Source organism: Eleutherodactylus coqui, chromosome 1, assembly GCF_035609145.1.
Source record: "Eleutherodactylus coqui strain aEleCoq1 chromosome 1, aEleCoq1.hap1, whole genome shotgun sequence".
Classification (NCBI taxonomy): domain Eukaryota; kingdom Metazoa; phylum Chordata; class Amphibia; order Anura; family Eleutherodactylidae; genus Eleutherodactylus; species Eleutherodactylus coqui.
In genome coordinates, this window is record NC_089837.1 from 197,901,569 (window position 1) to 197,958,694 (window position 57,126).

Consider the following 57,126-nt stretch of genomic DNA (forward strand, 5'->3'; position numbering starts at 1 on the left):
AGCACAGCGGAGGTGAGGGTGTGGGTGCAGGCCAGGAGATGGTAGTGCCTGTGTCCTGAGAGGGAGGTTGGATCTCAGTGGCAGGTTGGGGCACAGGGGGAGAGGCAGCGGTGCAAACCGGAGGCGGTGAACGGCCTTCGTCCCACCTTGTGGGGTGCTTGGCCATCATATGTCTGCGCATGCTGGTGGTGGTGAGGCTGGTGGTGGTGGCTACCCGGCTGATCTTGGCGCGACAAAGATTGAACACCACAGTTTGTCGGTCGTCTGCACTCTCAGTGAAAAACTGCCAGACCTTTGAGCACCTCGGCCTCCGCAGGGTGGCATGGCGCGAGGGGGCGCTTTGGGAAACAGTTGGTGGATTATTCGGTCTGGCCCTGCCTCTACCCCTGGCCACCGCACTGCCTCTTCCAACCTGCCCTGCTGCTGCACTTGCCTCCCCCTCTGAAGACCTGTCCTCAGTAGGCGTAGCAACCAGGTGGGGTCAGTCAATTCATCGTCCTGCTGCTCTTCCTCCGAATCCTCTGTGCGCTCCTCCCTCGTACTTACTCCAATTACTACTACCTGAGTGATAGACAACTGTGTCTCATCATCATCGTCCTCCTCACCCACTGAAAGCTCTTAAGACAGTTGCCGGAAGTCCCCAGCCTCATCCCCCGGACCCCGGGAACTTTCCAAAGGTTGGGCATCGGTCGCGACAAGCTCCTCCAGTGGGAGAGGATTCGGAACCATTGCTGCCCATTCTGGGCAGGGGCCCGAGAACAGTTCCTGGGAGTCTGCCTGCTCCTCAGAATGTGTCATTGTAATGGAGTGAGGAGGCTGGGAGGAAGGAGGAGCAGCAGCCAGAGGATTCAGAGTTGCAGCAGTGGACGGCGCAGAATTCTGGGTGGTCGATAGATTGCTGGATGCACTTTCTGCCATCCACGACAGGACCTGCTCACACTGCTCATTTTCTAATAAAGGTCTACCGCGTGGACCCATTAATTGTGAGATGAATGTGGGGACGCCAGAAACGTGCCTCTCTCCTAATCCCGCAGCAGTCGGCTGTGATACACCTGGATCAGGAGCTCGGCCTGTGCCCACACCCTGACTTGGGCCTCCGCGTCCTCGCCCGCGTCCACGTCCTCTAGGCCTACCCCTACCCCTCAGCATGCTGTATTACCAGTAGTGCAGAAACAGAACGCTGTAATTAAATGTGCCGCTTATTGGCCTGTGGTTGGAGGCTGACTTCCCTTACGGAACGCACAGCAGAGCCAGGAAACAATTTTGCGCACGCCTGTAGTGAGACGTAGGTGCGTATGACTGAGGTAGTGGAATTCACAGCGCAGAAGCAGTCAAGTGGCCAAAGGCCAGTAGTAGGCCTTATAGGGGTTGTCCCGCGAAACAAAGTTGGGGTATACACTTCTGTATGGCCATATTAATGCACTTTGTAATGTACATTGTGCATTAATTATGAGCCATACAGAAGTTATTCACTTACCTGCTCTGTTGCTAGCGTCCTCGTCTCCATGGTGCCGTCTAATTTTCAGCGTCTAATCGCCCGATTAGACGCGCTTGCGCAGTCCGGTCTTCTCCGTGTTGAATGGGGCTGCTCGTGCTGGAGTGCTGCTCCTCGTAGCTCCGCCCCGTCACGTGTGCCGATTCCAGCCAATCAGGAGGCTGGAATCGGCAATGGACCGCACAGAAGACCTGCGGTCCACCGAGGGTGAAGATCCCGGTGGCCATCTTCGCAAGGTAAGTAAGAAGTCACCGGAGCGCGGGGATTCGGGTGAGTACTATCCGTTTTTTTTTTTCAACACATGCATCGGGTTTGTCTTGCGCCAAACGGGGGGGCTATTGAAAAAAAAAAAAACCCGTTTCGGCGCGGGACAACCCCTTTAAGTATTTTGCTTCTATTTTTTTTAAATGCTGAGCTGATACAGCAGACAGATACTGTAGGCAGCGTATAATATTATGTATACTGTTTCCCTCTGGCGGGATGACAGCGCTGATGTAACAGAGACAGCGGATCCAGGAAACAATTTTGCGCAAGCCTGCTGTAACGCTTAGCTGCGTATTAATTAGGACTACTACCCCCAGCAGATAGATACTGTAGGCAGCGTATAATATTATGTATACTGTTTGCCTCTGGCGGGATGACGGCGATCATGTAACAGAGACAGCAGATCCGGGAAACAATTTTGCGCAAGCCTGCTGTAATGCTTAGCTGCGTATTAATTAGGACTACTACCCCCAGCAGATAGATACTGTAGGCAGCGTATAATATTATGTATACTCTTTCCCTCTGGCGGGATGACGGCGATCATGTAACAGAGACAGCAGATCCAGGAAACAATTTTGCGCAAGCCTGCTGTAACGCTTAGCTGCGTATTAATTAGGACTACTACCTCCAGCAGATAGATACTGTAGGCAGCGTATAATATTATGTATACTCTTTCCCTCTGGCGGGATGACGGCGATCATGTAACAGAGACAGCAGATCCAGGAAACAATTTTGCGCAAGCCTGCTGTAACGCTTAGCTGCGTATTAATTAGGACTACTACCCCCAGCAGATAGATACTGTAGGCAGCGTATAATATTATGTATACTGTTTCCCTCTGGCGGGATGACGGCGATCATGTAACAGAGACAGCAGATCCAGGAAACAATTTTGCGCAAGCCTGCTGTAATGCTTAGCTGTGTATTAATTAGGACTACTACCCCCAGCAGATAGATACTGTAGGCAGCGTATAATATTATGTATACTCTTTCCCTCTGGTGGGATGACGGCGATCATGTAACAGAGACAGCAGATCCAGGAAACAATTTTGCGCAAGCCTGCTGTAACGCTTAGCTGCGTATTAATTACGACTACTACCCCCAGCAGATAGATACTGTAGGCAGCGTATAATATTATGTATACTCTTTCCCTCTGGCGGGATGACAGCGCTGATGTAACAGAGACAGCAGATCCAGGAAACAATTTTGCGCAAGCCTGCTGTAACGCTTAGCTGCGTATTAATTAGGACTACTACCCCCAGCAGACACGCAGTAAACTGAAGACGGTCACAGGCAGCCCAAATATAGTATTTTTCCCCAATTTTTGGGAAAAAGCCCACTGCCTATATAGCCTGAATATCTCTTTCCCTGCCTCACCAGTACTGGCCCTATACTCTGTACAATGACTGCAGACTGCGGACGCAATGCTCTGCACGGCCGATATCCAAAAAAAAAAAATTGTGCAACACTGCTAAAAGCAGCCTCAACAGTACTGCACACGGTTAGATGTGACCCTAAGAAGGACCGTTGGGGTTCTTGAAGCCTAAAATAACTCCTAACACTCTCCCTATAGCAGCTCCGGCACCAGCAGCACTTTCCCTGATCTCTGTCAGAATGCATCTGTGGCGAGCTGCAGGAGGGGCCGATTTATATACTCGGGTGACACCTGATCTCGCCAGCCACTCACTGCAGGGGGGTGGTATAGGGCTTGAACATCGCAGGGGGAAGTTGTAATGCCTTCCCTGTCTTTCTGTTGGCCAGAAAAGCGCGCTAACGTCTCAGAGATGAAAGTGAAAGTAACTCGAACATCGCGTGGTACTCGCCTCTAGTAACGAGCATCTCGAACACGCTAATACTCGAACGAGTATCAAGCTCGGACGAGTACGTTCGCTCATCTCTAGTCAGGGCCTTTTCATTCTAGTTGTGAGAACAGCACAAGAGAAAGCAAACGTTTCTATTTTCAAGCCCATAGAAATGTATTGAAGCAGACAGTTTCAATCCGTTTGTCTCCAATCTGTTTTTTTTTTTTACAAAAGCACAGACTGACACGCTTTTGTTTCCAGTTTCAGATACGGAATACAATTGGATCCTTTTTTATTGCATTGTACTCAATGGGAGGTAGATGAAACTTAACCACAATCTGCTTTTCATTTCCTGTTTTCTGGGGGGGGGGGGGGGGTGGAGGGTTATGCCCTGTTTCCACCGTGCTTAAGAATAAAGAAGAATAAACACAAACAGAAAACCTCCATGCTCATAGTCAGATGTGAACCTACAGATGGCTCAGTTATTGGCACCGTTGTCTTACAATGCTGGGGTCCTAGGTTCGAATGGGAAACAACAACAACTTTGAAAAACTCCATACAGCCTTCACCCTTGGTCAGATTTGAACCTACAACTCCAGTACTGCAAGGCAACAGTGCAAATAACTGAGCCTCCATGTTTATTCTTCCTTCCTTCTGACATTCGCCCTGAGCATGACACATCATGCCCAGGACGAAAACCAATAGGAGGATGGTCATTTGGTTACGCCCGAGCCATTCATGGAAACAACTAAATACACGGATGCAACTCAAACAAGGGCTGGAGGGAAAGGAAGCAGAGAGGAATGGGATGTGCATACATGCTGAACACAAGAACAAAGTCAACTGTAAACGGGTCTTGCGAGCAGTCATCCAACAACAAATGACAAACACCAAAAGACTTACCTAGAATACCCACACACATAAGCAGATTGAATAGCTAAAGGACGTACGAGATATTGGTATTTTGGCCAAGATACTTAACCTTTAACACTTTCCAATCCAATTTTTTTGCCACCTGCATTTTCTCCAGCTCCTATTTATTTTGGCAGCAGAGCTTGGGAGAAAGAACAGCTGGCATTCCGTGATTAAAGAACCCAACGCTGGTTATTGCTGTTTCCAGCTCACAAAGTAAGGCTGGGTTCACACAGGGCGAATTTTCCAGCAAAATTTCCTTGCAGAATTTCACTGTGGCCTCTAAACCCGGGTTTAGCCATGTGGATGAGATTTGTCAAAAATCTTGTCCATACGGGGTGGACAATCCTGACGCAGCAAAGCCCCCCTCTTCCCCGGTCATCTCACTTCCCCTCTGCTGTCACTTTCCCTGCTTTGCGATAAGTGCAAGCTGCAGGAACAATAACAGCAGCGGGGAGATGAGATGACCAGGGAGGGTGGGGGTTTGATCTAGGATTCGGGACCAATAGCCAGCTCGGGGCGTTCCATATGACTGTGGCAGAACAGTTCCAGTGGAGAAAAGATACCACAGTATCGCCTCTGGCAGCAGAACGGGGTACAGAGTACAAAGTAGTGCAGAAGCAGCATGTTGGGCCTGTCCCGACATCGGAGCTGTAGAGGAAAATTATGATGTTGGCACAGGTCCGACATTGGATCTGAAAGGGTTAACTGTGGGCGTGGAATGTCACAGACCCCTCCCAATTCTAGATTTCCAAGAATCGCATAATACCCGACTCTTTATTATGTAACATTACTAAAATATATAAATAAAAGTTCATTTTTCCTTTTTTTTTAATTATTCATAACCCCAAAAATTAATAAAAACAAGTTTATTATAAACATCATATTTATTATTGTGCAAAAAATTCAACCACAATATATAGGAGACTGTGAGAACCCACGTCCATAGTTGAAGGTTAAGCTTATGAGCCCATGACAAACATCCTCATTGTCTCATGAGTCCCTTCTCTAACAAGACAGCTCAAATCCCAGGAGTCCTGCCTACAAGCAGGGAGATCGTCCCAATAGGGACGGTCCCAAGTTTAAACCCAGGGGCCTGGTTCGCCCTAGATAGTATACAATATATACATTGAACAGGACACAGTTCACACAAACAGACAAGGGATATATACCTTGAACAAGGAGCTACCAAGTGTGTGGTCAGCTACACAGACACTGAACACATCGCTCATGTTCTGCTGTGTTGTTCACACGAACAACAGGGAATCCCGCCCAGAACTTCATGCAAGCAAGGAACAACACAGCTGAACATGCATGACTCCAATAACCAGGGTTCTGAGAGGGCATAAGAAAAATAGCAAAAAGAATACATGACTAGCGCCCTCTAGAAAGAGAGGCTGGTATTTATATGCAGCAGACTGGTGGTGATTGGCTCAATCATCCCACACCTGTGGAACTGTTCTCCTGGAAACCCAAAGAACAGGTTCCAGGAGCACAACATGACACCTTCCTTTTGTCTGGAGGAGGAAAACAAGAAACACAAAGTGAACATACAAAGTGTATGCAGATTTTGTCTTTAGTCAAATTTAAACCTAGGACCCCAAGGCAACAGTGGTAATGACTAAGCCACTATGCTTTTTCTTTCTTCTGCTCCTCCTTCCATAGAAGGAGAAGAATAAAGTGAAGGAGTAGTAGAAGGGGATTAAGAAGATCATCTCTCCTTCACTGGAGAAGGAACAAGCAAAGGAGGAAGAAGGAAGAAACTTTATGGCTCAGTGGCTAGCACTGTTGCCTTATAACACTGGGGTTTTAGGTCCGTATCTGACTATGGACATCTACATGGAAGTTGTATGTTCTCATTGTATTTATACTTCTCTTTCTTCTCCTTGGGAGAAGAGAGAACCAGGAGAAAAAAGCTTGATAGCTCAGTGGCTAGCACTGTTACCTTGTAATACTGGAGCTCTAGGTTCATGTCTGACTATGGCCAGCATTTGCATGCAGGATGTATGTTCTCATTGTGTTTATTCCTCAAGCATGTTAGCTCAGTCATTAGCTCTGCTGCCATGCAGTACAAGAATTGTAGGTTCAAATCTGACCAAGGGAGATGTCTGTATTGGCTTTTTATGTTCTCATTGTGTTTGTTCTTCTTGCTCTTTATTTCTCTTGAGTATAAGACAACAAGTGTGGTGGCTCAGTTAGCACTACTGCCTGGTAGTGCTGGAGTTGTAGGTTCAAGGTGATGGCTATATGGAGTTTTTCAAAGTTGATGTTGCTCTTCATGACATTTAAACCTTGGACTCTAGCATTAGAAGACAACAATGCTACCCATTGAGTCACATTAATTGAAGAAGTGCCACAACTGCAACTTGAATGCTGAAAAACAATTGCTTTCCTTTTGTATCTCTGGTTTAAAAAAAAAAATCTTGAAACATTAGTGTGAAAGTAGCCTCAGTTTGTAATGAATATGAATTTATGTAGCCAAATTAAGGATGGATGCTTGATGAGAGAAAAATTTAAGGAAATCAAGGCTCAATTAATTTGTAAACAATGTGTATGGGTATAAAACATGTTTATTTTCCTTATTTGTGGAGTAATGAAAATAATGAGCCGTAGTGTATATGTATATGTATATGTATGCCTATGTGTTTGTAAGATGTGCTGCTATGTATATGCAAGCGTAGCGCTGTGTTTGTGCGTGCAGGTTAAAGTGTATGGGTAAGTCCACATGAAACGTAAATATTGTAGATATTAGATGCAAAATTTCTACACAGAAAATCCACAGTATTTATAGTAGTAGCAAAGTGGACGGCAGTTAGGCCGGCTGCACACGGCCGTGACAGGCTCCGCCACGGAATTCCGCGGCGGAGCCCGTCACGGCGCCCCCCAGAGACCCCAAACTTACCTGCGGATTCGGCGTCCTCGCTCCCGCATGACGCTTCGGCGTGACGTGCCGCAGCGTCCTGTGACACGCCGGCCAAGTCACATGACACACCCACCGCGTCACATGACGTGGCCGGCCGTGTCATATGACGCGGCAGCGGTAGGCGGGGAAGCGGTTTCACGCTATCTTCCGCTGTGCTACAGCGGAAGATAGCGTGACGGACGGCTTCCATTGACTGCAATGGAAGCCGTCCGTGCATACACCCGCGGTAAATAGAGGATGCTGCGGGTGAGGACGGGTGATTTCACGGTGCGGAATTCCGCGGTGGAATTCCGCACCGTGAGCACTGAGCTATTAGGTTCAATAGAACCTAATAGCTGTGGGCAACGCAGCGGATTTCCGCCGCAAATTACGCGGCGGAAATCCGTCCGTGGGTAGGAGCCCTTAGGGCTTAAACAGATGATCGTGATTGCGTGACGTTTTGCAGTCATGAAAATCACACCCACAAAATGTGACTAAATGAAGCCATTAATTTCATTGCTTACGTTTTCACTAGCGTGATTCTCACACAATATTATTACGCGCAAGAAGAAAACAGGCCTTGCCCTCGCTTTTTTTTCCAAAATAGCGCAAAGTTTAAACAGTAAAAAAGGCTTTAGACTGGTTCATGCACAAATACTCACCCTAGCAGTGGGTGTATTAGCGCATGCACCTGTCTGAAGAAATCTTTAAGCAGATCTGCACAAAATCTACATCATGTCAATTTATGCCGCAGATTTTTTGAAATGTGCTTGGTGAAATTTTTGGCAAATCCAAAGCTGTTTACATCAAAATCTACAACCAAAAAAGTGGTGTGGTTTTTGCATCTGCAGATCTTCTGCAGAGTAGCTAAAGATATTCCACTGCAGAAAATCCGCAGCGGATCTGTCTTGTGTGTATTAAGATCAATTCTGTTACCATAACAATGTAGTAAGTTTTGTTGTGTTACCATATCCATGTAACAAGCTTGATTCTGGTAGCATATCTAAGCAGTAATTTTGGTTTTGGTATTGTATCTATGTAGTAAGCGCAACGCTGGTACTGTATCTATGTACTAATCCTAGTTCTGTCACCCTTTTACCTGATATGTGGTAAATTTAGTTCTGGTACCGTATCTATGCAGTAATCTTTGTTATGGTATCATATCTCAGTAGTAATCTTGGTTCTATACCGTATATATGTAGTAAGCTTGGTTTTGGTGCCATTTCTATGATATAAGTTGGTTCTGTTGCATATCCAATAGTAAGTTCATTTCTGGTATGGTATATATGTGGTAACCTTTAGATAATTTAAGAACTTTATACTGGTGGTAGGCCCAAAATCTTCATCCAGCTCAGGGCCCATATTGGACTTCCACCCCGTTCTTCAGCTCTCCATTCCAGAAGAGTTTAAATGGACCAATGATCATATATGGACGCTGGGGACTGACAAAGATATTCAAGTACAGTGTGCGGCGTTCTTCATCAGCCTTAAAGACATTGTATGGAGCAGCAGGATACATACTTGATCACTGCTGAATTCATGCTCCTCCAGATCTGGGAGCTTGGAACCACTTTTCTAGTGATTGTAGGGGTCCCGGCAAGAATACATTTAAAGGTATTGGGGGATGGGACTACTATTTTGTTAGTGAAAAAAAATCACCAGTGACCACACTCTTCAGGCACCTTCCAAATATATCCAGTGACCTCAATTTTGCTGGACACTAGTGCTTTGGAGTTCATACTAGGGCAGCTGCATTTAAACCAGAATTTTCAGGTTTTGGCTGGAGTAAGGCTCTTACTTTTTGGCTATTACGGTACTATTGCCTGATTAAATATTTGTAGTTTTTTCCTCTCCTGAGATGACACAACTTCATGTCACTTTACATAGCTTTGGCATGAAAATAATTACTGATTTTTGCAAATCTTTTATACACAACAACAACGTTTTAATCCAAACTGAATTTAAACTACTGAATTTGAAACAGATTTTAGCAAAACCTGCTTTTCCCATAACCCAATAAGTCCTACTTGTTTATTTAGGTTTTGTGTCATACTGCGTTAATATGAAACAAAGAGTTCAACATATGATGAAATACTTTTGTTCTGTCTTCAGTACATAAGCCCAGGTGGGCAATGCTGGTGGCCATAGAAAGATAAATAAAGAACAGCAAGTGGTCACAGAACATTCTGAACAAATGGGGGGCCCACTGCAATAAGTTAATGAGTAACAAGAGTTATGCAATCACTGATATAATAGCTGAAGCAACGTCTGTTTGCTCCTGAGATCAAGAGAGACAAGAACAAGTCCAAAGCAAAGCAGGTTACCAAAAGGTATGTACAGATATCATATGAATAAGAGAATTACATTTCAGAAATATGTTCCAGTTGGCAGCTAAATCAATACCTTTAGATAGCTTAAATCACATATATACAGGCACAGTGAAACCTGTTTGAAACAATGACCTAAAATTGGATGAAATAAACATTGAAAGTGACTTGGGCTATCGGCAGGCAATAAAGTTAATTTTGGCAATTAATGCTAGGCAGCTGCTACCAAGCCAAATGATATTGAATACATAAAAGAAGCAGATTGGCATGCTATAAGGAGTCTACCTCTATATAAATCACTTACATAGACTATAAAATAATTGATGCACTTATCTGGTCTAGATCAGGGTTGGTGTTTTGAAGTCAGGGTATATATGAAAATGATGATAATTGAAATAGTCACAAACTGAATCTTTTATATATATATATATATATATATATATATATATATATATGTCCATTTTTGTGTTTCCCTTTCAAAAATACACAGAGAACATATGATGCAAACAAACCTGAGTTTGTATTTTTTCTTTGCTTGTATGTTTTCTTTTTAGCTGTACAGCTAAAAATTAAAGATCATGAGGGATAACGAAGCTGAATCTCATAGAAACCCAAATCGGTCATGATAATATTTTTGTACCTTGCCTCAAGAAGCCCTAATGATAATGAAAATAATGGTATGTACTCTGTGTGTGATGGATGTTTTGGATTGCTAAAAGCAAGAGTCGCTGCCTCCCTTTGCAGTCAAAGTTTTCCTCTTAAAAATAGACAGTAATGGACTTGTCTATGTGTGTATACAAACTCCATATACTGTTCCTATAATATACCATCAGTAATTGGAACGCTAGTACTCTTCAGAGTATTGCAGAAATTTAATCTGTGAAACTGTAGCACTTTTAACATAACATACATCATTGCATTGAGGTTGTATGTTGTCCCTTTTTTTTGCAATTCACTTCCTATGAAATCAATTAAATAAATAGATTGTCATTCATACTGTGGAAAACAGCGGATGTCTCTTCTTTGTACAACGTTGCAGAATACGTTGGTGCTACATAGGAAAAAAACGCCATTATTGAATCCTAGAGCATTTTAATAGCATAGTATCAGCATTTCAACTGCTGGTCTCCATTCAGTCACAAATACAGAGTTATTACAGTATTTTGGCTTTTATCCGACATAGCCCCATCTTTATCAGTGTGTAGTGTCAGGTATTGTAGTGTAGCCTCATTTACTTGAACATAATGCCTGGCCCCACTTCTTTCTTGAGAACTTTGAAGGCAAGGGCATAACAATCATGGTCCTAAGGGGTGCATCCAGACACAGAGGGGAAGAGGTCCTGCCTGGATCCTCAGGCAAATGTTGATTTTGGATCTAACTGAAAGCTAAGGTGAAGAAGAGATCTCTCTACCCTGCTACTTACAAAAGACGTGCACCCGTGTCCCGACCATCAAATCTCTGTCTGCTTCAGGCAGTGTGATGATGCCTCTGCATCATGCCATCTGTGCCAGGCTGTAGGCAGCAGGAAGAGGACCTGCTCATCCTCAGAAGCTCAGTGAGTTTAAGTGTTTTTTTCTTTTAATTGCCACAAAGGTACACTATTATGTTAAGGAGGCACTTTCACTGTATGGGAGAACAAAGGGGCTCAATTACTGTATGGAGGCACAATTGAAGTAGTATTACCATATAGGGCGCATATGGGGAACTAATACTATATACCAGCTCAATGGTGACACTAATACTGTATAGGGCCACTATTACTATGTAGAACATAATAGGGCAGTATTACTATATGGGAGCACTAATACTGTATAGGGCAACCAACACTGTATAGAGACACAAAGGTGGTACTATTACTTTGTGAGTACAAAAGGCGGGTGCTATTTACTATGTGGAGCACTATGGATGCAGTGTATTTATAGAAGCAGAAAAAGTTATGGATGTGCTGAAAAACAGAGGAGCCAAAAAGTGTGTTAAATTCTGCAGAGATAAATTGTCATCATGGCGGTCTGTGCTGGATAGAGAAGAAAAGTGACTCCAATAAGAGATGACATAACTTGTGACATCTGGATAGTATACATAGTCTACAGAATATATAATCTATCTATATGCATAGAAACATTATTTGTATTATTTATTTTGTGGGGGAATGGGACATACATCTTTATAGACCCTTTCAATGCCACTGGGACCTGTGCACTGAAGCAACAAGCTAGGGGGGAATGGTAGGTCTAAAATTTACCCTGGGGGCCCATACGACTGCTGTCACATGCTTGTGTGGGGGTTGCATAAGCATAAAGGTTTTTGCATTCTCTTTTAACAAGACGACAAAAATAATGAAAACCATAGAGGTTATCTGTATACTGTTCTTTTTTAGTTTTTTTTCAATCAAATCCTAGTTTTGACCTTTGTCTGCGGAATGAAGTAAGGGCTTTGCTCTTTTGGTACTTGCTGTATCTATTTCTTTTTTTTTATTTTGTGGATTGTCATATTGTAAATACATATTTCCTTCCTCCATTGTTGTTTAGCAAGACATGTGTACTCAATGGCAGCTGGTAGTTAATTGATACAGAAATGATGTGCTATTTCAGTTTCCAGGAAGTAAAGTTCAGTACCTTTGAAAATAAACAAAGTAGTAACAGAGGAGATGCATAAAGACCTTGTCAGCATATATAGTATGTAGTGTTTCTATCTTGCCTTATTTAGGTCTAAAACCTTTTTTCACTTTGGCCTCTTTCACACAAGCGTCATTTTGATGTTAAGTATGTGCATCAAAAAATTACATCTAAAAGAACCCATGATTTCCTGTGGGTTGTTTCAGATGAGCGATGTTTTTGGCGGCTCCAATAGACTCCCATGGGAGCCGACTGGCAGAGCGGGGGGGAGTCAATCTTGCTAATAGCAGCCGTGACATGCTATTTATTCACGCAATTTAACCCTCAGGTAGCCTTCAGTAGCCGGGAACCAGGAGATTTTAAATGTCCCACAATGATCTGGTCTTACGTGCGTGCGTTGCCATTTTTCCTTTGTCACGCATGCACAGAAGTCAAACAAAGGTCCTTTTTGGAGAAGATCATCACAGGAAATCGTGAAGGAGGGGGGTGAATAGTTTCAGTGCCCGTCATAGATGCGATCCATGAGGGGAGCTGAAACTAACTTTTTTTTACTTTTCATGTGCTTTAATGCGATCGGCGCTATCCATTGGATAGCGCCATTCACATGACTGGAGGGTCTTCCTGCGCCCCTCCCCCCATGACTGCTCCATGTTGTAGGCTACCTCCGGGAGCCGACATCATGCAGCTGTTATGTCCTGAGCCCATGTGCCTTTAATCCTCAGAGGAAGTATGTTTTTATGTCCCTTAAAGCCCACTTAGCTAGGACATAGAAAGGCATCGGGGCAGTTACTAAGGGGTTAACTATGGGGGCAGAAGAGGCAGCATTATTACTGATGTGGGCAAAAAAGGCAGCAGTATTACTGATAGAAGTAGTTAAAGGGGCACTTTTACTGTGTGGAGGGCACTAAAAGCAGAGCAAGAAATATCTGTGTTCTGCGTCACAATGTAAAGTTTTAGATAGTATTTCTAAGGGATAGATCATTAAATCAAATGCAGCGTAAAATATAGACAGTAATGTGTAGACCATAAAGTATGCTGGGAGAAACATATATACATATACTCACACATCTATTATTTATATATATACAAAGATGTAATCACCCATAGACAGATAAACATGTATAAATGCAGATATATAAAAAAGTTATATAAATATACCTATATAGTATAAAAGGGGTATAGAAATGAAGTTGATAAAATAGAATGGCCCACACAATCGTACCCAAAGAGGACTGGGTACGCACACGGGTTTCTGGCAAACTGACCCTGTGCTACGAGGAGGTTGGCCTGGCCCTACCTAAGCGGAGACATTGCCCCAATATGGGCAGCCCAGCGGTCTTTGGATCTGGGCCCTAGCTGATCCTAGGAGCCATGCACCAGAACAGGACGCATTCACATGCCACATGACAGGAACTGAACAACAGGACACACAGAGCCAGAATACACAGCATACAGCAGCCAAAATACAACCACTAGTAACAGATGATAAGCTGAATATAAATACCAGGTATTAGTTGACATTTTGTACAAAACGTGAAAGCTAGCAGGCCACTTCACGGCTACTGGTTATACTGCTAGTCCCTACACTAACCAGGAGTCCAGCAGTATCGGACACCGTTCACACAGAACGCTGCAACAGGACACAGATAGCAGGTCACACAGCAAGCTTACACAAAACTGACAGAATATAAACGAACAAACGGACATGAACCAGCAAGACACAGATCACACAGCAAACTTCAACAGACAAGGATTCATGACTGCTTACCCTGAACACTAGACAGAGACTGACCAGGAGCTGGGTTTATATGTGAGCACAGACACAGGAGATTGGTTAGCAGGGAGTACCACACCCAGCCAGCTCAATCAATTAACCCTGTGAGGGCTGTGCTGCTAGGAAGCTTAGAACTACAGATTCCAGCAACACACGTAACAGAACTATTATACGCCTTGCTCGTGATGTGCTCTTTGTAGGTCGACCACTCCTCGGAAGGGTAATAATCGGCTTGAATTTCCTCCATTTGTACACAATTTGTCTGACTGGATTGGTGAAGTCCAAACACTTTACAGATGTTTTTTTTAAACTTTTCCAGCCTAATAAGCATCAAAAACTCTTTTTCTGAGATCCTTTGCTCATGCCATAATACATTTCCATCCCTGTTCTTTAAATGTGATTGTTCCCAGCAAGAGAAATCACGTAATCTTGTAGATATGATACCTTTTAATGGCTAACAAAAATACATTTTTGTTAGCCATTAAAAGGTATCATATCTATAAGATTACGTGCTTTCTCTTGCTGGGAACAATTACATTTTGCTCTACTGGCTAACACGGTACCAGACCTTTGTTTTCATTGTTCTTTAAATAAAAACAGGTCATCCACTCACTCCTGATTGTCATTGCTTTGATTGAAAACACCTAATGTGCAAGCGTACTCCATTGATGCAATGTTTATGCATTCCTGTGAGTATTTGCAAGTCAACACAGACCGCTGTGATCGCTGGAGGCATGGTTGACAGGTGGGTGCGGACACCAGCGAGGTTAAAAGTCCCAACAGGAATTGAATCTGATCGAGTGTGACCTTACAAGCCTGAATCAACTCATCCAGCTCCTCACAAAAGAGTTGTAACCTCTCCTCCAGCAAGCTGAAAACAAAATTGAGTGAATCAATCAACCAAAAACAACCATGTGGTACATGGCCCCTCAGTTTTGTCCTCCAAAAGGGGGACTTTACAATGTGCTGTTAAGTACTGAAAAGTGCTCAGTAAAAGCAGGCAATGAGGATAGTCAGTGGGGCCCACAAAGAGAAAATCACCAAGGTAATGGGTAATAGAAATTAACCCAGTCCCCAAATAAACTACCCACTCTAGAAAAGAACTAAAACCTCAAAGTAAAAACAGCCCATAGGAAGTCACCTATTGTAGTAAACCTTACTGTTGAGCTCGCATCCAAGGAGATGGAAATAATCCACATGCATTAGCAACAGCCAGACTGCAGATTTTGTGTTGGATTTCGCCATAAGGGTTCCATGGCCAGCGTTCCTAACCAGCTGCGCTGTGCTGTCAAAGGAAGAATGTGGTACTGCAATGAGCTGCTTGTTTATACCATCATTGACTCATGAACCCTTTTGATACAATAAATGGTAAATTAATTGAGATTTTCTTGCTCATTTTCTGTGACAACCGCAAGTTCGAAAATGGCAGGGAATCAAAGAGGCCAACAAAGCAACTCAATTCCACCTCCTTGGAAACCTTGGAACATGCAGCATTTCCTGTGGTACAGGTCTATCCATGGGAACATATTTGGAATGTGTATCAGGTCCTTTGGCCTACTACTACCCTGATGCGTTGACTTGAGGAAGAAGTATTTCCCAGGCAACAGAGGACTGAGTGAATTCCACCACAGACGGAGCACTCATGCCACAATTTCAAGCACTATAAAATCTGCAATGCTCTTCATTGAAGAGCCATCAAAAATCATTGGCTCAATTAGTGTCACTCTGCTCCCCTCACCCAGTGGTAGGAGGAGGGGCTTGGGCTGCAACTGTAAAGGATTGTGGCTGTGCAGTCATTAACCTCAGCCATATATCAATGGCCTTAGAATTCCATCCAATGTCAAGTCTCAGACCCAAACATCGCCTGAACTCCCCATCGTTACAGCACCACACTGTGCCATCGTGTATACAATAGGTACTGAAGATAGTATCCAAATGAAAAAAATAGCTGAGAAGATTTATCAGGAAATTTTTGGCAAAGTACACAAGCTAAGATGAAAATAACCTGAAGTCAGTTATTAAATGTTTTAGCAACTTTATGTTTTTTTTCACCAGATTGTTCACATTTACACTCCTTATGCACCACTACCGAATCTGTGGACACCAGCAAACATAAGTTAAGATATTCCCCTTTCAATATCTTATCCTTAATGTGCTCAAATAAACCCTGAACCCACAGCTTGAGTGGTAGATGTGCTAGCCATTTTAGTGGGCACCGTCAGACCCCCTTGACCAGCACCCAAATCACCAGCATGGCCCACATAACAGACATAAAATCTCAACCTGATTGATCATCTAAACCCCACATCCAAAGGCTGGACAACACTTCATCTGGAGCCTGACCTGTGGACATCATTGCAGTAGGTGCCGAGGGAGCTGACCTTGGAATGGAAGTCGGAGGATATGCTCTTCTGGCCTGAGACCCAGATGGTGCCAACCCTACCACAGGCACCTCTGAGGAACCACAAGTCTTCTTGAAACTGAAGTGACACCGCTGTTTGCCCCTCCTACGGGTATCATCAGTGCTGGAGGATTCTGAGTAAGATGAGCTGCAACTGGATTCTGTCAACCCCAATGATGGAGAAAGTTCACTGGTATAATGCTTACGGTGTCTATTGTGATAGGAGGTGGAACTTCTGACAAAACTGCAGTCGTGAGATTTCCTACCATGACACCTGTCACTGCCTATGGAGGACGTAGCATAGAGAAGAGTGACACCACTTGGGGAAAGAGATGGAGGCAAAAAAATAAAAAAAAACAATGTCACCTGTGACACCTCAGGCCCTACAATAGGACCCATTTAAGAAAACACATCCTCCCTATCACTTCTAAAAACCAAATTAGTGGCTGGATGAAGCTGAGGGCCTGAACTTGCAACATGCATGAGTAAGGCTGTAGTAGTAGAACTCGTCACAGTAGAACATGTGGCAGCTGCTGGCTGACGTACCAGGCTCTCCAAACTAAATAGATGGGGAGAGGAGGAAGAGAGTGACGGGGGGAAAGGCAGTTCAACAAACAGGGAAGCAATAACTTGCCATCCCTCTGCAATAGAGTACTGGGTGCTGAACACTTGGTCACACAGCCAAGCTGCTGATTGGAAGGAGCTACTGCCAGGACCAGGGGAAACAGCAGGCCCTTCTACACTACCGCTGCAAAGTGGCTGCTCTCGCAGTGTATCGCTGAGCAGCTGCACCTGGGGGAAACCGAAGGGCTAAGGTGGGAAAGGGATGGGAGGCACAAACTAACCTGTGTGGATTCAGGGCAGAAGATGCGCTTGCGGCAGCAGCAGTTGCCAAGTTCACATCAGCCGTCAGGGTATGGAGCCAATCAATTCTATCTGCTGCAATCCCAGTAAAGTAGTGGACAGTGCTCCAACATAAAGCCAAATGATAGAAAAAAAGCAGGAAAGACAAGGACTTACTTGATATCGGTTTCAGGACAATGTAAAGCATAAACAAAGAAATAAAAAATATCCCAGTGTGAGTGGTGTGTGACGTAAATTATGAGGCAAAGTTGGAAATCAGCTTATTTCACAAGGGGGTAGTGATTTACACTTACCCCCTTAAAGTCCAGAAAGGCACATCACATATGACTTCACCATTCAATAATGGATAGGAAACTCCACTACAGCAGGAAATCCAGAATGTTATTATTCCAATAGCATGCGATGTGTTTTGGAGGACTATACACCATCATGCCTCCTTTCTCAAGCATAACAGTAATCGGTATAGTCAATAAATATATAGGCAGAACAGAATCAATGATGTCTGGGAAAATTCTGGGCACCTAAAGTGATGTGCGTTCCAAATAGAGGAAGTAGTCATATATAGATGCTATGCGTGTATCGGCATGCGCTCCAACTCCTGGAAGTATGCATTACCAAGAAAGTGCTCGGACAAGCGAAAAGGACACACACTCTGTTGACCAAATATGGGCACCAAAGAGCATGCACATGACCTACTCGTAATTATATTACCAATAAAGATCTTTAACAAAAACTGTTATGAAATGGAACTTCAAAATTCATATTAAATACATAATTAACCCCTTAGTGACGGCCCCATTGCCTTTTTACATCCTGGCCTGCTGGACCTAATTCCTAGAGGATGTAAAAACATGCCTCCTCTAGGAATGAAAGCCCTGCAGGCTCAGGACATAACAGCTCCATGCTGCCGGTTACCAGAGGTAGCCGACAGCATGGAGCTGTCATTCAGGTCCCACCCCCGGTCACGCGATTGCCGGTATCCACCGGATACCGGCGATCTCGTTAAAGTCTATGCAAAGTTAAAAACAAAGTTTCAGCTCCCCTTACGGATCCGTTCCGTAAGGGGAGCTGAGAGTACTCACCCCCCGTCGTCCGCGCCGTCCGGCATCTTCTAAGTTCTCCCTGGCCCTGCCGCCGGCGTCTGCGCATGCGCGCCAGACGCATTACGTCACGCGCTTGCGCAGAAAGCCGGGAGGCCCGAGAAATGTAAAATTTCCCTGCTAGTATGAGTAGCCGAGAGCAGGGAGCTGTCACCGAGAGCCGCTGTATGCGGTTTCCGGTCACATGATCGCTGTTATCCAATGGATAGCAGCGATCATGTAAAAGTTTTAAAAAAAGGTAAAAAAGTGAAAAAAAGGAGAAAAAAAGTTTGTTTAATTTCCCCTCATGGATCATATCCATGAGGGGAGATGAAATTAGGTACCTAAAGCCCCCAGATTTATCTGCGGACCTTGCCCGGCTTCTGCGTACGCGTCCGTCGCCAAAACGGCGGTCGCAGGCACAAAAGCCGCAGATTGGCGGGGTAATTTAAAATCAGGAGCCAGGAGCCTGGAGATTTCATGGGGGGCCATGGTACGCTTTTCCCAGTCACGGATCTTTGTCCACGGACCTTTTCCCAGTTTTGGCACATGCGCCCATCGCCAAAATGGCAGACGCAAGCGCAGAAGCTGGGCAGGGCAAGAGGAAATTAAAAATCTCCTTGCTCCTGGCTACCAAAGGTAGCCAAGAGCTTGGAGATGTCACGGGGGGCCGCAGTGAGTGGTCTTTGGTCACGTGATCGCCATTATCCAATGGATAATAGCGATCACGTAAAAGTTAAAAGACAGTTAAAGTGTGGTGCTCCGTTCAGTTTGGGCCCCGTTGTGCATACAGACAGAAGATTAGGGCCACAATGGGTATGTTTCTGAACACGGGACAAATGGGGGTATACATTTTGGGGTGAAAGTCTTTATTCCTATGTATGCTGTACAAAAAAAACGAGAGTGCGGTGAGCAATATAAACCACATTTACTGCCCCCTGGGACTCCCATAACAATTAGCACTTCTATCACTGATGAAAGTGCTCAATGTATAGAATGTTGTGTCCCCCAATTTTTTTTTTTTTGTTCCCCCTCCTCACCTGTGGCAAGGTGGAACCCTAGCTGGTCGCTTACCTCTTGTCCCAGTCCTATGTTTCATTATCTGGTTTTAATTAGTGAAAAAAATATACAGGTAATACATTGCCTGTAACCCCTGTGGCAAGTCGGGTTCTTCGCCTGTGGATCGCCGACCTGTCAGTTAGGGAAATGGGCACCACACAATCGGCTCCTGGAGACTTGATTTTCTGTTTAAATCTGGCGCCTGCCAGCATTTATTCACAGGACAGCAAATAATACAGCATATCCCAGTCCATATATAATGTCCTGGGTTTACAACCCACAGGGTCTCAGTCACTAACCCTACCCGGGGCATCTGGAGGGCATCCTCCTGTGAATGACGGGTGACTGGCCCAAACTGGTCCACACCGGACCCCAGGCTCTGAGTCCCTGACGCGGCTCCTTCACCACCTCTCACTGGTCCACAGTGGACCTCTGGCTAGCAGCCTTTCTGCTCCACTGAGCTAACACTTCCCCTGAGTGTGGCAGGAACTGATCCTTTTATCTTACTTTCTGCCACATCCACGGTGTTAACCATCTTTGATGTACCAGAATGCCTATCTTTAGCCCTCTACAGGCCACTCTGTATACTGTACTTCCGCGCTCCCTAATAGTCCAATTAAAATGATAAAAACTCTCCCCAGGAAATTTCACTTTTTTATATTGTACATTTTAAATTAATGTCTCAAGTAAATATAGTTTGCAAATAACTCAGTCAACTTGAGTTTGTTTTAATCCCTTAGTAACATAACAAAATTTAGCCTTAAGAACGAGTAAATTATTTCCCCCTTTGTGTTCCAGCAATCAGAGCTTTATTCTTTTCATAGCTGTATAAGACCTTGTATTTTGTAAGATGAGTTATAGTTTTTACAGTAACAAATTGTGTGACTTTTTTATTACTTTTTATCCCTGTTTTGGGTAAGTGAGATAAATGAAAAAATGCTATTTTGGCTTTATTTCTTTTAATTGGTTTAACGGTGCTGCGTGTAATATTCTATGGTACTGGTTGATACAGATTTGTCTATACAAGCTATGTGCAGCTTTACTTTATTTCTATTTTTTCAATATTTAATACATTGTGTAAGGGAGAAATTTATTCTTAACGTTTTCTATAAAACTACTTAGATGCCTTGGCCAGCATTGGCTACAGCATCTGAAGAGTTAAATGGCCTAGAAAAGTTTTTAAGGGGATTTTACCAGAAAACACTTTTATCACCTATCCATAGGATGGTTGATAAAAGTCTGATCTGTGGAGTCTCATAAATTAAACCCCAACCAATCCAGAAATGCGGTTCCTGTGCCCCCCTCTTCTGTCACTGCGAGCTCACTGCCCCAAGTACAATGATATTACAGTACTGTGTAAAAGTTTCAGCCAGGTGTGGAAAAGATGCGGCAAAGTAAGAATGCTTTTAAAAATAGAAGTGTTAGTAGCTTGTTTTCGTAAATTGACAAAATATAAAGTGAATGAACAAAAGAGGAATCAAAATGTTAATTTCTTTTTCTAGTGTTTTGAACACAACGTGTCATACATACCATATTTTTCACTGTATAAGATGCACTTCTATGCCACCCAAAGTGGGGGGAAAAGTCAATGGATATTATAAAGTGAATGCTCCGAAATTCGGACCCGGCTGGCTGTTGTGTGATAAGGATCACACGTCCTTATCACACAGTTGCCAACGGAAAGGAAAGCAGTTCCTTTTCTGCTCTGCACTGCCTTATGGTGATATAGAAGGGGGCCCTGTTATCTTATTGGTAATGGAGAAGATATTAATAAGGCATGGTATGGCAAAGGAGGCAGTAATCTGTTGTGTGCGCAAAGGGTAAATTATTACTATATGGGGACACTATTAGTTTGTAGAGTACAAAAGCGGGCACTGTGCTATATGTTGCATTTTATTGTGTAGATATATGTACATACACACACACATTATGTGTATGTGTATATATATATATATATATATATATATATATATATATATATATATAATACTATCTCCAGGGCTCCAGATTAAGGCTGCTCACAGAAAATGTGCTCGCTAATCACCCCTTCATAGTAATAGTCTACTTCTGATAAATAGTCAGTTACCAACTCCATATAGTGACTTTGATTACAGAGCAGTTACCTCCACTGATGACAAGTGGTGTTATCTCTGATTGGTGTATTCTTTCTCCCTTTTTTTCTCTATCTGCGACTACACCATCACATTAACTCCATCCACTCAGAAATTGAGACAAAAAAAGCTTTGGCTCATTGCTTTTCGATCATCCTCTCTATGTTTTCCATAGCACCCCAGAGAGTACTTAGGTCCTAAGCAGTAAATGCTGCTTTGAGTGCCCTCCATACAGTAAAAGTGCCCCTTTTTTCTACTTCTATCAGTAATATTGCTGCCCTTTTTGCCTACATCAGTAATAGTGCTGCCTCTTCTGCCCTCATAGTTAAAAATGCCCACTTTCTGCCCTCATAATTAATAATGCTGCCTTTTTAGCACCCGTAATTAATAATGCTGCCTTTTTTGTGTCATAGATAAAAATACCATTTATTCTGCCCCTATAGGCAAACTGTTCTCCTAGGTAATGCCGCTTTTTCTGACTCCTTAGCTAATAATGCCTCTTTTTCTGCCTCACTTATAAATAACATTCTTTTTGACCTCATAATTGATAATGCTGACAATCCTACCCCCTAGTTAATAATGTCTCCCTGCCTGTGCCTGTAATGAACAAAACTGCTTTTTCTGCCCAACATTTAATATTGCCCCTCTTCTGCTTTCATAACAAATAATGCCAATCTTTCTGCATGCATAACAAATATGGCCACCACTTCTGTCCCCACAGGTAAAAACACAACTTTTCTGCCCTGTGATGAACCCCGTTTTGGACAAGCTCAGTTTCTTGTGCACAAAATAGACCTTACAGTTTAGGACGAAGAGAGCTCATTCTACTTTATAATGACTGTAGCTCCGGTTCTATCAGGGTTACCAACATGCTTTTGGTGTCATTTTAAAGCTAAGATTCTTGGCCAAAAGATGTTTGCAGCCCTTACAGAACCAGAGCTACAGCTGTGTTAAATGTAGCTGGGAATACTGGATTTACAGCTGTCATTTCTTTAGTGTGTGCACAGAGGAGAGAGGGGAGCCCAGCCCCCAGCAGAGAAGATCTGAATTCTCCTGTATATTTCCCCCATCCCAGGGAAAAGGGAGATGAATTTTTGTTCATATTATCAGCCCCTGTCAATCAGAGAACATATTTGTGATACATGGGATTTTTCCCAGAAAATTAGTTAAATGATGAGGACTCACTTATCTAATCAATCCTCTGCACAATTTAACCCCGCAAAGGGTTAAGATATTTTTACAGAAGAAAAATGTAAAAACTTTTTTCCTTTACACAAGGCTTTAAATATTGATAAAATAAACAGAACAAAAAAGAAAAACCTAGACGTAATTGCTATTGCCATATCTATAGCAAACTATGCTATAAAAAAAAAATTAAATCCAAAATATCTGTTTTATGATCATACATACAAGAAAAAAGGACTTATGCTCATAGGAAATGTGGTGCAATTCACGAAATGAATAAAAAGGTGTAAGTACAGACGCAAGATGGTGTCCTATTTAAAACTGCAAACACCTCTCATATTGTTACAAGAACCAACTGCACCTGTCCAGGCTAAGATGGAAGGACTCCTGTCCCTTACTAATCAGGGAAAGTGGGGAACCCCTGCCTAAAGGCAGGTTGATTGTCCTGACAAGGACAGCCCCACTGTCTTCATCTGGGTCCAAGCTATCCCTGATTAGGAACCTAGAGAGATGCACAAAATACAGGACACAACACTGTTCACACACACTGACCACAGAAAACGACTGTTCACACCTCATGTCTGGCCACCTGCACGGACATATGGAACAAGTCGCTGTTCACACCAACATACAAGGTCATGCATACCACATAGAACAGGAACCCCACCCAGAGCTCACATGCATAATGGTAGCAAACTATAGGTAGTCCAAGTGTCCTAACACCAAGGGGATAGTTAGCCACTGTGCTGACATAACAGGGAACATTATCAGACATCACACCTCTAACACACACACAAGACATAAGACATCTGGAGGCTGCACCTGCCAAGGTATAAGGAGAAACCTGTGGGTGCATGCACCTGTGTGGTCACTGTACCACACACTACTCAATGCATGCACCCCAGAATCCAAGGAGGGAAGGGACAACAGGTGTCCAGACCGTCCTCAGGGAAGGTGAGAGAGGCAATACAGACAAGCATGCATAACACCAGCTCTGAGTGGGTTTACAACAGAATAAACTAGTAAAGCACTAAAATGACCAGCATCTACTATCAAGAGATGCTGTTTTTTATATGCAGCAGACCAGAGGGGATTGACTGGAGAAACACCACACCCAGCCAGCTCAATTAACACTCACCTGGGAAGCTGCACTCATGGAAACCTGTAGAACCACAGGTCCCAGACGCACAACCTAACAGGAGGACTTACTAATTGTGGGGTTCTCTCATTGAGGCCCCCCTATATGGTATCAAGGTCAGAAGAAAGTCTCCTTTTGTCCATGAAATTCAATCACAGGTTTATTCAAGCAAAGCAAGTAAAGAGTACAGAAGATAAGGCAATACATTTCAAGGCTCACAAGGCCTCTTTTTCAAATCACAGATACAACATCAAAAGAGCTTACCCATATAGTAGAGTAAATGATGAGGTGATTGTATGGCGGGACATGTGTGTGGCGTATGAAAATGATGTCACTAGCAAGTAGGTATGTGGAGACACAACCTCACATACCAATGTAACTGAGGAACTTTACCCAAAGCATAGATGGCCATCAGAGTCTCAATTATGAACTGCATTACGAAAAGAAACAAAAGGAAAAGGGTTATTTTAAATAAGCTGGTGCTCCGGAACCATGATGGTGTAAGCATGTCAGAAACATAACTGTGCGTTCCATTTTGTATTCCAATGGGAAAAAAAAAGGTAATCACTTGAACAAAGGGAGTCGCATGCTAGATGATGTGATGACGCCAGGCGAATGCAATAATGTAATCAGACGCTGTGTTCCAAAACTTTGCATTTCAAAGAAAATTAGTATCTATGGGGCGCATAGAGTAAATACTAAGTGGGGCCAAGTTTTAAAAAACAATAGTATTCAATGGATATATCTTACGCCGAATGCCCACGGACGGATTTTTGCTGCGGAATTTGTGGTCAGACATCCGCCGCAAATGCTGCAGCAATGCCTGTCCATACACCTGCTAGGTCAAAAGACTCCACCGTGCCCACGATTAGAAATCAAGTGCGATTTTCTGCTCGTGGGGGAGAATCGCAGCATGTTCTATTCTCTGTGTGGAAAATCGCATGGGCGGCTTCCATTGCAGTCAGTGGAAGCCATCCGTCCTACGATACTTCCACAGTGAGCACTGTAGAAATACTGCAGGAATCCGTGTCATAGCCCAGCTGTGTTAGCCAGTAGAGCAAAATGTGATTGTTCTCAGTAAGAGAAACCAAGTAATCTTGTAGATATGATACCTTTTAATGGCTAACAAAAACACATGATGGTATAGCGAGCTTTAGAATCCTCCCAGGATCCTTCCTCAGGCATAATGAAACAGATCTGGATGGGGCAAATATAAATACAGATGTACACACATGAAAAGGCACAGAAATCGTAAACTAATTTGTACTTAAAACAATACTAGACAAGATGAGCAGAGAAGTAAATACTAAATAAGTCCACTGGCAAGGAATATGACAGTTTTGTGATCTCTAAATTTGTTGCTTGGAAATGACAGGCCTGTCAATAAAAATGATGTCATGCATAAAAGTACACTACGAATACTTGGTGATGCCCTTTGGTCTGGTTAATGCTCCAGGTGTCTTTCAGTAATTTGTTAACGACATTTTCAGAGATCTCCTTTAGCAATGTGTCGTTATGTATTTGGACGATATCTTGATTTTTTACCCAGATATACCCTCGCAGTGGAGGCAGGTTCGCCCGATGCTCCAGCAATTAAGGAAGAATCGTTTGTTTTCTAAATTGGAGAAGTGTGTTTTTGAACTCGAATTGCTTCACTTTTTGGGGTATATTGTCTCCAAACAGGGTTTGGAGATGGATCCTGAAAAAGTCTCTGCAGTACTGAATTAGATTGACACCCTTTGACCTTCGGGCAATCCAGCGATTCCTGGGCTTTGCATACTACTACCGACAGTTTATTCCACACTTCTCCTCCCTGACTTCTCTCACATGTAAGGGAGCTGATGCCAAGCAGTGGTCTCCGGAGGCAGAGTCTGCTTTTCAAACTCTAAAGGTAGCCTTCTCATCTGCCTCTGTGCTGCACCGACTAGATGGTACAAAGCAGTTCTTTCTGGAGGTCGATTCTGGAGTGGCAGTCCTACTGCAAAAAGGGACATCTGGCAAGAGGGTGACATGCGTTTTTTTCTCGAAGTCATTTTCCACGGCAGAGCGGAATTACTCTATAGGGGACTGCGAGTTACTGGCTCTGGAATTTTGGCGGTATCTGCTGAAGGGAGCCTCACATCCTATCGTAATTTACACTGAGCATAAAAATCTGACGTATCTTCAGACAGCACAATGGCTCAACCCCCGTCAAGCTCAGTTGGCCTTGTTTTTTGCACAGTTTGATTTTGTATTGTATTTTCGGCCTGCTGACCAAAATATTAAAGGGGTTGTCCCGCGCCGAAACGGGTTTTGTTTTTTTTCAACCCCCCCCCCCCCCCCCGTTTGGCGCGAGACAACCCCGATGCAGGGGTTAAAAAAGAACACCGCACAGCGCTTACCTGAATCCCCGCGCTCCGGTGACTTCTTACTTACCTGCTGAAGATGGCCGCCGGGATCTTCTCCCTCGGTGGACCGCAGGGCTTCTGTGCGGTCCATTGCCGATTCCAGCCTCCTGATTGGCTGGAATCGGCACGTGACGGGGCGGAGCTACACGGAGCCGGCATCCTGCACGAGCCGCCCCATTGAGAAAAGAAGAAGACCCGGACTGCGCAAGCGCGTCTAATTTGGCCATTAGACGCCGAAAATTAGGCGGGCTCCATGGAAATGAGGACGCTAGCAACGGAGCAGGTAAGTGAAAAACTTCTTATAACTTCTGTATGGCTCATAATTAATGCACAATGTACATTACAAAGTGCATTAATATGGCCATACAGAAGTGTATAGACCCACTTGCTGCCGCGGGACAACCCCTTTAAGGCTGATGCACTATCCAGAGCATTTGACTGTAATGACACTGAAGAGGCTCCACAATTCATCACTGAATCTGCCAGATTGGTGACCGTAGCTCCTGTTTGGGTTAAGGATATCCCGCCAGGGAAGATGTTCGTGCCTGAGACCAAGAGGAGAGGTGTCCTATCCTGAGGTCACTGTTTCAAATTGGCTGGTCATTCTGGGCAACACAAGACTAGGGAGTTAATTCACTGTCGGTACTGGTGGCCATCCATAATGTAGGATATCCACGATTTCGTGTCCTCCTGTACCTCCTGTGCCCAGTATAAACCACAGAAACTGAGACCTGCAGGACTCTTGTGTCCCTTACCCATACTCGAGGCTCCACAGCAGCATATTGCCATGGACTTTATTACAGATTTACCACCATCCAGTGGCTGTACTGTTATATGGGTACTAGTGGACTGATTTTCTAAAATGGCCCATTTTCTGCCTCTGCCCAGTTTGCCGTCTGCCAATCAACGCGCCGAGAAATTCATTGATCACATTTTCCGCCTCCATGATTTTCCTAAGCATATTGTGTCAGATAGAGGGGTGCAGTTTACATCTAAATTTGGGAGATCTTTTTGTAAATTGACGGATATATTATTAGACTTCTCTTCGGTTTATCACCCACAGTCTAATGGGCAGGTGGAGTGTACCAACCAGATCCTGACCAGATATCTCCACCATTTTACCAATGCTCACCAGGAGGATTGGGTCAGTCTTCTGTCCTGGGCGGAGTTTTCTCATAACCAGCATGTCAGCGACTCTACGAAGATGTCTCCCTTCTTCATAGTGTATGGGCATCAACCCAGAGTTCCCCTGCCAGTCTCCACGACTTCCTTTGTTCCAGCAGCAGCTTCTTCAGCAGAGAGTTTTGCAAAGATTTTGCTGGAGACCAAGGTTAATCTGGAGAAGTCAATCACTTCCATAAAGAGGTTTGCTAATTGCAGGCGTTAGTCCTCCCCACAGTTTGTCCCAGGAGAAAAAGTACGGCTTTCCTCCAAACATATAAGGCTGCAAGTTCCATCTTATAAGCTCGCCCCAACATTTTTGGGTCAGTTTGAAGTGTTGGAGAGAATTAATTCTGTTTGTTACAGGCTGTGACTCCTTCCCTACCTGTGTATCACCAACTCCTTTCATGTTTCTCTCCTCAAACCACTTGTGCTCAATAGATTTTCCAAAAATCCCAGAACAGATGCCACTCGAGTTAGTTCGGAGAACATCTTCGAGGTGAAAAATATTCTTGATGTTAAGAAAACCTTTTACCTAGTGTATTGGAAGGGTTACAGACCCTAGTGAATTTGGCCTTTAAGACCTTGCTGCAGTGTTGTTGAGAGTTAGTTACCTTGCTACCTTGCGTTCTGCTTGTGCTCTGTGTTCTTCGTTCGTGCACTCTGTATTCTGTTGTTCCCATTGTCCGCTTCTCTGGTTATCCTTGTCCGCTTGTTCCTCCTTTGTTCCTTTACTCCTCGTGTGTTGTTCTATCTTTGTCTTACAGGTGTTCTGGCCCGCCAGGGTAAGTTAGCACCAAGAGGAAGACCGTGGGTGTGTCCTTATCGGGACCAGTGCTCCGCTTGTAGGCAGGGGTCTCCCTCTACTGGTTATCAGTTCAGAGCAAGATACCTTCCCTAGTTTCCATCTATATACGGGGCGGTTCATCTGGTATATTACCTGCCACGCTGGGGTTGGCTGTCAGCCATACTGGATCGGATCTTCCCCTACCAGGTAGATTGACACAGTGGTTCCACATCCACAGTCCTTAAACTAATAAAAACCTCTATAAATTTAGTGTTATCATAATCGTAATAATTTGTGGAATAAAGGTATGTAGTCACTTGCCTGCTGATAGCTGACCTTTTAGACAGGAAAATGGCACATCACGTGTGTAGAAACTGTTCATGAGATGTGGATTCTCTTTAAGACTGGCACCTGCCAGCATTAATTTCACAGCAAACAGCAAATACAAACACAGTCCACGTTCAATCCTGGGTTCACCACTCACTGGGTTACCGCCACTACCCCGCCTGGGGTATCTAGAGGGCGTCTTCCTCTTTCAGACGTTTGACGGTCCCAAATTGGTCCGCATGGATCAGGCTCCCAATTCCTGATGTGGCGTCTCCACCTCTTTCACTGGTCCACACTGGACCTTAGGCTTTCAGCCCTTTTAGCTCACCTGAGCTATAACTTCCCTCTCTAGAGTGTGACAGGATCTAGCAGGTGTTAACCCTTACTTTCAGGTTCAGGTTAACTAAACAACCAGTAATCTGTACTCCGAGGCCCTCTACAGGCCACTCTTGCTACTGCATTACCACAGGTAACATAATATGAATACCATAAAAATAAATCACAAAAAACAGTAGTGAAATAGCTTTTTTCTATTGGCCCCCAGCAAAAAAATTTAAAGTTTTTAATACATTATATGGACCTGAAATAAAAAAGGAAAAAATAGTTGACTGTATGTGACTTGCTCCAAGAAACACCAAAATTTGGTGGTATTTAGGAAAGTGGACCATGAGATCCTCTGAACTAATTCTACGATAGATGGAGGTTGTGTACTCTGACAGTGCCTAGGAATCCTTCCCTCAGCGCAACTGAAAAGTGGTGCTGAATACCCATCAGATATGAAACATGGTTCCTATTGCTGAACCACAGCACCAGCCCTTTAATACCTTTTAACTTTCCTTTGCATGTAACATTCAGGAGGGGATAGGGTCTTTTTTCGCTAAGGCTTACACTCTCCAGTAGACCTGGTTATAGCCATTGTTGTGCTACCAATATAGACAGACCACAAGACTGTTATGGGGTCCCACCCCATGTCCCACAGCTGACCCCTCCCCCCAAATGATTGGCCAGCAGCACAAAACAAGACTCTCAGTAACGTACAGTATCGCTGGTCCAGACACTGCTTTCTAAGGCCCCCTGTCCACGGGTGTGATTTCGCCAGTGGTAAATTTCCAGCGAATCACGCCATCTGAAGCTTTCCACAGCATTGCTATGGAAAGCGTCGGCCCCTTGTCCATAAGCAGAGAATCATTGCAATTCTCCGCTCGCGGCCGGCGATTCGCAGCATGCTGCGGTTCTCCATAGTCAGCCTATCTGTCAGATAAGCTGACAGCGGAGATCCGTCTGCTGGCTCCTGCTCCCGGACGGCGGCTCCTGCGCCAGAGATCCGCCGTGGGATACCGCAACGCCCGTATACAGGGGGCCTTAGTGCAGGCTGCTTCCACTCACTGTCTCTGCTAGTACTAAACTGAGAACAAGAAGTCAGGAGGCAGCTTGCACTGACTGAGAGAGTGTCTGGACCAGCTATACTATAAATTACTCAGTAATTTGTGTTGTGTTGCTGGCCGGGTATTCAGGAAAAAGTGAGACAGAAAGGGGACACTATTATCTTATGCGGCCACAGAGTCATATGGGATGGAGTGAGGGGGGGGGGGGGTTACTGAGAGTTTTGTTGGGATAGCGGAAGGATGAGGAGAGTGTGCAGAGACAAGTCATGGCTAGAGGAATTCTTCATGGGTGTCTAGGCCCAGATAAACAACACAAATGCAAAAGGGCATAGCCAAGCAGAGAAGACATCACCTATGATCACTAAAGGCAATTCCACTGCAGTCACTGCCACTGTGTGGAGCTGGTATCTGACTATTATATGGAGATTGCAATAAAAGATATACTAGAGCTGAGACGCTGTATCTAAACCAGTCGCGTTATAGATATGCTGTCTCGAATATCATTTTTTGGGGGGGTTGAGGCAATTCTAAGTTTTGCTATGGCGATCCATAACTTCTATTCTTGTCCTTGATCAAAGCTTAAGCTTTTCATCCCCCAAAATAAAACTATAGATGCACTTTTGGCATGATGCATGATTCATTGTATACAGTAACTAATACCACTAGAGCCTGATGGACCTCATTGAATTATTGTGGGATCCCTATTGTGGCAGCACTATTCCTCCCATAATATCTGACAGAATTTGTGACAGAAGCTCCAAAAGGTGTCTCCAATGTAAATGTGAATGAAGAATAAATGTTTATATTGGTAATCAAATGTACCAAATATTATACACTAAAATGTTTCAATATATTTATAAACTTAAGGGTTTGTTTTATATTTTACAGCTTTGCTTCTAACAATGGACTTCCAACAGCTAATAATATTCTTGACCGCATTTATTGGCTTGTCAACATGCAACCGCGTATATGTCCATCCATTCAATCTTCTGGCTTACAACAAGAGTCAATGTGAAAAAATCCAGTCACAGAATCCCAGCACTGAGAAGTCGTTCTTCCCTACGGCTATTGAATCAGAAAGCAATGCTGATGTAGAAAAATTAAAATTCGAAATAAATCTGGAAGCAGGTCCTCTTGGAACTGAAAGCTATATGATATCATTAATTAATAATCTTGGCTTTCGAGCTGTAGCTGGATGGTGGAAACTATACAACACAGACAGCATCTTAATACCCTACGTTGATTTTTTTAGAACAATGGTGTCATTTTATCTTGGAGCATCGGGGCACACTTCTAGCAGTCTACAAACATTTTTAGGACTTGAAGATCCATCAGGATCTACAAACTGCACTTCTAAAATAGATGGCCTTAAAGTAATCTCAACACTCAACGAAATTGACGACTCTCTCTTTTCAAAAGATTCCAATATCAAAACCCTGAGAACTGTGTGCATGTTTGTCTCTCCAAATATCCCACTTTCAGAAAAATTTGTTTATGGATTATCCCAATTTGCTGATAACTTCTATGTGAGGAGTGTAGACTTCAAAGATTCTGCTAAGGCTGTCAAATTAATTAATGAATTTCTGGATTCTAAACTGCCAGCAGATACTAAATCTGGATTAACGTCCATTGATGTAACTGCCAACTTCATGTACATTAGCCATGTTCAATATAAAGGTAAGGTTAATGCTGTAGCATGTTGATTGTAGTGTAAGCAGAATATTATAAATATTCCCATTGTTTTCAGAAACAGAGGTTCATCTGAGTTTTAAATAACAGGTGTTATATGGAGCCATTGTAAAACTGCCCTGAGATGAATTTGGGGATTAAACATTGCTTTCCCTTACTAGGTGAATTCAATAGCTGGATGTCTTTGAGAGAATGCCTGCATATCTTACCTCTCTTACCTCTCCCCCACCCTCTCCCGTTTGCTTGTGTATGCTCTCTTCCATCTCTAGACTTTGATACAGCAGATTGCCCTGTGAGCATCTTCTACCCTACCCTTGTACCCAATGGCCTGGTACGATCCTACCATTCGTGTGACGTACACCGCACATGCGCACTTGGTTTCGGCATGATGGGACATACGTCATATCCGGCGGTCGCCGCTGCTGACAGGCGCTACACGCCACTACCTTCATGAGGTTTCTTTTTCTATTTAATAGTCTACACCTGATGCCTCCTCCCTCTAGCCAATACCTTGCGGGTAAGTAGAAGTGTGTCACAGGGGCTGTCCTGGATTGGTGTATAGTCACATGTGGTTTGATATATATGTATGTCAGTGTCTTAGTATGTTCATGCTTGACAAAGTCCGCCGAGCCGGACGAAACGTTGCAAGTGTTATAACAGATGGAGTTTTAACAAATAAAGATGAAGTTTTGAATTTAACTCAACCAATTGCTACCTGAAGATTCCTATGCGGTGCTGCTTACACAAGCTTTCTCTTTTGGTGATCAGTATACCAGAGTACAAGTGGGCAGCTGAGATGAGGTTCAGTATACTGAGATATAGCTGCATCTGTTAGTGGTTGTGCATAACAGGTATACAAATAGTGAAATCAAAGTGTGCAATTTGGCTATTTTAACATATAGAGTGCTCCAAAGATATAGAGACAAATGAATAAATGGAAAACAGTGGTTGGGAACGCATGTGGCATGTTGCTAAGGGAGGGGCAAATCTGTGAGGGGTGGTGTTCGACATGGTGGCTATTTTGAAAGCTGCCATCTTGGAACCAAGTTGATATTTGCAAATGGCAAAACGATTCATTGGTGCATTGGACATATGTGTCTGATAGAGTATTTATGGAGAATACAAATCTGTGCTTAATCGTTGTTTGTTTTCCATTTATCCAGGTGTCTCCATAACTTTGGACCACCCTGTATATATATCGTTACAGTCATGAGAAAAACTAAGTACACGCTCTTTGAATTCTATGATTTTATGTAACATAATTAAATAAAACATCCTGCTCTTAGAAAGTCTTAAAAATGGGTAACTACAACCTCAGATGAACAGCAGCACATGACAAACTACACTGTGACATTATTTAACTAGAACTAGGCAAAAATGCAGAAGCGTTGTGTGAAAAATTAAGCACACCCTTTCTGCTTCTATAGGAATTAAGAGATTAAATAGCAGCCAGATGCTGCTAATCGGCAAGTGTGACCCCCTTTGGCAGTTTGGGTACTGTTGTACCTTGGCACCACCGGAAGCTAAGGGTGGGTTAGGCCTTAGATAGAGGGACCGCCCTGTCACACCCCTACCTCCCGATTAGCTGTTAGTCAGTGTGCTGTGCCGTCCCCCCAGCTGTGTTACTCATCATCCCGCCACTCCGTCGGATGCTGCTGCTGTTGATGTCTGGTACCGGCGGCAGGGTGCCTCGGCAGCACAGCAGTGAGCCCGTGGGAGGCCAGAGCACAGCTGAGACCACAGCGGTGGAGCTGGGACGATGCATAGGGCCTGGGGATGTGGTGAGCGCATATCTGAGGGTGCCAGGGAGTGTAGCAGGGCAGCATGGTTCACTAATCTGAGGGTGCTGAAGAGTGTAGCAGGGCAGCAGGGGGAACATGGTCGCTGGAACAGCGCTTCAAGAATCCGATGCAGCCAATCAGGGACTAGGGCATCACCTGGCTGTCAAACAGCCTACACTTGCCTACACCCACCACTTCCAGTGGTGTCAAAGTACAACAGTATCGGCACTTTGCCAATCTGGAGCATTCAGGCATGTGTTAATACAATGCCAAGGAGGAAAGACATCAGCAGTGATCTTAGAAGCAATTGTTGCTGTTCATCAATCTAGGAAGGGTTATAAGACCATTTGCAAAGAATTTGGAGTCCATCATTCCACACTGAGAAAATTATTCACGAGTGGAAAACATTGAAGACAGCTGACAGTCTTCCCAGAAGTTGATGTCCTTGCAAATTCACCTCAAAATCAGACCATGCAATGCTCAGAGCATTTGTAAAAGAGAAAAGGAATAGCTACATGTCAGACCCTAAAGGCCTCAGCATGTTAAATGTTCAAATTCATGACAGTATAGTTGACTAAACAAGTATGGTTTGTTTGGAAGAGTTGCCAGGAAAAGTGTCTTCTTTCTAAAAAGAACATTGTAGCAAGGCTAAAATTGCAAAGTTGCATCTGAACAAACCACAAGACTTCTGGAACAATGTTCTTCGGACAGATGAGAACAAATTGGAGATATTTGGCCATAATGCTCGCCTGTACATTTGGCAAAAAACAAACCCAGAATATCCCCACAAACACTTAATATCAACTGTCAAGCACTGTACGGTGGTGGAAGGGTGATGATTTGGGCTTGTTTTACAGATACAAGACCTGGGCACTTTTTGAGTCGACCATGAACTCTTCTGTATTCCAAAGTATTCTAGAGTCAAATGTGTGGCTGTCTATCCAAAAGCTAAAGCTTGACCGAAACTGGGTCAATGCAACTGGACAATGATCCCAAGCACAACTAAATGGCTGAAAAAGAATAAAGGTGTTGCAATAGCCCATTCACAGTCCAGACCTCAACCTGACCTGCTGTGGTGGGACCTTAAGAGACCTCAGAATAAGCAAGTGCCAACAAGCCTCAATGAACTGAAGCAATGCTCTAAAGCAGGGGCGTAACTAAAGGCTCAGGGACCCTGATGCAAAAGGTGAGCTGGGGCCCCCCATCTATCTGTATCTGTACCCATACTTAAACCATGCTGCACAGAGACTTAACTTGAAGCTTCTGGGCCCCAATGCAAAACCTGTAACAGGGCCCCCAACTATAATGCTTTATTCATAGTACTGGGCTCTCTATATGGAGAAGAGAGGCCTTATGGGCCCCCTAAGGCTCCTGGGCTCGGGTGCAACCGCATCCCCTGCACCCTCTATAGTTACGCCCCTGCTCTAAAGAAGAGTGAACCAACTTCCTCCAGAATGATGTGAGAGACTGATAGTCATACAGATAACAATTACATCAAGTTAAGCTGCTGAAGGTGGTTCTTGATTCATGGAGTGTACTACATTTTTCACACATTGCTCCTGCATTTTAGCCTAGTTTTTGTTAGATGTAATTTGTCATGTATTGTTGTTCATCTGCAGTTATATTTACCTAATTTCAAGACCAGATGGGTTTTTTTGTTATGTCCTGATACACAAAACAATAGAATTCAAAGAGGGGGTTCTTAGTTTTTCTCATTACTGTTTATATGTGCTACACATTTTGTTCTAATCACACGTATATCACATATCTGACACCATGACCAGTAGAAAGAGAATGTTCTGCTATCCGGGTATCTGGGACTGTGCCAAAAGCAGTTGGTGACATCCAACCAAGCTATTTTGCCTGGCACAGGCTATATCTCAGTATGTTGATCACAGTTGTTGACATCGTCAGACTTTGAAGTATAAATATCTGCAGACACAGGTTAGGCTCTCTTCACATCTTGATTCAATAAGTAAAAGCATTTCAAAGTTATTACCACATAAAGGGACACATGATGTAAATTTTATAAACAGGGCTGCATACTGAAGGTCAAAGCTTGCTGCCCCCTTAAAGAGAATCTGTCACCGTGTTATTTTCAGCCCTCACTGAGAGCATCATATGGTAGTGCTGGTCACATTAATTACAGTGATATGTCTGCTGTGTGGATCTGTGCAGTAGTTTTGAAGAAACTTACACTTTATTAGTAGCAGCCAAAGATAGAACTAGTCCGGCATATTCATGAGCTGCAGGCTGGCCACACCCACCTCACCCTCCAGCTAATAGTTGGCAGCTCTCACTATGCAGGGTAATAAGCATGGAGCTGTCAATCACTGGCTGGAGGGCAGGGTGGGTGTGGCTAGCCTGCAGCTCATGAATATCTAGGAATACTATAAGTAGTCCTCTATATCTACTGCTACTGATAAACTGCGGGTTTCTCTAAAACTGCTGTAGATGCACACAGCAGACATCTCACTGTAATTAGTGTGAATGTCACTACCTTCTGCTGTCCTAAGAGAGATAGTGACAGAGTCTCTTCAAGAGGTTAAAAGCATATTCAAATCTAACTGATAGTAGAAGCTAGCTAGGACTGTGATATGTACTGGTATCTCTTAAAGGGGTTGTCCAACAAATCATGTTGCTTAGACTTAATTTTATACCATAATTATAAACATTTTTTGGACAGAAGAACTCAGGGATTTCTTATGAGAAGCACCCCAATATACATCTATTATTGGATCATCCGTGTCACATTTGCCAATGTTTCACTGTAGTTTCAGCACAGCACGATCTCATTTAGGATTTTTTTCTATTTCTCTATATTTCCATTTCCCCATTTTTTCCTTTAATCTGGGGCATTCCTAATTTTTGCTGCTCTCCATACACCATATATCGTCTGTGGGTCTGAAGGACTGGATTGTTTAAAAGCCTCCTGGGATTTCGGGTGCCAGCGGGGAGTCCCTGTTATCATTAGCAGGTGACCCTGCTGACCACCAGGAAAGGCCCATTGCCTTTTACCTTTAATAATAATTTCTATATTTGCATAGGCATCAAGGCGTTGTTCCGCTTATACTGTAATTAATAGATGTTGTTTCTGTAGGTGTGAATAGTGATGTGTTCTGAGTGTCTGTGCAGGTGGCCAGACTTGAGGTGAACAGATCTGTTCAGTGTGTATTGGTGTAAACAGTGACGTGTTCTGTATGTCTGTGCAGGTGGCTTGACATGTGGTATGAACAGTCCTGCTCTGTGTGGGATTCCTTTTTGTGATGGTGTGAACTGTGTCCTGTTTGCTTGGATCATTTACCATCCAGGGCGAGTTAAGTCTTTAGGTTTTAGTGTGGGGCTGTCCCTATTGAGACATTCACCCCGCTTGTCTTGTGAGAGTAAGTTGTCTTGTGAGAGTAAGGACTCACAAGACAACCAGGACCCTTGTTGCGGGCTCGTGGGCTTAAGTCAATTAGCCAAAATACTAACCAATACCTAACCCATATCTATTCCATCTGTTTATGTGTGCAGGTATGCTAGGTGAATGTTTTGGGTTTTTGTCAGTCATTGTGTATATCTGCCCGCGAGTCCTGTTTGAGTTCTCTAGTTAAGGCATGAAGGAGACGTAACACCACTATTCTAACATTAGTTCAGTAAATACAAAAAATGTTTAGAATTAAGGGCTGCATTTAAAAGACTATTCCATGACCTTTTAATTTTTTTTTTAATAGATGACTGACAAGTTATCAATAGATGGTCAGCCATCATTTGCCACTCAGATCCCCACTGACCAGCTGATTTTCTAGGTTACTATCTTGACAGTCAGTGCAAAAATCACCGACAATAGCACAGCAGCCAGGTTTTGTACAGCATTGAATTCCAAAATAAAATAAAATAAAATAAAAAAAGTTTCAGAATACCCCTTTAACTATATGGAATATAGTTCATTGGACAACTTCTTTAAAAGTAAAACAATTCATTTGTAATCTTAGTTGATTTTATAAATACAGTATCCCAGTTTAATATGGTTATACAGCTTTTGTATATGTACAAAGACACATAATTCTGGAAAGGAGAAGGATTGAGTGATTGCTATGAAATGAAACCATACAGTACACAGGCTAACAAGTACTTTTACTTTACCTCAGGTAAGGTGGCTAAGTCTTTCTTAATTCCAAAACATCAACCCTTCTGGACTGAGCCAAACAAAATGGTCTTGGTACCTACGATTTCGGTGTCTGGAGAGTTTCATATTGCTGAAGATAACACCAAAAATCAGTTAATAATAAAGATTCCCCTAAGTGACAATGATTTCCTGCTATTAGTCCAGCCAATAAATGGAAACACCATCTCAAACATAGAATCTTCCATGAAGTGGAATACATATTTGGAATGGGTGAATATAGTAACAAAAAGGTAAGACATAGAGTAACAGTACATGATACTACTGTCTAATGGTGTTAAATATGGAATGATTGTTTTGCGCAATAATCATTATTGTTTTACAGACACATCAATTTATCTTTACCGAAACTGAAAATACAACGTTCATATAATATTCAAGATCTTTTGACCAATATGAATGTGTCAGAACAACTTGGAAAAAATGCTGACTTCAGCAAAATTAGCCAATCAAACATAGAAGTGGGAAAGGTAATGTTATCAAACAAATGTATAAGACTGTTTCTTTTGTCTCACCTATTATGAGAGTCCAGGTGTTGCTCACTGCTGTCCCATACCTTCTGAACTGGATATGTACTGTAGCTGGGGATGACATGTAGCAGAAAATCTGTTTGCCTGCAGACTCATCAGCATCAGAACATCAGATTCACAAATAACATAGGGGGACATATACAGAGTGCTAAACACCAAAATTCTGGTGCAGAAAGTTACAAAATTTGGCACGTCTCACTTTTACAAAGGAAATTTGCAAATTTTCTGTCCTCTTCGCATGCCTTGTCACATTCATGAAAAGTTAAAGGGTTTGTCGGGAAGGCGTTTGGCTATCTGATTGACACATTTATGAAGAATTTATGCCAGAAACTGGTGTAAATCATATCAGAAATCTATGCCAGATTTTTGTGTCGGCACAGAGAGGAGCTGTGATGCAACTAACATATGAAGAGGTATGGCCCTTGGAATTGCTGGTCTTAGTAAATTTTCAGCATAATTTTTAACACTTTTTTTTCCTATGGCTGCCCAAATAATAAAAATCTCAAAGTACTATATTCCATTTTTTACAATCGCAATTGCAACACACACAATAGACAGATATTCCCTGTTTCTGCCACTCACCTGTCTAGTTTGCTCTGAAGACTGAGACTGGGAAAATAGGCAGTGGGGAATCTAACAGCAGTTCTATTGTAGTGCTGCACACCTAGATAAGGCACCTTAGCAGCATTATACACACATTAGCTAAAAAAAAGCCTGTTGTGTGAAAAAATACAAAGGACTCTAGAAAAATACTGTTGGTCATTTCTTTCATTTTTCATCTTAAAAATCTCCTGTAGATTTTGACGTGGATCCATGTCATATCTGCACTAGAGATGAGCGAGCACCAAAATGCTCGGGTGCTCGTTACTCGGGACGAAATTTTCGCGATGCTCGAGGGTTCGTTTCGAGTAACGAACCCCATTGAAGGCGACTCGAGCATTTTTGTATATCGCCGATGCTCGCTAAGGTTTCCATTTGTGAAAATCTGGGCAATTCAAGAAAGTGATGGGAACGACACAGCAACGGATAGGGCAGGTGAAGGGCTACATGTTGGGCTGCATCACAAGTTCCCAGGTCCCACTATTAGGCCACAATAGCGGCAAGAGTGGCCCCCCCCCCCTCCCAACAACTTTTACTTCTGAAAAGCCCTCATTAGCAATGCATACCTTAGCTAAGCACCACACTACCTACAACAAAGCACAATCACTGCCTGCATGACACTCCGCTGCCACTTCTCCTGGGTTACATGCTGCCCAACCCCCCCCCCCCGCATGACGCAGTGTCCACAGCGCACACCAAAGTGTCCCTGCGCAGCCTTCAGCTGCACTCATGCCACGCCACCCTCATGTCTATTTATAAGTGCGTCTGCCAGAGGAACCGCAGGCACACACTGCAGAGGGTTGGCACGGCTAGGCAGCGACCCTCTTTAAAAGGGGCGGGGCGATAGCCCACAATGCTGTACAGAAGCAATGAGAAATATAATCCTGTGCCACCGCCATCAGGAGCTGCACACGTGGGCATAGCAATGGGGAACCTATGTGCCACACACTATTCATTCTGTCAAGGTGTCTGCATGCCCCAGTCAGACCGCGTTTTTTTATAAATAGTCACAGGCAGGTAAAACTCCGCAATGGGAATTCCGTGTGCACCCACAGCATGGGTGGCTCCCTGGAACCCACCGGCTGTACATAAATGTATCCCATTGCAGTGCCCTGGACAGCAGAGCTAACATCAGATTAAATGCAGGTGGGCTTCGGCCCACACTGCATGCCCCAGTCAGACTGGGGTTCTTTAGAAGTGGACACATGGAGTTACAACTCCGTGTGGACCGACAGCATGGGTGGGTGCCAGGAAGCCACCGGCGGTACATAAATATATCCCATTGCATTGCCCATCACAGCTGAGGTAATGTCATGTTTAATGCACGTGGGCTTCGGCCCACACTGCATGCCCAGTCAGACTGGGGTTCTTTAGAAGTGGACACATGCAGTTACAACTCCCTGTGGACCCACAGCATGGGTGGCTCCCTGGAACCCACCGGCTGTACATAAATGTATCCCATTGCAGTGCCCATCACAGCTGAGGTAACGTCCGATTAAATGCAGGTGGGCTTCGGCCCACACTGCATGCCCCAGTCAGACTGGGGTTCTTTAGAAATGTACACATGGAGTTACAACTCCGTGTGGACTGACAGCATGGGTGGGTGCCAGGAAGCCACCGGCGGTACATAATTATATATCACATTGCATTGCCCATCACAGCTGATGTAACGACAGCTTTAATGCAGGTGGGCAAAAAATTTATTGGATTACACTGTAGGTGAGGGCCCCAAAAAATTGGTGTACCAGCAGTACTAATGTACCTCAGAAAAATTGCCCATGCCCAACCAAGAGTGCAGGTGAAACCCATTAATCGCTTTGGTTAATGTGGCTTAATTGGTAACTAGGCCTAGAGGCAGCCCAGTTAAAATAAAAATTGGTTCAGGTGCAAGTTTTAACGATTTAATGAGCATTGAAATGTATAAAAATTGTTTACAAAAATTATATGACTGAGCCTTGTGGGCCTAAGAAAAATTGCCCGTTCGGCGTGATTACGTGACGTTTCAGGAGGAGGATGAATAGAATACACAGATTGATGAAGCAAAAAGGTCCCCGTTTTTGATGGTGGTGATAGAGAACGATGCTTCCATCCGCGGGTGCAGCCTACGTATTGCTTAGGTATCGCTGCTGTCCGCTGGTGGAGAAGAGAAGTCTGGGGAAATCCAGGCTTTGTTCATCTTGATGAGTGTAAGCCTGTCGGCACTGTCGGTTGACAGGCGGGTACGCTTATCCGTGATGATTCCCCCAGCCGCACTAAACACCCTCTCTGACAAGACACTAGCCGCAGGACAAGCAAGCACCTCCAGGGCATACAGCGCGAGTTCAGGCCACGTGTCCAGCTTCGACACTCAGTAGTTGTAGGGGGCAGAGGCGTCACCGAGGACGGTCGTGCGATCGGCTACATACTCCCTCACCATCCTTTTACAGTGCTCCCGCCAACTCAGCCTTGACTGGGGAGCGGTGACACAGTCTTGCGGGGAGCCATAAAGCTGGCAAAGGCCTTGGAGAATGTTCCCCTGCCTGCGCTGTACATGCTGCCTGATCTCTGCGCCTCCCCTGCTACCTGGCCCTCGGAACTGCACCTTCTGCCACTAGCGCTGTCGGATGGGAATGTTACCATCAGTTTGTCCGCCAGGGTCCTGTGGTATAGCATCACTCTCAAACCCCTTTCCTCTTCGGGTATGAGAGTGGAAAGGTTCTCCTTATACCGTGGGTCGAGCAGTGTGTACACCCAGTAATCCGTAGTGGCCAGAATGCGTGTAACGCGAGGGTCTTGAGAAAGGCATCCTAACATGAAGTCAGCCATGTGTGCCAGGGTACCTGTACGCAACACATGGCTGTCCTCACTAGGAAGATCACTTTCAGGATCCTCCTCCTCCTCCGGCCATACACGCTGAAAGGATGACAGGCAAGCAACATGGGTACCCTCAGCAGTGGGCCAAGCTGTCTCTTCCCCCTCCTCCTCAACGCGCTGAGATATAGACAGGAGGGTGCTCTGACTATCCAGCGACATACTGTCTTCCCCCGCCTCTGTTTCCGAGCGCAAAGCGTCTGCCTTTATGCTTTGCAGGGAACTTCTCAAGAGGCATAGCAGAGGAATGGTGACACTAATGATTGCAGCATCCCCGCTCACCATCTGGGTAGACTCCTCAAAGTTTCCAAGGAACCAGGCCCACTCTTCTGTAAAGAATTGAGGAGGCTGACTCCCACTACGCCGCCCATGTTGGAGTTGGTATTCCACTATAGCTCTACGCTGCTCATAGAGTCTGGCCAACATGTGAAGCGTAGAGTTCCACCGTGTGGGCACGTTGCACAGCAGTCGGTGCACTGGCAGATTAAACCGATGTTGGAGGGTCCGCAGGGTGGCAGCGTCCGTCTTGGACTTGCGGAAATGTGCGCTGACCCGGCGCACCTTTCCGAGCAGGTATGACAAGTGTGGGTAGCTTTTCAGAAAGCGCTGAACCACCAAATTAAAAACATGGGCCAGGCATGGCACGTGCGTGAGGCTGCCGAGCTGCAGAGCCGCCACCAGGTTACGGCCGTTGTCACACACGACCATGCCCGGTTGGAGGCTCAGCGGCGAAAGCCAGCGGTTGGTCTGCTCTGTCAGACCCTGCAGCAGTTCGTGGGCCATGTGCCTCTTCTCTCCTAAGCTGAGTAGTTTCAGCACGGCCTGCTGACGCTTGCCCACCGCTGTGCTGCCACGCCGCGCGACACCGACTGCTGGCAACGTGCTGCTGCTGCTGACACATCTTGATTGTGAGACAGAGGTTGCGTTGGAGGAGGAGGAGGAGGAGGGTGGTTTAGTGGAGGAAGCATACACTGCCGCAGATACCAGCACCGAGCTGGGGCCCGCAATTCTGGGGGTGGGTAGGACGTGAGCGGTCCCAGGCTCTGACTCTGTCCCAGCCTCCACTAAATTCACCCAATGTGCCGTCAGGGAGATATAGTGGCCCTGCCCGCCTGTGCTTGTCCATGTGTCCGTTGTTAAGTGGACCTTGGCAGTAACCGCGTTGGTGAGGGCGCGTACAATGTTGCGGGAGACGTGGTCGTGCAGGGCTGGGACGGCACATCGGGAAAAGTAGTGGCGACTGGGAACCGAGTAGCGCGGGGCCGCCGCCGCCATCATGCTTTTGAAAGCCTCCGTTTCCACAAGCCTATACGGCAGCATCTCCAGGCTCATCAATTTGGCTATATGCACGTTTAACGCTTGAGCGTGCGGGTGCGTGGCGGCGTACTTGCGCTTGCGCTCAAACAGTTGCGCTAGCGACGTCTGGACGTTGCGCTGAGAGACATTGCTGGATGGGGCCGAGGACAGCGGAGGTGAGGGTGTGGGTGCAGGCCGGTAGGCACTCGTGCCTGTGTCCTCAGAGGGGGGTTGGATCTCAGTGGCAGGTTGGGGCACAGGGGGAGAGGCAGTGGTGCAAACAGGAGGCGGTGAACGGCCTTCGTCCCACCTTGTGGGGTGCTTGGCCATCATATGCCTGCGCATACTGGTGCTGGTGGTGGTGGCTCCCCAGCTGATCTTGGCGCGACAAAGGTTGCACACCACTGTTCGTCGGTCGTCAGGCGTCTCTGTGAAAAACTGCCACACCTTAGAGCACCTTGGCCTCTGCAGGGTGGCATGGCGCGAGGGGGCGCTTTGGGAAACAGTTGGTGGATTATTCGGTCTGGCCCTGCCTCTACCCATGGCCACCGCACTGGCTCGGCCTGTGCCCACACCCTGACTTGGGCCTCCGCGTCCTCGCCCGCGTCCACGTCCTCTAGGCCTACCCCTACCCCTCAGCATGGTGTATTACCAGTAGTGCAGAAACAGAACGCTGTAATTAAATGTGCCGCTTATTGGCCTGTGGTTGGAGGCTGACTTCGCTTACGGAACGCACAGCAGAGGCAGGAAAGAATTTTGCGCAAGCCTGCTGTAACACTTAGCTGGCTGCGTATGAATTAGGACAACTACCCCCAGCAGAGACCCAGTACACTTGTGGACAGGAATACAGCGGTGATGTAAGAGGCAACACAGAGGCAGAAAAGAATTTTGCGCAAGCCTGCTGTAACACTTAGCTGGCTGCGTATGAATTAGGACAAATACCCCCAGCAGAGACCCAGTACACTTGTGGACAGGAATACAGCGGTGATGTAAGAGGCAACACAGAGGCAGAAAAGAATTTTGCGCAAGCCTGCTGTAACACTTAGCTGGCTGCGTATGAATTAGGACAACTAACCCCAGCAGAGACCCAGTACACTTGTGGACAGGAATACAGCGGTGATGTAAAAGGCAACACAGAGGCAGAAAAGAATTTTGCGCAAGCCTGCTGTAACACTTAGCTGGCTGCGTATGAATTAGGACAACTACCCCCAGCAGAGACCCAGTACACTTGTGGACAGGAATACAGCGGTGATGTAAGAGGCAACACAGAGGCAGAAAAGAATTTTGCGCAAGCCTGCTGTAACACTTAGCTGGCTGCGTATGAATTAGGACAACTACCCCCAGCAGAGACCCAGTACACTTGTGGACAGGAATACAGCGGTGATGTAAGAGGCAACACAGAGGCAGAAAAGAATTTTGCGAAAGCCTGCTGTAACACTTAGCTGGCTGCGTATGAATTAGGACAACTACCCCCAGCAGAGACCCAGTACACTTGTGGACAGGAATACAGCGGTGATGTAAGAGGCAACACAGAGGCAGGAAAGAATTTTGCACAAGCCTGCTGTAACACTTAGCTGGCTGGGTATGAATTAGGACAACATCCCCCAGCAGAGACCCAGTACACCGAGGACGGTCACAGGCAGCCCAAATAGATTTTTTTTCCCAAATGTTTTTGGAAAGGCCCACTGCCCATATACACTAAATATGTTTTCTGTCCCTGCCTCACCACTACTGGCCCTGGACAATGTAAAATTACTGCAGGACGCAATGCTCTGCACGGCCGATATACAAAAAAAAAAAAAAGTGCAACACTGCAAAAAGCAGCCTCCACACTACTGCACACGGTTAGATGTGGCCCTAAGAAGGACTGTTGGGGTTCTTGAAGCCTAAAATAACTCCTAACGCTCTCCCTATAGCAGCTCCAGCATCAGCAGCACTGTCCCTGATCTCTGTCAGAATGCATCTGTGGCGAGCCACGGGAGGGGCCGATTTATATACTCGGGTGACACCTGATCTCGCCAGCCACTCACTGCAAGGGGGTGGTATAGGGCTTGAACGTCGCAGGGGGAAGTTGTAATGCCTTCCTTGTCTTTCTATTGGCCAGAAAAGCGCGCTAACGTCTCAGAGATGAAAGTGAAAGTAACTCGAACATCGCGTGGTACTCGTCTCGAGTAACGAGCATCTCGAACACGCTAATACTCGAACGAGTATCAAGCTCGGACGAGTACGTTCGCTCATCTCTAATCTGTACTTCTATATCTGGTTTACTTCTAGCTGTTCGCCTCTTGGTGAATTCCTACTATCCGTGTAACTAGTGCTCAAATCCTCACTACCACGAAGCAGGCCTGCTGTCTAACTCACAAGTCACTACTGGTGTGCACAGTTTGGCTCTTTCTAAGGCTGACCTTACTCATGACCCATTGTGGAAGTATTCATAGACGTACTTTCCTGATACCGGTCTGGTTATTCTGCAGCACAGTCCTGCATTCTCTAAGTACTCCTTAGAGTACTTTCTGTTTGTGGTCTCAGGTGACTCTTAAGAGATTAATCCAATAGTCCTCTGGCTTCCAGCAGATTCCTGTCTCCCCAGCAGCAACGTCTCACTTTGCTTGAAGCAAGTTTTATCATGGAGTGATTTTTGGGGTTTTATAATATATAGGTGTTTCTAGGTCACTTTAAAACTAAATTGGTCATTTAAAATATAGAGTTTTTAAAAAATTTCCTTCAAACTTTGAAAAATTGCTCCTATACTTAGAAGCTCTCTAGCATCCAAACTAAACAGAAGGAGGCTTACAAAATGATGCCAAGATACAGCAGACATAAGGTAAATGTTATTACCTATTTTTGTGGTATGAGTATCTGCCTTATAAGCAGAAACATTCAACATTTGAAAATTCCTTTCTAAAATACTATCCCTGGGAACAAGACAGTACTAGCTCTCATAAAGGAAGCCAAACAATCAAACTGAATAATGAACCAAGACTAGGCAAATACAAAGAAGAAAAGAGCAGACAAAAAAAGAGGCTGGGAAACAAGACTGGGCTAGACAACCCAAGGAGAAAGACTACACTGACAAGAACAAACTAGACTGGAACAAGTTACCTGAACTTAAATAGGGATTACTGGATTTAAATGCGCCTTGTTACTGTTATGATGAGCAACCACACTACAGAAGACAGGAATACTTAAAAGGAGGCTAGCCAATGAAAAGCTCCACCCTAAGGGAGGTTGGCTGAACAGTAAGGTCAATTTATCTACCCTAGTGGATGACTTGTTGGAACAGTTGCAATGCAACCATCCCAACAACAAGTTAGAAAGCAGGAGATGATGATCCAGCAATAGAATTACTGCTGATTGTAACAATAGACTAATAATAATTAGAAAGTTTTATTATAAATACAAATAGCTAAGAAAATCTATATACTATTCCATAATGTCTTTACAGCTTTGTTACATTGTCATGCAATTGGGTTTTAAAAATTCTAGATTCTATTTAATGGTTTGTATTGGTGCAGCCAATAACATACTACTGTCACAGAGCATTCTATCGCAGCTCACCTACTCCTGCAGCCATGAGGCATTGCTGTCATGCTCCTGCTCCTTCCTTTGCTAGTTCCCTGAGATCTGCTCACAGTGCTTCCCCCCAATCTCTTGATGGGTCTGCATGTGCTCCACCAATCACCAGCTGGTATCTGCTATATTTAGGTGGATGCCTAAGCAGTTGGTTTCATACTATTGTGACAAAGGTCCTTTTTGTGTTTCTGCTTATAACGTGTGCATTTACTTTTTCTTATAAATTCTTTATTTGTAATTTTCATTTACCAGAAACATTTGCACTTCAGTATCAGTGGAGTGGCATGCATGTCTAGATGACACGTACTATTCCTGACTTCTGTACTCTCTGTCCTGACCTGTAAGCCTGGATCTTGTTTATGTACCTACCCTGACTCAAGCTTGTCTCACTACTATGTGCCTGTTAACACGTACAGTTACTACTGCGCCTTGGCCCAGTGTGCAGGACTATTTGAGCATGCAATCGCCTGGGGACCCCACACCAAAGCCGTTATCCCACTTGGAGGGGTTAAGCGAGGTTCCCCAGGGGCTGCAACCTCAGTTAGCCCAAAACCAAACCAGTGTGTAGCAAGGCAGATCTACATCCACCTGTCTGACACCTACTACTTTTTAGGTGACGTTAAACACTCTTATATGAATTAAGATCAAATAATTATAAGAGTCAATCCTTTATTGGCTAACCAAAAAAATTATATTTGCAAGCTTTCAGAGCACAGAGGCCCCTTTCATCAGTTGAGTTAACAAATTCAGCAAATATATGCAAATATAGGTTTGTTTGGTCAGCCAATGAAGATATCACTTTTAGAATACTTTTATCCTTTTTATATAAGAGTTTGTAACATCACATAAATTGTGCTGGCTAACATGGTACTGTGTATTATACAATAAATACTCCTATGTTGTATTGTACAGATTCAAGTAAAGAGGATAATTAACAGCTTCACTAATTGTAATTAAATGTTAAGGCAGATTTCCGATTTTGTACTGTTAGTAACCACTATTCATTTTAAAATCTTGATGCTAAATTGTAATCCTGTTCTGTTTTTATAGGTTATTAACACTGTTGATTTTGAGCTGGAAGAAAGTGATGCAGATCCAAATGGAGAAAGCAATGTACCAGAGACCAAAGAAAAGCCAGCGGAAGTAAAGTTGAATAAGCCGTTTGTTGTGGCCTTGTTTGAAGGCACTACCAAAGCGTTACTTCTGTTTGGAAGAGTAATACACCCAACAAACATCATTTAATATCAATCATATTTAACATTCTTAAAAATTTGGTGAAAATTCTAATAGCTAATGTTATAAATGAATGCATTGTTGGTAACAATACAATATAACTCTGACTCTTCCATAATAAATATCAGAAAATAAATACAGAATATTTGATGGAACGTTGACATTGAGTTATGCACATGTATTATAAATTACAATATACACAATATATAAACTCCAAAATGGTGTGTTGCATAAAAGACTACTTCCATCCAAAATACTATGCAAATATATATTGGAATTGCTCTGCTTTGCTTTGTTGATATTGTTTTTTTTTCAATACTTTGAATTAAATTCCCAGAAACTGACAATCAATTGCCCCTTTTATCAACAGGTACTAAAAAGCTCATTCTAAAATAAAATGTAAAAAAGCGCACGAGGTGGATATACTGCGGATTTTCCACTGCAGAATTACAGGCAGAAAATCAGCAGATTTTACCATAACACAACCATACTCTTTTCAGAATCCAAGTTAAATCCAAAGCAAAGTTGTCCGTTGTGCTGAATTTAAATCAAAATATGATTGTTCCCAGCAAGAGAAACCAAGTAATCTTGTTGGTTTGATAGCTTTTAATAGCTAACAAAAATACATAATGGTAATGCCAGCTTTCAGACCTCACAGGGTACTTTATTAAAGCATAATGGAATGGATCTGAAGAGTCATGCATATTTAAAACACATACTTATGACAAGGCACAGACATGGATGTGATTAATTTGCACTTAAAAAAATAGTCACTGATAAGGGAGTGAAGGTTTTATGGTCTCTGAATTAGTGAATACTACCACAGAAATACAAACATCTTTAAGAAGGCACTGATAAGGTAGTGAAGGTTTTATGGTCCCTAAATTAGTGTTGGGGGGCTTGTCTCCAGGCCAGCAGTGTTATCTGTGCTAGAGATTTCTCATACTTCCCAATTACGCATAAATCCTTGTGAATACTTTAACCCTCCATTAAAAGTGTCAAAAGTTGTTATGAATTTATATTTCCACATTCTTCTATGGCTTTGTGACCTGAAATTGCCCTTCAGTATCATAACTTTCATATCCTCTATGTCGTGTCCATGACTAGAAAAGTGCTCTGCTACAGGTAATTCTGTCTTTCTCTGTTTAATTGTGTGGCGATGATACCTCATCCTCACTTTAAGTGTTTGTTCGGTTTCTCCAACATAGCAGGACATTTACTACACAGGATCAGATACACAACATCAGATTTGGAACATGTGAATGTCCCAGGAATCTTATAGTCCTGCTGTGTGTTGGGAATCCGTATCCTGTCCGCGGTCAGTACATGTGAGCAGGTCTTGCAGCTCCTTACGTTACAGTGATAAGTTCCTTTTTCTGTGTCAGAGGGCAAGATTACTTGGTTTCTCTTGCTGAGAGCAATCACATTTTGCTCTACTGGCTAAAGCTTTTTTGAATTTAAATCAGCACCATGCCAACTTATGTTGTGGATTATCATCATGCATTTCACGCTTTGCGATCTTCAGCAAAATCCATGAAATATTAAGACTTTGGTATAAAAATGTGGCATAAAATCCGCCCCGTATGGCCTTATTCTAAAAATTTCTCTAATATTAACTGTTTAGGTGCAGTATTTTTTCAGATTACAACTGTAAGTATTTAATGCAGAAGAACGTTCCAAAGCCCCATAGTTATTCTCATTAACATGCCGCCTGTATAGCACGTCACGCTCTAAACCTAACAGGAATGTTATGTACAGTATGTCATGTGTAGTGATAAGCACATTTCCACTTCTAAAAGTTATGGTCATCTTTGCATTAAAATTTATTGTATTTTTCATTTGCTTCATAAATGCAAAACTAAGCAGCTTTGTAGTCTTCATTAAAAATTAACTTATATTTTATGTTTAAACAGTTTTTTTGGTATTAAATAACATAGTCATACAATGTATGGTGCAAGGATTTATTTGACTACCGACGAATACAACGCCCATATAGATTGTTCACAGCACCTCGGGTACCCATATATAATGAAATGTCAGTCCAGTAATTGTGACCTACTGAAAACTTAGGAGGAAGCTCTTAAGGAGACCCCAGTTGCTCATATAACAGACTAGCTGATATACCCGGCTTCGCCTGAGTTAATTTGGTACTGGTGTTTATCTGGTGTTCACACGGAAAATCTTATGAAGTCGTGGTTTCTTTAGAGATACTGAGGAAAAACATATGTTCACCATTTTGCATAGTTCTCTGCGTTACCCAGGAAACACCACGTGGAGGTAACCATGCGACGTTTCCTTCATATAAAATGACATCAGGAAGTGAGAGAATTAGATTACGTACATAAAATTTGGACACTAATTCTTTTGCGCTTAGAATTGAATAATCGAGTTGGGACCTATTAACTTTTCCTATTTATGACACAATCAATGCTCGTGCCAAATTTCCCGTTTCTATGACACCGGAATGTGAGAGATTTAGATGTACATAAAATGTGGACGCTAATTCTTTTGCGCATAGAATTGAATAATGGAGTTGGGACCCATTAGCTTTCCCTATTTATGACATAATCAATGCTCGTGCCAAATTTCCCATTTCTATGACACCGGAAAGTGAGAAAATTACATTCCGCATGTAAAATTTGGACGCTAATTCTTTTGCATATAGAATTGAATAATGGAGTTGGGACCCATTAGCTTTTCCTATTTATGACATAATCAATGCTCGTGCCAAATGTCCCGTTTCTATGACACCGGAAAGTGAGAAAATTAGATTCCGTATGTAAAATTTGGATGCTAATTCTTTTGCGCATAGAATTGAATAATGGAGTTGGGACCTATTAACTTTTACTATTTATGACATAATCAATGCTCGTGCCAAATTTCCTGTTTCTATGACACCGGAAAGTGAAAAAATTACATTCCGCACGTAAAATTTCGACGCCAATTCTTTTGCGCTAGAATTGAATAATGGAGTTGGGACCTATTAACTTTTCCTATTTATGACATAATCAATGCTCGTGCCAAATTTCCCGTTTCTATGACAACGGAAAGTGAGAAAATTACATTCCGCACGTAAAATTTGGACGCTAATTCTTTTGCGCATAGAATTGAATAATCGAGTTGGGACCCATTAGCTTTTCCTACTTATGACATAATCAATGCTCGTGCCAAATTTCCCGTTTCTATGACACCGTAAAGTGAGAAAATTACATTCCGCATGTAAAATTTCGACGCCAATTCTTTTGCGCTAGAATTGAATAATCGAGTTGGGACCTATGAACTTTTACTATTTATGACATAAGTAATGCTCGTGCCAAATTTCCTGTTTCTATGACACCGGAAAGTGAAAAAATTACATTCCGCACATAAAATTTTGACGCCAATTCTTTTGCGCTAGAATTGAATAATGGAGTTGGGACCTATTAACTTTTCCTATTTATGACACAATCAATGCTCGTGCCAAATTTCCCGTTTCTATGACACCGGAAAGTGAGAAAATTACATTCCGCACATAAAATTTCGACGCCAATTCTTTTGCGCTAGAATTGAATAATGGAGTTGGGACCTATTAACTTTTCCTATTTATGACATAATCAATGCTCGTGCCAAATTTCATGTTTCTATGACACCAGAAAGTGAGAAAATTAGATTCCGTACGTAAAATTTGGACGCTGATTCTTTTGCGCATAAAATTGAATAATCGAGTTGGGACCCATTAGCTTTTCCTATTTATGACATAATCAATGCTCGTGCCAAATTTCACGTTTCTATGACATTGGGAAGTGAGAGATTTAGATTATGTACGTAAAATTTTGACGCCAATTCTTTTGCACATAGAATTGAATAATCGAGTTGGGACCCAATTTCTTTTCCTATTTTGGAGATAATCTATGCTCGTGCCAAATTTCATGTTTCTACGACATCGTGAAGTTGGAGAACATTTGGCGAGTCAGTCAGTGAGTGAGTGAGTGAGGGCTTTCAGCTTTATATATATAGATATTAACACAAACATCATATCCGTAGCAACTGCAATCTTATGTTTGTCAGTATAACACTAGAAAATATAACCTTTTACAAACACAAATTTACTTATATTTGATTGCAGTAGACCTTGTGCAGCTCCTGTACATGGCTGGCTGTGCAGCTTCTTATATAAATCTTTTTCTTATATATATCTTTACTCTGCTACTGGCTATGTTTGTCCCCCTTTTTTCCTCTTGGTATTAGAGATACCAGGGAGGAGATTGTACATGGCAGACAAAATGAAGAGAAGGGAGAAAGCATCCAAGTCTTCAGGGAGGACAGATAAAACAGTGTTTGAATTATAGAAAGGGCAGAAAGCGCACAGGTCAGTCAACAGGAAGAAGGGAGGGGAAATCATACAGGCTTTGTAACAGTGAAAGAGAAAAGAACCCATAGAAGTCCCTGCCAGGATGGAAAGGAACAATACTCAGCATTAGTTTCTGTCAGTACAAGGAGGAAGAGAGGCTTCAAGGACTGCAAAAGGTGCAATTAGTATAGGAATGAAGTTGTGCTAGTTTATGCTATCTAGTGAATGCAGTAGCATCTTGGAAACATAGACCCCACATCAAACATGTCTTACTGGGAGGTACATGCCTGCTTGAGAATAGTATGAAACTATGAACAAGTTAAACTTTGCATATCAGGGGGTCTTAAAACGAATATCAGCGAAGAAAAATTGCAGTCTGAAACTTAGTGCAAATTTTGGCTTGTTTTTTTAAACTCTAAATACCGGTAACTACTAATTTATGACCTAGCTGGAGAATCATCAGAAAGGAAGTAAGGGCAGAAGGAGTCTGTGGAGCAGAGAGGGGAAGCATGGGAGCATTGGAGCAGCACCAGAGCCGCAAGAAGATCAGGAGAGATTCTGGGGAAGAGCCGCTGGAGGATCCGTCCAACGGGAAGAAGAGGAGCAGATCTTAGAGTGCCAGGAGGCCAAAGAGTGCAACTGCTGGGAGAGAGGACCCAAAGCTGAGCCTACAGGTGACATTATCAGGCTGAAGAGGAGCTTTCAAGAAGACTGCTGCGGACAAGGGCATATAAATATATTTTGTGTGTGTGAGTGTAAGTGGGTATAAGTTAGTGTGTGAGTACAAGTTTGCAAAGTTGGCAGATGAGGGGGATGCCAGTACAGGGTCAGCAGCATGACATGCCCTCTGATCGCCAAGGGCGATGACTGCTTCAGTAAGAAGGGGAGTGTAGGGCAGGCTAGACAAGTCTTAGTGGTGAGGGACTCAATTATAAGGGGGACAGACAGGGCAATCTGCCACAAAGACCAGGCTCATCGAGCAGTGTGTTGTCTTCCTGCTGCTCAAGTTCGACACATCGCGGATTGAGTTGACAGATTACTGAGAGGGGCTGGTGAGGATCCAGCGATCATGGTGCACATTGGCACCAATGACAAAGTTAGTGGTCAATGGAGGACCCTCACAAACGATTTCAGGGACCTAGGATCCAGGCTTAGGGTGAGGACTTGCAAGGTAGTTTTCTCAGAAATACTACCTGTACCATAAGCCACACCAGAAAGGCAGCAGAAGCTTAGGGAGGTAAACAAGTGGCTCCAGAATTAGTCTAAGAAGGAAGACTTCGGGTTCTTGTAGAACTGGGTGGACTTCGCTGTCGACTACAGGCTCTATAGTAGGGATGGACTGCATCTCAATGGGAAGGGTGCAGCTGTGCTGGGGGAGAAGATGCCTGAAGATTGGAGGAGTGTTTACACTTGGGACTGGGGGAGAGGGAAAAAAGAGTCATAGGGGGGAAGACAGTGTAGACAGTGATTTAGGACCAAGTATTGAGAATGGGGGTCGAGCGGGGGGTGCAGTTAGAACTGACAGAACAGCTAATAAGACCATAAGTAGCATAATGAATATGAGGAAAAACAACAATATAGTAAATTGTATGGCAAGGATTGCACAGTAAAGTGGATCAGCTTGAAGGGAAAATGTCTGAAGAAAATTACCATATAAAGGAATAACGGAAACATGGCTTGATGATAAGAGTGATTGGGCGGTGAATTAAGAAGATTATAATCTCTTCAGAAAAGACCGAGGGAAATAAAAAGGGGTATATTTGTATGTTAAATCCTACTTAATGCCGAGGCTACAAGAAGATATAGGTGTTTGAAATGAACACGTGGAATCTCTGTGGGTAGAAATACTGGGAGGGAAAAATAATAAGATCCTGATAGGGGGTTTTATAGGCCACCAAAAATAAAAGAAGCTGCAAACTTATTAAAAAGACAAATAGAAGAAGTGTCAAACCGCAATGAAGTAATTATTATGCGAGACTTTAATTATCCAGATATAATATGGGAAGATGAAACCTGCGAATCTTACAAAGGTGATAAGTTCTTGAGTACAATTAAAGATAACTAAGTTACCCAACTTGAGCCGGAGCCAACTAGTGTGAGGGCCATCCTGGACTTATTATTAACTAACAAACTGGACAGGAATCGTTTGAGACGAAATAATGTGCGGATTGTGGGCCTCCCAGAGAAGGCGGAGGGGAGCAACCCCCCAGAATTCTTCGAAACCTGGCTTCCCGAGCTGTTTGGGAGAAATACCTTCACAACAATGTTCGCAATTGAAAGGGCCCACCGTGTGCCTACACGACCCCTCCCCCCCCGGAGCTCCTGCACGGCCGATACTCATTAAACTACTACACTTCAGAGACCGCGATGCTATACTCCAAAAAGCCTGTGAAAAGGGAGAAATCCAATTCAATGGAGCTAAAGTGTCCTTCTTCCCAGATTTTTCTACAGATCTACAAAAAAGGCGTGCAACGTTCATCGAAATAAAGAGACGACTGAGAAATTTACAAGTACCATATGCGATGCTATACCCAGCCGAACTGAGAGTTGCAACACTAGGAACAACGCACTTCTTTGACAACCCAAAAGAAACCACCTCCTGGCCAGACCGCAACGAGGAGCGGATTCGGATGGGAAAATCACCACGTGAATCACCATGCAGAGAGGATAACACCTAAAGAAAACGCAAGCGCAAATGCATATCCTGTGGGGACCGGGATCATAAAAGGAGCTTCTGAGAGGAGAAGTACAGACTGATTGTACCTGAAGAACAAGCCACATCGCCTAGGAGAATGGAGGACTGGTACCCCGATCCGATTGGAATACAACGGATTCGTGAGTTTTATGTTGGGATTGTTCAGTGTTTGGTCTCTCTCTCCTATGTTGGGGTAATGTTAAGTATTTTACGAGTAGAGGGGATAATGTTATACAGTAGAAATATTGTTCAAAGAGGGGAGGTGGGGTGGAATGGTAATATAAATGTACGGATGAAGTGTTAGGTGACAGTAACGGAAAAATGTAGAAGACAGGAGGGCGGATGGATATATCTATGGATGAGGGGTGATAGATCAAAATCTTGTGGGTGTGACTTCCCGCCGAGTCCGGACATCATTATGCATTTATATGTAATAAGCGATGGCAAGGTGCAGATGGCGGAGATTGTGATGTCAACGGATGAGGTGGGGAGAGACACTGACAAATATGTAATGGGCAGCGACTTGTGCGGTATTGGTACAGAGACGCGGACCCTCCCAGTGCGACTCACTCACCCATATAGGGTCAGATGGAAGCACTTAGAAAATATTAATCCTGGGGAATGTAATAAACAAAGAAAATGAATGGAAAGGTTAGGATTATTTCATGGAATGTGAGAGGAATGGGCGACCCGGCGAAACGCTCGGCGATATTACAGGTAATCAAAGAGCAAGGTCCAGCTATTGTATGTCTGCAAGAAACTCATTTACCAAAAAAAACGCAGATACATTTAAGGTGGGGGGGTTGGGACATAGTTTTCATTCCACGCATACGAGATGTTCCAGGGGGGTCAGTATAGTAGTGCACAGAAATATACCATTTAACCCCTTGAGTGGCAGGTTTTCTACCACCCTGTCGTGCCCACCAGGGCAGGTTTTTTAAAATGGTCTAATCATTGAATTTCAACTAGTTTTGCAGTTGCGTCTCAAGAGCCATAACTTTTTCATTTTTCCATTGACACAGCCATATGAGGGCTTGTTTTTTGCGGGACAAGTTGTGATTTTTTAAACGGGGGAGGAAAAAAAGAAATGGGGAAAAAAGAAAAAAAGGGGCCATGTCATTAAGGGGTTAAATAATGTATTAACTTCCTTCTCTGGGTCATTACGACGCACAAGGATACCACATGTGTGATTGTATTTTTGATTTTTTACAAAGTAAAGGGAGACAAGTGTTTTTTTAATTTTTTTAATAATTTTTTTACTTTTTTATTTTTTTATTTTTTTTTATTTTATTTTATTTTTGTCCCTTTAGGGGACTTCCACAGGAACCCATCAGGACCCCTGATCACATTCCGGGGTCCGATGATGACAGCCCTTTACATGCTGCAGTGACAGCCCTTTACATGCTGCAGTCACATAGACTGCAGCATGTAAAGGGTTAACACAGCAGAGATCGGAGGTTTTCTCTGATCTCTGCTGTAAGAGCTAGTACCTAGCTGTCCTCTGACAGCTAACAACCAGCTCTCCCTGCCACAGAGACCATCGGCTTGCTTCTGACAAGCCGATGGTCTCTATGGCAACCTGTAAACAAAGCAGGAGGTTGCCGACATGTCGGCAATATCTTCTGCTGTTTTTTCAAAGCCCTTGCACTGCTCTGTGTGGGTCTGTGCAGGCAGAGCACACTGTCACAGCTTGTGGCATTGTGCTCTGCAGCTCCCATAGTGATACATAGCCCGGAAATCTTCCGGGCTATGTTGCTATGAGCAGTGGAGCTCGTCCCCAGAAATTTTCCGGGCGTGCCACTCAAGGGGTTAAATGCTTCACACAGAAAATCGACCCAGAGGGCCGATTTATATGCCTACACTGTAAAATTTACAACTACACGTGTTCTTATCTCAATATACATCCCACCCCCATATAATAGCTCAATAGTGCGGCAAGCAGTGGGGTTTGCGTCGGAAACACCAGACATCCCAGTCCTTATAATCGGTGACTTTAACTCGGTTAGTAACCCCATACAGGACAGGTTACGGGTGGAAAATATTAGTGGGGAAAGGGGCCTGACACCGCTAAGCCGGTTATTAGACGAAATGTTACTGATAGATATATGGCGAACACGATACCCCACAGGCAAACAATACTCATGTTACTCGACCACATACCAATCCTTGTCCAGAATAGACCTAGCAGTGGGAAATACTAAATTATATAGTGATACAATATCAGTTGAATATCTACCAAGAGTCATATCTGACCACTCCCTGCTACGGTTAGACATACAACACTGCAATAATGATAGTTATATCCATAAAAGATGGAAACTAAATCCACACTGGTTAAATATACTAAATAAAGAAAACATAAAAACAACTCTAATGGAATATTTTGAATTAAACAAAGAAACAACAAGT

General features: G+C 43.7%; 1 protein-coding gene across 2 annotated transcripts; it reads left to right on the forward strand.

Moving 5' to 3' along the window:
- The first annotated feature begins 9,672 nt into the window (after positions 1-9,672).
- On the forward strand, positions 9,673-49,540 carry LOC136611236 (angiotensinogen-like). 2 transcript variants are annotated; one of them, XM_066590607.1, is made up of 5 exons: positions 9,673-9,702; positions 30,861-31,649; positions 37,576-37,843; positions 37,936-38,080; positions 47,510-49,540. In XM_066590607.1, the coding sequence occupies exons 2-5, from the start codon at positions 30,875-30,877 to the stop codon at positions 47,699-47,701; spliced, it is 1,380 nt and encodes a 459-aa protein (XP_066446704.1). In that variant the 5' UTR covers positions 9,673-9,702; positions 30,861-30,874; the 3' UTR covers positions 47,702-49,540. The 2 variants fall into 2 exon arrangements, with proteins under 2 accessions (XP_066446704.1, XP_066446715.1); XM_066590618.1 differs by lacking the exon at positions 9,673-9,702 and adding an exon at positions 16,527-16,627.
- The last annotated feature ends 7,586 nt before the right edge of the window (positions 49,541-57,126 follow it).

Coding starts and splice junctions, on each gene's coding strand:
- LOC136611236 (XM_066590607.1), top strand. CDS start 30,875: ATGGACTTCCAACAGCTAATAATATTCTTGACCGCATTTATTGGCTTG. Junction 37,844..37,935: donor GTGAATATAGTAACAAAAAG/GTAAGACATAGA, acceptor ATTGTTTTACAG/ACACATCAATTTATCTTTAC. Junction 38,081..47,509: donor CAAACATAGAAGTGGGAAAG/GTAATGTTATCA, acceptor CTGTTTTTATAG/GTTATTAACACTGTTGATTT.